The 72,089-nt window shown below is 33.6% G+C and overlaps 3 protein-coding genes across 3 annotated transcripts; 1 reads left to right on the top strand and 2 right to left on the bottom strand.

The window, feature by feature from the left end:
* Positions 1 to 31,858: 31,858 nt before the first annotated feature.
* Positions 31,859 to 34,162, bottom strand: LOC139868203 (transcription factor TGA2.1-like). Its single transcript, XM_071856532.1, has 6 exons — positions 34,121 to 34,162; positions 33,021 to 33,098; positions 32,883 to 32,910; positions 32,539 to 32,773; positions 32,139 to 32,376; positions 31,859 to 32,029 (listed from the first exon to the last, which is right to left on the bottom strand). The coding sequence occupies exons 1-6, from the start codon at positions 34,160 to 34,162 to the stop codon at positions 31,859 to 31,861; spliced, it is 792 nt and encodes a 263-aa protein (XP_071712633.1).
* A 1,875-nt stretch (positions 34,163 to 36,037) lies between these two features.
* On the bottom strand, positions 36,038 to 44,237 carry LOC139868204 (uncharacterized). The gene is made up of 8 exons (XM_071856533.1): positions 44,172 to 44,237; positions 43,875 to 43,953; positions 42,371 to 42,518; positions 39,291 to 40,234; positions 38,823 to 39,183; positions 37,809 to 38,680; positions 37,423 to 37,698; positions 36,038 to 37,302 (listed from the first exon to the last, which is right to left on the bottom strand). The coding sequence occupies exons 1-8, from the start codon at positions 44,235 to 44,237 to the stop codon at positions 36,038 to 36,040; spliced, it is 4,011 nt and encodes a 1,336-aa protein (XP_071712634.1).
* A 475-nt stretch (positions 44,238 to 44,712) lies between these two features.
* LOC139868205 (uncharacterized) lies at positions 44,713 to 45,706 on the top strand. Its single transcript, XM_071856534.1, has 3 exons — positions 44,713 to 45,063; positions 45,148 to 45,598; positions 45,674 to 45,706. Exons 1-3 carry the CDS (start codon positions 44,713 to 44,715, stop codon positions 45,676 to 45,678), a joined length of 807 nt encoding a protein of 268 aa, XP_071712635.1. The 3' UTR covers positions 45,679 to 45,706.
* The last annotated feature ends 26,383 nt before the right edge of the window (positions 45,707 to 72,089 follow it).

A 72,089-nucleotide genomic window follows, 5' to 3' on the forward strand; every position in this document is an offset into this window, starting at 1 on the left:
AATTGCGTGACCTTGGCCAGTGCGTGTAGCTCTCATTCGATTTTCCATACTTAGAGGTTCTTGAATTTCCATGATTGAGTTTGTTGAATCTGAATCACTAGGGGATTCTTATTTAATGGTTTCTTTCTCGACAATCTCTGGTTATATGATTTGTGGTTCAGGAGGAATGATTAGTGGTTCAGGATCTCTGAATTGTCCCTGAATATCCTCCAGGTTCTCAATTGTGAGGTCGAGTTCAAAAAATGGATTACCGGAAATTTGAATTGGAGTACTTGGTCGACCAGATGATGATTCTAAAGAAAAATCAACAGCAACAATATTGGCTAGATGTCTTGATCGAGTTACAGGTAGTGAACGTATGAAAGATGGTGAACGCTTTGCTCGGTGCATTCACTGAATATCCTATTAGTTATAAAAATAGAAAATTATATAAGTTATCAAATGAATAGATTTTTCTGATTTTGCCCACGTTTCGAATAGCCAATAGATGCAGCAGGTAGCTAGGACCCTTTAAATCGAGCCCACAACTCGCCACTAACAAATCCAACTATTACAACGAACCAGAAAATTTTGAATGTCTATCAATTTAACCGCTTAAAATAATTTTTTTCGAAATTTTGAAGAAGATATAGAAAATTCTATGTCCTAAAAACTAGAGCGTAGAAATGAGAAAGAAGAAGAGTGTGTCGAAAAATGTCAAAAAATAATAGGTCGAAAAACAATAATAAGAAAGTAGAGCGTCGAAACTTAAAAGTCTACAAACTAAATACTTAAAACTTGCATCTAAAGGTATTAAAGCTTAAAAGGAATTCTATATCCAAAACGGCAATAACTTAATTATGCACTAAAATCTATTTAAAACTAAAAATATAACGTCGTAAAATTTTAAAGCGCCTAAATCTTAATCTAAAGAAAGGGCACTTAAGGAATTTTACGGCAAAGCCTAAAAATCTAGAAATATAAAATACTATGGCAAAAACTAATCTTAAAACTAATTACGAACGAAAAATATACAAATTACGAATAAACGATAAAAATATAAAATTTATAAAAAGAAACAAACAAAAATGATAAAATTACTTATTTTTATAAAAATATTATTTTTATATTATTATTTTATAAAATTTTATTCTATATATTTAATAATAATTTTAAAACTTAATATTACAAAATTTAAACTAGAAATATAAACTAATTAAATATATAAACCCTAATAATAAAAATTAAATTATTAAACCCTAATCCCGTAATTAATGGCGTACTAGGTTTCCTGCCAGAGTAGGCTCCGTGACTGTGGTTTCCTGTGCCTGCAAAGCTCCTCGACTGTGGAGTTTAATAATATTGGGTTCGGCTGTTGGGCCAAAAACAGACTCGGCCCAGTTGAGTTTTTATTTAAAAATTAATTTGGGCTTCGAATTTTAACTGGCCCAGTTCGTATTTTTTTTATTATTATTTTTTTTGAATTTAATTTTACAAAATATTAGAAATTATTTATAAAAATTAAAATATAAACTTATAATTTAAAATCTAAAAAAATAAAAATAAAAATACTTATTATAGACAAAATTTCAAATATATATATATATATATATATATATATATATATATATATATATATATATATATATATATATATATTTTATATTTTTAATTTTTTTAACACTTATTACAAAAACAGTATTTTTTACAAAAATATAGTTTTAAGAAAATATAGCATTTTTTCACCGAGTTCCCCGGCAGCGGCGCCAAAAATACTTGATGTGTGCGAGGTGTAGTACGAAAGAGATTATATTTTACTACGAAATACTATTAAATACGTTGTTAACAATTACACCAAGTGTCCTTGTATGTAATCCACCCCTGTTTTAATGAGTCCATTGACTATTAATCCATCCCAGTGTCCGGTCAAATGAACGATTATTAGTATTTATAAATATCCCGCCCATCGTGTCCGATCGAGTATATGTGGTTATTTATAGATATCTCAAATTGTAAATCTCTATATTAAATTAACGAACTATCATTCAGTTAAACAAATATAAAACTCATTAATAGCCCATAGTCCAATTTCCACAAGTGTCGGTCTTCTGTCCAAACCCCAATTATGGTCCAAAGCCCAATAACCCCGTCTTAATATTTAGTCCAACATCACGATTACTTCGGCTTAAGTAAACATAATAATTTAGCTACGAGACATTAATTTAAAAAGATTGAACATAACTTACAATGAGTATTAATCGCGTAGTGTTACACGGACAGAATTTCGACTTACAAAACCTTAAAACATTCGCTATAATAACCTTATTATTATTAAACTTAAATTAAAATTAAAATTAAAATTAAAATTATAAATATAAATATAAATATATATATATATATATATATATATATATATATATATATATATATATATATATATATATATATATATATATATATATATATATGTTTACAGAAGGAAATTGAAGATGGAGTAAATATTTCGTCGAATTGCATCGCCTTTTATAGTGGGTTTTGGGCCCTGGTGTGCTCCGCGAGTGCTGAAGATTTGTTCCTCACAGCTCCGCGAGTGCGGAGCTTCGAATTCCAGCTCACGCAGAATTTGGATCCTAGCTTGCCGACGTTTATTTATTTAATATATAAATATAATATATATATATATAATTTACATAATTATTTATATATTATATTATATTTATGTGCATAGATAATTTGTAATTTTAGGTCCGTTGCGTCGCGCGTTGATAGTGGGTTCATGTCTCGATTTCGGATTTTCGAACGTCCTTTCGTACGCTTAGATATCTTGTACTTTACGTTTCGCGACTTGTACTTTTGTAATTTTTAGACGTTTCTCATCAATAAATTGAACCACTTGGATTGTACTTTGTACTTTTTAGCATTTTGGTCGTTTGCGTCTTCAAATCGTCAAATCTGTCTTTTGTCTTCGCCTTTTATTATTTAAACGAATATCACTTGGAAATAGAACAATGGAACTAAAAGCTTGTCTTTCTTGAAGGATAATGTTATGAAATATGTGTTCGTTTTTAGCATTATCACCATCCATCTCATTCTTTATTCTATACACCCATTTGTTTTGCAACGCCTTTTTATCATGTGGTAATTTCACTAGTGACCAAGTCTTGTTCTTCTCAAATGACCCCATCTCTTCTCATAGCAAGCTCCTATTGTATAGATTCTTTGGACTTTCTTGCTTCAAAGTAGTTTTCGGGTTCACCATTTTCAGTATAGAGCAAGTAGTTTGTTGATGGAGAATACCTAGGATTAGGTTTGGGCACTCTAGTCGAGAGTCTAAGTATAGGAGCAACATGTATGGTTGGACAGGTTTCATTAGTAGTCTCCTCTTCACCAGAATTCGCACTATGTTCGGAATTAACACCGCTATCCGAACTATCCCCATCATTGCCAAGATCCGACCCATCACCATTAATCGGCAATTCATACTAGAACCCGCAAGATCATCAAGAGAAACATCATCAAGAATAACATGATCCGGTTTTTGAATCTCCGTTACCGGTTTGCCATAAACCGAATCTTCATCAAAGGTAACATCACGCGATCAGATAACTCTTCTAGCTTCATTATCCCAATAATGATAGCCAATCTCATTCGAACCATAACCAATGAATGTACACTTCTTTGACTTAGCTTCAAGTTTATCTTTATCAATATCTTTGGTTTTCACATAAACATTACACCCAAAGATTCTAAGATGATCATAACTAACCGTTTTACCTACCCTTTCTTCCTCGGGAATTCGAAAACCCAATGGTGTTGAGGGTCCCCTATTAATCAAATAAGCCATCGTATTAACCGCATCCGCCCAAAACATCTTAGGCAAACCGGCATGTAGTCTCATACTCCTAGCCCTTTCATTCAACGTACGATTCATACTTTCAGCGACCCCATTATGTTGCGGTGTCTCCGGTACCGTTTTCAACATTCTAATACCGAACTTTGCACAATGGTCTTTAAACTCAAGACTACCATATTCTCCTCTATTGTCTGACCTTAAGCACTTGACCTTTAAATTTGTTTCATTCTCAACCATAGCTTTCCACTTCACAAAAGTACCAAAAACTTTGGATTTAGCTTTGAGAAAGTAAACCCATACCTTTCGAGTAGAGTCGTCAATGAAGGTGACATAATAACGAGAACCTCTATGTGATTCTACATTCGTTGGCCCAAAAACATCCGTATGAACTAGCTCCAATTTCTTCAACTTTAGTGAATTGTCCGATCTAACAAAAGTTACCTTCTTTTGCTTCCCATAAATACATGGTTCGCAAAACCCAAGCTCTATCTTTTTCAAATCCTGAATCCTCCCACTCGAACTAAGAACCTTCATACCCTTCTCACTCGTATGCCCTAGTCTTCAGTTCCATAGAGTATAACTAGCTCCAACGTCAACCGTAGCAATCACCGTGTCTTCTTCAAACACCTCAACCATATAAAGAGTTCCCCTTTTATGTCCACGTGTCACGACACTACTGTAGTAACCCGAACTTTTCCATGTTTATATATATTAAATGAAATTTATATTTATATGATTAAGTGTTTCTAACATGTTAAGCAATCAAACTTGTTAAGACTTGATTAATTGAAATAGGTTTTATATAGATAATTGATCACCCAAGTTGACCGGTGATTCACGAACGTTAAAACATGTAAAAACAATATGATGTCATATATATGGATATATATATAGTTAACATGGTATTAGGATAAGTAAACATATCATTAAGTATATTAACAATGAACTACATATGTAAAAACAAGACTACTAACTTAAGGATTTCGAAACGAGGCATATATGTAACGATTATCGTTGTAACAACATTTAATTGTATATATATCATATTAAGATATATTAATACATCATAATATCATGATAATGTAATAATTTAACATCTCTTTAGATATAATAAATAATGGGTTAACAACATTTAACAAGATCGTTAACCTAAAGGTTTCAAAACAACACTTACATGTAACGACTAATGATGACTTAACGACTCAGTTAAAATGTATATACATGTAGTGTTTTAATATGTATTCATACACTTTTTAAATACTTCAAGACACTTATCAAAGTACTTCTACTTAATAAAAATGCTTAAAATTACATCCTCATTCATTTTCATCAATAATTCTACTCGTATGCACTCGTATTCGTACTCGTACAATAGCCAGCTTCTAAATGTATTTACTATTGGTATATACACTCTAATGATCAGCTCTTAGCATTCCTTGTGAGTCACCTAACACATGTGGGAATCATCATTTGGCAACTAGCATGAAATATCTCATAAAATTACAAAAATATTAGTAATCTTTCATGACTTATTTACAAGTAAACAAAATTACACATCCTTTATATCTAATCCATATGCCAACGACTAAAAACACCTACAAACACTTTATTTCTTCAATTTTCTTCATCTAATTGATCTATCTCAAGTTCTATCTTCAAGTTCTAAGTGTTCTTTATAAATTCTATAAGTTCTAGTTTCATAAAATCAAGAATACTTCCAAGTTTGCTAGCTTACTTCCAATCTTGTAAAGTGATCATCCAACCTCAAGAAATCTTTCTTATTTACAGTAAGATATTTTTCTAATACAAGGTAATACTCATATTCAAACTTTGATTCAATTTCTATAACTATTACAATCTTATTTCGAGTGGAAATCTTACTTGAACTTGTTTTCGTGTCATGATTCTGCTTCAAGAACTTTCAAGCCATCCAAGGATCCTTTGAAGCTAGATCTATTTTTCTCATTTCCATTAGATTTACCTACTAAAATTTAGGTAGTAATGATGCTCATAACAACATTCGATTCATACATATAAAACTATCTTATTCAAAGATTTAAACTTGTAATCACTAGAACATAGTTTAGTTAATTCTAAACTTCTTCGAAAATAAAGTTAATCCTTCTAACTTGACTTTTAAAATCAACTAAAAACATGTTATATATCTATATGATATGCTAACTTAATGATTTAAAACCTGGAAACACGAAAAACACCGTAAAACCGGATATACGCCGTCGTAGTAACACCTCGGGCTGTTTTGGGTTAGTTAATTAAAAACTATGATAAACTTTGATTTAAAAGTTGTTCTTATGGGAAAATGATTTTTCTTATGAATATGAAACTATATCCAAAAATCATGGTTAAACTCAAAGTGGAAGTATGTTTTCCAAAATGGTCATCTAGACGTCGTTCTTTCGACTGAAATGACTACCTTTATAAAAACGACTTGTAACCTGTATTTACGACCATAAACTTATACTTTTTCTGTATAGATTCATAAACTTAAGTTCAATATGAAACCACAGCAATTGGATTCACTCAAAACGGATTTAAAACGAAGAAGTTATGGGTAAAACAAGATTGGATATTTTTGCTTGTTGTAGCTACGTGAAAATTGGTAACAAATCTATATTAATCATATCCTAGCTAACTCATATTATATTATATATGTATTCTAATATATTATGTAATCTTGGGATACCATAGACACGTATGCAAATATTTGACATATCATATCGACCTATGTATATATGTTATTTGTAACAACCATAGACACTCTATATTCAGTAATGTTGGAGTTAGCTATACAGGGTTGAGGTTGATTCTAAAAATATATATACTTTGAGTTGTGATCTAGCCTGAGACGTGTATATACTGGGTCGTGGATTGATTCAAGATAATATATATCGATTTATTTCTGTACATCTGACTGTGGACAACTAGTTGTAGGTTACTAACGAGGACAGCTGACTTAATAAACTTAAAACAGTAAAACGTATTAAAAATGTTATAAATATATTTTGAACATACTTTGATATATATGTACATATTTGTTATAGGTTCGTGAATCGACCAGTGGCCAAGTCTTACTTCCCGACGAAGTAAAAATCTGTGAAAGTGAGTTATAGTCCCACTTTTAAAATCTAATATTTTGGGATGAGAATACATGAAATTTTATAAATATTTTACGAAATAGACACAAGTAAATGAAACTACTTTATATGGGTGAATGATCGAAGCCGAATATGCCCCTTTTTAGCTTGGTAGTCTAAGAATTTGGGAACAGACCCCCAAATTGACGCGAATCCTAAAGATAGATCTATCGAGCCCAACAAGCCCCATTCTGGAATTTGGAATGCTTTAGTACTTCGATTTTATCATGTCCGATGGGTGTCCCGGAATGATGGGAATATTCTATATGCATCTTGTTAATGTCGGTTACCAGGTGTTCACCGTATGAATGATTTTTATCTCTATGTATGGGATGTATTGAAATATGAAATCTTGTGGTCTATTATTATGATTTGATAATATATAGGTTAAACCTATATCTCACCAACATTTTTGTTGACGTTTTAAGCATGTTTATTCTCAGGTGATTATTAAGAGCTTCCGCTGTTGCATACTAAAATAAGGACAAGATTTGGAGTCCATGCTTGTATGATATTATGTAAAAACTGCATTCAAGAAACTTATTTTTGATGTAATATATTCTTATTGTAAACCATTATGTAATGGTCGTGTGTAAACGGTATATTTTAGATTATCATTATTTGATAATCTACGTAATGCTTTTTAAATCTTTATCGATAAAATAAAGGTTATGGTTGTTTTAAAAATGAATGCAATCTTTGAAAAACGTCTCATATAGAGGTCAAAACCTCGCGACAAAATCAATTAATATGGAACGTTTATAATCAATATGAACGGGATATTTCAATTACTACCCTTAACCACCTCCCATTGGTGATTCTTAAAAGTAACCACATTACCTTCTTCATATAATTGACCAACCGAGATTAACTTCCTCTTTAACTTGGGAATAAACCTCACGTTCTTCAAAGTCCAATTAGAACCAAGATTAGTCTTCAATACAACATCACCTATACCTTTAATCTCGAGACTTTTGCTGTTTGCCAATCTAACTTTACCTTGATACGTCCAAAAATTCCTCATCACACTCTTAGTGGGTGTAGCTTGAACCGAAGCTCCCGAATCCAAGACCCAAGACTCCAGCGAACTTTAAATACTACATAATAATGCATCTTCCGTATCTTCCGCGGTCAAGTTAACATCTTTAACCGGAGCATTCTTACAATATCTTTGATAATGCCCCTTTTGAATGCAACCCCAACAAATAACATCACTTCGATCTTTTGATGGATATCTCTTCTTGAACTTTCCTTTACTCTTCTTCACACCGCGATGAATTTTACTACTACGGTTGTCGGTACTCAACAAAGAACCAGATAACAATTCCCCTGAACTTCTCCTACGAGTGTCTTCACCGAGAATTAAATCCCTAATTCCTTCATACGCAAGTTTAGTAGTACCGGTAGAGCTACTAACCGCGGTAACCGTACCCGACCAACTTTCCGGTAATGATGAAAGCAAGATTAATGCTTTTAGTTCATCATCAAATTTGATTTCAACCGACTCTAATCTTGAAACAAGGTTTTTGAAATCATTGATATGATCCGTTGCACTCATACCTTCCTTCATCTTCGTGTTGAACAATTTTCGCATGAGAAAAACCTTATTCGCCGTCGTAGGTTTCTCATACATGTTGGAGAGCGCCTTTAAACAATTAAACATTGTCTTTTCGTTCATCATCAAATTTGATTTCAACCGACTCTAATCTTGAAACAAGATTGTTGAAATCATTGATATGATCCGTTGCACTCATACCTTTCTTCATCTTCGTGTTGAATAATTTTCGCATGAGAAAAACCTTATTCGCCGCCGTAGGTTTCTCATACATGTTGGAGAGCGCCTTTAAACAATTAAACATTGTCTTTTCGTTCATAATATTACAAACAACGTTCTTGGCAAGTGCAAGATGAACCGCACCCAAAGCTTGACGATCCAAGAGCATCCAATCGGCATCGTTCATGCCTTCGGGTTTGGTTTCCAACAAAGTTTGGTGAAGTTTCTTTTCATACAAGTAGTCTTCTATTTGCATCTTCCAAAAGGCGAACCATCAAACCGCTCAATCTTTAATTTACCGTCTTCCGTCATCGATCCAAACACGAACCTTGAGCTTTAGATACCAATTGTAAGGATTATAGTGTAGTGACCCGAACTTTTCCATGTTTATTTATATTAAATGAGATTGTTATTTACATGATTAAGTGTTTCCAACATGTTAAGCAATCAAATTTGTTAAGACTTGATTAATTGAAATAGGTTTCATATAGACAATTGACCACCCAAGTTGACCGGTGATTCACGAACGTTAAAACTTGTAAAAACTATATGATGACATATATATGATTATATATATAGTTAACATGATATTATGATAAGTAAGTATCTCATTAGGTATTTTAACAATGAGTTATATACATAAAATTGAGCTTATTGAATTAAGAAACTCGAAACGATATATATAACGATTATCGTTATAACAACGTCTTACTAAATACATATGAATCATATTAAGATATTGATAAACTATGTTTAATCATGATAAATGATAAGTAAGCATGTCATTAAGTGTATTAACAATGAACTACATATGTAAAAAGAAGACTACTAACTTAATGATTTCGAAACGAGACATATATGTAACGATTATCGTTGTAACAACATTTAACTGTATATATATCATACTAAGATATATTAATATATCATAATATCATGATAATGTAATAATTTAACATCTCTTTAGATATAATAAATAATGGGTTAACAACATTTAACAAGATCGTTAACCTAAAGGTTTCAAAACAACATTTACATGTTACGACTAACGATGACTTAACGACTCAGTTAAAATGTATATATATATGTAGTGTTTTAATATGTATTCATACACTTTTGAAAGACTTCAAGACACTTATCAAAATACTTCTACTTAACAAAAATGCTTACAATTACATCCTCGTTCAGTTTCATCAACAATACTACTCGTATGCACCCGTATTCGTACTCGTACAATACACAGCTTTTAGATGTATGTACTATTGGTATATATACTCCAATGATCAGCTATTAGAAGACCATGTGAGTCACCTAACACATGTGGGAACCATCATTTGGCAACTAGCATGAAATATCTCATAAAATTACAAAAATATTAGTAATCATTCATGACTTATTTACATGTAAACAAAATTACACATCCTTTATATCTAATCCATATACCAACGACCAAAAACACCTACAAACACTTTAATTCTTCAATTTTCTTCATCTAATTGATCTCTCTCAAGTTCTATCTTCAAGTTCTAAGTGTTCTTCATAAATTCTATAAGTTCTAGTTTCATAAAATCAAGAATACTTTCAATTTTGCTAGCTTACTTCCAATCTTGTAAAGTGATCATCCAACCTCAAGAAATCTTTCTTATTTACAGTAAGATATCTTTCTAATATAAGGTAATACTCATATTCAAACTTTGATTCAATTTCTATAACTTAAACAATCTTATTTCGAGTGGAAATCTTACTTGAACTTGTTTTTGTGTCATGATTTTGCTTCAAGAACTTTCAAGCCATCCAAGGATCCTTTAAAACTAAATCTATTTTTCTCATTTCCAGTAGGTTTATCCACAAAACCTGAGGTAGTAATGATGTTCATAGCATCATTTGATTCATATATATAAAGCTACCTTATTCGAAGGTTTAAACTTGTAATCACTAGAACATAGTTTAGTTAATTCTAAACTTGTTCACAAACAAAAGTTAATCCTTCTAACTTGACTTTTAAAATCAACTAAACACATGTTTTATATCTATATGATATGCTAACTTAATGATTTAAAATCTGGAAACACGAAAAACACCGTAAAACCTTATTTACGCCGTCGTAGTAACACCGCGGGCTGTTTTGGGTTAGTTAATTAAAAACTATGATAAACTTTGATTTAAAAGTTGTTCTTATGGGAAAATGATTTTTCTTATGAACATAAAACTATATCCAAAAATCATGGTTAAACTCAAAGTGGAAGTATGTTTTCCAAAATGGTCATCTAGACGTCGTTCTTTCGACTGAAATGACTACCTTTACAAAAATGACTTGTAAACTATATTTCTGAATTTAAACTTATTTTTTTTCTGTTTAGATTCATAAACTTAAGTTCAATATGAAACCATAGCAACTTGATTCACTCAAAACGGATTTAAAACGAAGAAGTTATGGGTAAAACAAGATTGGATAATTTTTCTTGTTGTAGCTACGTGAAAATTGGTAACAAATCTATATTAATCATATCCTAGCTAACTTATATTGTATTATACATGTATTCTAATATATTATGTAATCTTGGGATACCATAGACACGTATGCAAATGTTTTGACATATCATATCGACCCATGTATATATATTATTTGGAACAACCATAGACACTCTATATGCAGTAATGTTGGAGTTAGCTATACAGGGTCGAGGTTAATTCCAAAAATATATATACTTTAAGTTGTGATCTATCCTGAGACGTGTATACACTGGGTCATGGATTGATTCAAGATAATATATATCAATTTATTTCTGTACATCTAACTTTGGACAACTAGTTGTAGGTTACTAACGAGGACAGCTGACTTAATAAACTTAAAACATCAAAATGTATTAAAAGTATTGTAAATATATTTTGAACATACTTTGATACATATATACATATTTGTTATAGGTTCGTGAATCGACCAGTGGTCAAGTCTTACTTCCCGACGAAGTAAAAATCTGTGAAAGTAAGTTATAGTCCCACTTTTAAAATCTAATATTTTTGGGATGAGAATACATGCAGCTTTATAAATGTTTTACAAAATAGACACAAGTACATGAAGCTACTTTCTATGGTTGAATGATCGAAGCCGAATATGCCCCTTTTTGCTTGGCAGCCTAATAATTAGGGAACATCACTAATTTTGAGAATTAGTGCACGCCTAATTGACGCGAATCCTAAAGATAGATCTATTGGGCCTAACAAACCTTATCCAAAGTACCGAATGCTTTAGTTCTTCGAGTTTTATATCATGTCCAATGGATGTCCCGGAATGATGGGGATATTCTTATATGCATCTTGTTAATGTCGGTTACTAGGTGTTCACCATATGAATAATTTTTTTATCTCTATGTATGGGATGTGTATTGAAATATGAAATCTTGTGGTCTATTATTACGATTTGATAATATATAGGTTAAACCTATAACTCACCAACATTTTTGTTGACGTTTTAAGCATGTTTATTCTCAGGTGATTATTAAGAGCTTCCGCTGTTACATACTAAAATAAGGACAAGATTTGGAGTCCATGCTTGTATGATATTATGTAAAAACTGCATTCAAGAAACTTATTTTTGATGTAATATATTCTTATTGTAAACCATTATGTAATGGTCGTGTGTAAACGGTATATTTTAGATTATCATTATTTGATAATCTACGTAATGAATTTTAAACCTTTATAGATAAAATAAAGGTTATAGTTGTTTTAAAAATGAATGCAGTCTTTGAAAAACGTCTCATATAGAGGTCAAAACCTCGCGAAAAAATCAATTAATATGGAACATTTATAATCAATATGAACGGGACATTTCAGTTGGTATCCGAGCGTTGGTCTTAGAGAACCAGAAATTTGCATTAGTGTGTCTTATCGAGTTTGTTAGGATACATTAGTGAGTCTGGACTTCGACCGTGTTTTCTTTAAAAACGATTGCTTAAGACTTTTGTTGGAAACTATATATTATTAACATGTAAATATTATGTGATATATTAACCTCTTAATGTGTTTGATATTGTGTGATATATGTCTACCACTAGTACAAATCCTATCGACTCACCTAATAATAATGAAGAGTCGAATATACTTTGGGAAGATTCACAAATTCCGGAAGAGGAGGAACCAGAAGAGGAGGAACCGGAAGAAGAAGAGGTTTCGGAGGAAGAAATATTGATACCTACTGTAAATCGATTAAATAAAAGAAAATCCTCAACCAACGGACCAAAGTCAATAATGGTTAATGTGTTTTCGCCGAGGAAGCAAAATATTGGGAAGATTACCAATTTTCCGATGAATCGGATCCCGATGAGGATTCCGATGATGTTATAGAAACTACCTCGACCCAATTTAATAAAGCAAAAGAAAATAATAAGGGAAAAGGTATAAAAATAGAGAAACCTGATTCCAACCCCGATGAACTTTATATGTATCAGCAACGTCCGTATTTCCTAAATTGTAACAATAACCCGAGAACCTCTAAACCACCAGGTTTTTCTAAACCATTGTGGAAAATGACGGCTCATATTAGAGGAACACCATATATTCCTAGAAAATTAGGAAAATGAACCAAGTCCGAAGAAGAAGAAACCAGTGATTCAGATTAGAGGGTTGTAATCATGTTGTGTATTATATGTATTGTAGTGTGATTGTCCTTTTATGTTCTATGTAAAAATTGCTTGTATTGTTTGTTAATTATCTTTTACGAACCTAATCCTTGTCTATTTTACAGTATAAAAACAAAATGGACGTTAAGGATAGACAACCGAATATTTTAGAAGACCTACCAGAGGATATGATTGACGAAATCTTGTCTAGAGTCGGTTAGAATTCATCAGCACATTTAGTTATGGCGAAATTAACTTGTCAAACATTTGAAAGACTTTCCAGAAATGCCTTAGTTTATAAAAGGCTTTCCTTTGATAGGTGGGGTATATCACATTGGGGAGACCGTAAGCTACGCTGTGTTTTCTTTAAAGCGTTAAATGCGGGGAACCCAAATGCAATTTTACGCTATGGGTTAAGAACCTATTTTGACTCAACATATCCCAACATAGGATTTCGTGAGTTAGAAAGAGCTTCTAACATGCAACATAAAGAAGCATGTTATGCTTACGGGTTAATAATGTTCGCTTCTCATCAAATTGAGAAAAAGAACATTGGGTTGCAACTTTTAAATAAAACGTTCCCACAAGTGATGGACTCGGTAGTTGAGATGAGAAACAAGGTTTTTAGATTGTTACGGGGCTGTTGGGCATTACAAAACCCACGTCCTTTTGACGACATTACAACATGCTGCCTAGCCAATGGTTATAACGGTTACTTTCCATAAAACCAAGGATGGGAAGTTGTCTTAGTAAAACCAGAATGCATGACTTGTTTCTGGACTTATGAATTACGTGACTTTATTTTTTTTGCTGAACAACTTGCGTATTAACTAGAATTGCCTTTATAGCTGCCGAGTAGCATTGTTATTATGTGTTATATTTCATCCTATATGTATAATAGCGGTATTGTAAGTTGTAATATTTTGTATAAAGTTTGAACGCGAAATGTTATTGTATTAAGTTTTTCATATAGAAGCATAGTAGTTGAGTTGTATAGTAGCTAGTAAGTATGAACTTAACGGGTAGGTACTACCCGAATTAAAACTATAAAATGCTAATATGAAGAAAAAGCTTTTATAAATAAGTTCATATAATGCTACGAAATACTATTGACTACTCTTAAATTCTATATGATTAACTCAATTCTTTTGGCTATTTTTGAAGGAAATGGCACCGGCAACTCGTCAGAACTTGAACATGAGTGAGGAAGACTTCCGTGTTTTCCTTGCAGCAAACATAGCCGCAGTACAGGCTGCGATGCAAAATAACAATAACTCTGGATCTAGTAGTGGAACTAATTCCACAAGAAATCGTGTAGGATGCTCCTACAAAGAATTCACTGCCTGCAAACCTTTGGAATTTGATGGAACCGAAGGTCCAATTGGATCGAAACGGTGGACCGAGAAGTTCGAATCGGTGTTTGCCATAAGTAAGTGTACTGAAGAGGACAAAGTTAAGTACGCTACGCATACCTTCACAGGTACGGCGTTAACATGGTGGAATACCTATCTCGAGCAGATAGGACAAGATGCTGCTTACGCACTAACATGGTCAGCATTCAAGAAATTGATGAACGAGCAGTATCGTCCCAGAAACGAGGTCAATAAGCTCAAGGTAGAGCTTATAGGATTACGAACACAAGGTTTCGATATCACCGCGTACGAACGATGATTCACATAATTGTGCCTATTGTGTCCCAGAACGTTCGAAGACGAAGAAGAGAAGATCGACGCATTTGTAAAAGGGTTACAGGAAAGAATTCAAGAAGATGTGAGTTCACACGAGCCCGCCTCCATACAAAAGGCAAGTCGAATGGCTCACAAATTAGTGAACCAGATCGAAGGAAGGATTAAGGAACAGACGACCGAAGAGGCTAACATGAAACAAGTCAAGAGAAAGTGGGAGGAAAACAATGACAAGAGTCACCAATATAACAACAACAATCACAACCACAATCGCAATAACTATCCCAATAACCGCAACATCAATCGTAACAATAACTTCAACAAACGTCCCAACAACAACTACAATAATCGTGCCAACAACAATAATAACCGCAACAACAACAATAATAATCAGAAACAGCAATGCCAAAGGTGTGAAGAGAATCACCCGGGGTTCTGCACAACATTTTGCAACAGGTGTAAAATAAATGGTCATAGCGTGACAAAGTGTGAGGTCTACGGACCAATGTATAACAGAACTAAAGGAACAAATAATGCCGGAACGAGTAATGTCGAAACAAGTAGTGTTGGAGCAAGTACTGCCAACGTAGTCTGTTATAAATGTGGAAAACCGGGCCACATTATTAAAAATTACCCAAATCAGGGGAATACTAATGGGCAGGGCTGCGGAAGAGTTTTCAATATTAATACGGCAGAAGCGCAGGAAGACCCAGAGCTTGTTACGGGTACGTTTCTCATTGACAATAAATCTGCTTATGTTTTATTTGATTCGAGTGCGGATAGAAGCTATATGAGTAGAGATTTTTGTGCTAAACTAAGTTGCTCACCGACGCCCTTGGATAATAAATTTTTACTCGAATTAGCAAATGGTAAATTAATTACAGCAGATAATATATGTCGGAATCGAGAAATTAAACTGGTTAGCAAAACATTTAAGATTGACTTGATATCAGTAGAGTTAGGGAGTTTTGATGTGATAATCAGTATGGACTGGTTGAAAGAAGTGAAAGCAGAGATCGTTTGTAACAAAAATGCAATTCGCATTATACGAGAAAAAGGAAAACCCTTAATGGTGTACGGAGAAAAGAGCAACGCGAAGTTAAATCTTATTAGTAATCTGAAGGCACAAAAACTAATAAGAAAAGGTTGCTATGCTGTGCTAGCACACGTCGAGAAAGTCAATTTTGAAGAAAAGAACATCAATGATGTTCCCGTCGCAAAAGAATTTCTCGATGTATTTCCGAAAGAATTAACGGGACTACCTCCACACCGATCCGTTGAATTTCAAATACACCTTGTACCGGGAGCTGCACCAATAGCTCGTGCTCCATACAGACTCGCACCTAGCGAAATGAAGGGACTTCAGAGCCAATTACAAGAACTTTTAGAGCGTGGTTTCATTCGACCAAGCACATCACCGTGGGGAGCTCCTGTTTTGTTTGTCAAGAAGAAGGATGGTACATTTATGTAACATCCTCAATCGGGCCTAGATGTAAGATTACTAGATTGCCTTTAAGTTTGTATTGCGTTATTATATGCTTTTATTTTTATTTAATATTTACTATTAAATAATAATGTGATTAGGACCGGTTTGTGACAAGGGTCACAGAACAGGTTTGTTTATTTAATTTGGACTTCGTTTGGGTTGCCAAATGATATACGAAAGATATCAGATAACTGATTAATACCCGTGTGTTGCACAGTGTGGGATTTTAACCCACTTTAGATGGCTAGTGTTGTCCTCTTTCTTGCATTTTCCAGATCCTTCCCAAAACACACTCGTTCTTCACTCTCACCTACCTCAAACCCTAATCCATAATCTTTGTTCTAGAGCTCAAATTGTTCATAGCTTTGTGTTCCTTGTGATTCACTGATTCTTTTAAGGTAAGAATTATAACATTTCGTGATTTAATCTTTGAGAAATTAGAGATTTTGTGTTAGTTTTTCATAAAAGTGTAAATTGGGTCAAAATAGGTTGATTTGGTGTTATTAGTGTCAAAACCTTGTGGGTTTATGTTTTAAAATGATCAGTGTATCAGATTTGGTAAGTTTTGAAGTTAAAAACGAGCTCTAGGTCGAGAATTGGTGAGTTTGGTGTGAAACCCGTCACTTTGGCAGCTGCTGCAACAGATGAACTACGCTCGGCCGATGGTCGTTGACCCTCGACCGATGGTGTTTGACAATCGGCCGATGGACTAGACCCTCGACCGATGGTGGAAGTCCCTCGACCAACGGTTGTAATTTTAATGATCGGCCGATAGTGTGGTCGATCGGCCGATGGTGTAATGACGATCGGCCGATAGTCTTTGACAATCGACCGATGGTCTATGCAGTGAAATATTTTTCTAAGTGTTGAATTCTAGCCGTTATGCTGCCCGTTTGTATTTTGATGATTATGATGTAAATTTTGAAAGTGCGTAAGTGTTAAGCAGAAAAATTTTAGCAGACAGTTTTCTGACAAAAATTTCTGTATTGTGTTATTTGGGGTTAACGGACAGAAACTAACTTGTGTATATGTTTTTCTCAGGAGAAAAGGAGAAAGAGAAGGTTCAGTGATTAGATAGCTGAATACCTTCTCGTTTGCTGGTATTTGGTGAGTGGAACTAACTGGTGAATATAGTATATAGAAGCATGTTATATTATGATTGCCATGCTTGTTAGATATACTTATTTTTGTGGTTAGTTAGTCCTTGTGATGACTGCATGTTAGTTTATGCTTGTCTGCTGGAGCCCAGTGCGTCCCTATTGTGTGGTAGCCTCGGTAGGAGAGATCAACCTGAGGGTTGGGTTCCTCTGTGGTAGCCTAGACAGTCGTGGTGTATATATATGTGAATGACGCATCCGTCGCGTGTGGATTATGTATATACATATGGTGGTGGAGGAACTTCTGGTAAGCCCCAGTCCGATCAGCTGGTGGTTAATGGTTTGGCCGAGCTACCAGAGTCTCTGTAGACGGCACTTGGGTGATGTTTGTGTGTTAGACTATGTGACATGATTAGCTGGTGGTTATGGTTATGTTATTATAATGGTTTAATTAATGTTAATGCTTTCGCCACGTATTTAAAAAAAATAGCGGTGTCACAAGTTGGTATCAGAGCTGAGTTTGGCAGCATGTGCATTGTGATCTACATATCATGTTCCCAAACTTAGAAGAGTCATGTCAAACATAACATGCCGGGGATGGGTTAAGTGAGTATTAGGACAGGATATGTGTTAGTTGTTAGTACTAACAGAATTTATACTAAGCTTTGGTGTGAGTGTTGTGGTAGTGCAGCAATGACAGATAACGAAGCTAACGCTACTGGCCCTGCTACCCCTGAAACTGGTACATTCAGAGCCCCTGACGAAGATGGACATGTGTCTTCAGAAGAAGAAACTTCTCAAGAAGTAATAGAACTTCAAAGTCGGTTACTAGAAGCTCAGGAGAAAATTAAGGAATTAGAACAGGAACGGGTGCAATGGAACCCTAATACCACTGCGTTAAACATAACTTTTCCTTCAAACCTTTATAATCAAGCCGGTGGCAGTTCCCAATCACAGTTTCCACAAAATACCTATCAAAACTATCAAATGCCATTTCCGTTTAACCAGACTTTTCCTAATCAAATGATGTACCCATTTCAAGTCCCTGAGACAAGAAGGAAGTGTACCTATAAACAGTTTATGGACTGCAAACCTCCTGAGTACAGCAGACACACAAACCCTACGATGACCCTCAATTGGCTAAGAGAAGTGGAGAGGGCGTTAGAAGCATGTTTTTGTGAGCCAGAATCCATGGTGTTATTTGCTAGTAGGCTTCTCAAAGGTGAAGCAATGGAATGGTGGGACTCTATCACTGCATATTTACCCAAAGAACAGATCAGCCAGATTACCTGGGAACAATTTGCTGCTAAGGTTCGTGAGCAATATTGTTCTGAGTATGAGATGGAAAGATTGAAAACTGAGTTTCTGAGTATGAAGATGACAGAGAGTATGACGATTGATGAAGTTTTCAGAGATTTCACATCTAAGCTAAGGTTCGTTCAACAGTGGGTACCAACTGAGAAAGATAAGATTCAGCATTTTATGCGGGTGATTAAGCCGGAGTACAGAACCGTTGTGAGATTTGAAACAACCTTGGCGCAGGCTCATGAAATGGCTAAAGTTACAGAAGGTGATATAATGGCAGCAAAAAGAGAAAGTTCGAGAAGTGGATCTTTTGGGGGTAAATCAGAAGGTCAAACAGGTGGTCAGTCTGTTCAACAATCAAGTAAGCAATCAGGATTTCGTGGTAAGAAGTCAGGTGGGTTTAAACAGAAAAGTAAGTCTGGTATGAGTGGATCGGGTTCTAGTCAGTCTGGGTGGTGTAATGTTTGCAAGTCGACCCATGTCGGTCCGTGTTCTCCAATGACCAGAAGGTGTTTGAAATGTGGAGTGTTAGGTCATGAATCAACAACTTGTTCTTTTAAGTCTAATGTTTGTTGGAGTGCCATCAAGAGGGGCATAGGTCTGTAAATTGTCCATCAGCGTTAAGAGCCGGTTCTGGGGCAGGGTCAGGGGCGAGGTCAATAACTTCTGGGGGATCTTCTGCTTCAACTGCCGGGAAGAAGAGAAAGAATCCTCCAACAGCAGAGGCAAGGGCGTTTCAGATGACGGTAGACACTGCAACCGCTACCGATGACGTCATTACCGGTATGTTCTTGGTTAATTCCTTGCCAGCTCGTGTGTTATTTGATTCAGGAGCAAATCGTTCTTTTATATCCTTAGGCTTCTGTGATAAGTTGAAGTTGCCTGTTAGGATGTTAGATGAGCCTTTGGGAGTAGACGTAGCTGATGGTAAAATGGTTCCATGCACATCATCTGTGTCTGGAGTTACCATCAAAATCGACGGCCATTCCTTCCCTTTAACCTGTTTGTTGATCCCTATACCTAGCTTTGATGTAGTCATAGGCATGAATTGGTTAAGAACTAATAGGGCTAATATTAAGTGTGATAAGAAGATGATTTCTTTTCGTTTGGCCGACGGATCCTGAGTGATAGCTAGGGGAGAGCGCAGTGGATTTAACTTCCCTATGGCTTCCCTAATGAAAGCTCAGAAGGCAATAACGAAAGGGTGTGATTCATTCTTAGCCTACGTGAATGATGTTAAGAAAGAAAAGAAGCAGGTGACCGATATTCCTGTTGTGTCAGAATTTCCCGAAGTGTTTCCAGATGATCTACCAGGGTTACCTCCAGTACGTGAAGTAGAGTATAAAATTGATTTGGTTCCAGGTGCTACACCATTTGCAAAAGCTCCTTATAGATTAGCTCCATCAGAAATCCGAGAAATGATGTCTCAGATTCAGGAACTGTTAGATAAGGGGTTTATTCGACCAAGTTCTTCACCATGGGGTGCTCCTGTGTTGTTTGTGAAAAAGAAAGATGGGTCGCTTCGTATGTGTATAGATTACCGTGATTTGAATAAGAGAACAATAAAGAATAAGTATCCGTTACCAAGAATAGATGACTTATTTGATCAGTTACAGGGTGCTTCCTACTTCTCAAAGATTGATTTACGTTCAGGGTATCATCAGGTACGTGTTGCAGAGAGTGATATACCGAAAACAGCGTTCAGAACTAGATATGGTCATTACGAATTTTTAGTTATGCCATTTGGGTTAAAAACGCGCCAGCAGTGTTTATGGATCTCATGAACAGGGTGTGTCGTCAGTATCTTGACAAGTTTGTGATTGTCTTCATAGATGATATCTTGATATATTCGAAAACCGAGAAAGATCATGATACGCATTTGAGGTTGGTGTTAGAGCTTCTGAAACAGGAACAGTTGTACGCTAAATTCTCCAAATGTGAATTTTGGTTGCGGGAAGTACAGTTTCTGGGTCATGTGATTTGTGAACAGGGTATTAAAGTAGACCATTCTAAGATAGAGGCCGTAATAAATTGGAACTCACCGAAAACGCCGACAGAAATTAAGAGTTTTCTGGGTTTAGCAGGTTATTACCGCCGATTTATCAAAGACTTCTCTAAAATAGCAGGTCCATTAAATAAGTTAACCAAAAAAGATGTAGCCTTTCGATGGACTGATGAATAAGAAAAGGCTTTTCAGACTCTCAAACAGTTGTTATGTCAAGCGCCGGTTTTAGCTTTACCAGAGGGAACAGAAGATTTTTTGGTTTATTGCGATGCGTCACACGCAGGTCTAGATTGTGTTTTGATGCAAAGAAATAAAGTTATAGCGTATGCTTCATGACAGTTGAAGAATCATGAACGAAACTACCCTACTCATGATTTAGAGTTAACTGCAGTTGTGTTTGCTTTGAAGCTTTGGAGACATTATTTGTATGGTACACATTGTGAAATCTATACAGATCATAAGAGTCTTCAATATATCTTTTCGCAGAAAGAATTAAATATGCGTCAACGTCGATGTTTAGAATTGATTAAAGACTACGATTGTGAGATTAAGTACCATCCGGGTAAAGCAAATGTGGTCGCAGATGCTCTGAGTCGTAAGAAAACAGTCGAAAATGTTAGATTTATGAGAATTGAGATAGTTTCAGACTTGATTGATTGATTGAAAACCGTAAAGTTAGTAGCTTTGAATGACGAAAACCTAAAGACTGAACAAATGACCAAAAGAAAATTTAACCTATGCAATGATTCTAGAGGATTAAAGACCTATAAAGATCGAATTTGGGTGCATATGCTTGGAGATTTGAGGGATTTAATCCTTACTGAAGCGTATAAATCGAGATTATCAGTGCATCCAGGTAGTACAAAGATGTATAGAGACTTGAAAACATTGTATTGGTGGCTGATAATGAAAACAGATGTTGCAAATTTTGTCGAAAAATGTCATATTTGTGCGCAAGTTAAGGTAGAACATCAGAAACCGTATGGATCTTTAAGACAGTTAGAAATTCCTCAGTGGAAATGGGATCATATAACGATGGATTTTGTAACCAAATTACCCCGAACCCAGAAAGTACATGACATGATCTGGGTGATAGTGGATCATCTAACGAAGAGTGCTCACTTTTTAGCTACTCGTTAAACAGCTTCGTTGAGTGATTTAGCAGAATTGTACTTAAAAGAGATCGTTAGTCGACATGGTGTACCGATGTCAATAGTTTTCGACAGAGATACTAGGTTTGTATCGAACTTCTTGAATAGTTTACAACAGAATCTGGGTACACGTGTGAATATAAGTACACCTTATCATCCACAAACAGACGATCAGAGTGAACGAATGATTCAGACGTTAGAAGATATGTTGAGAGCTTGTGTCTTAGAATATGGTGGCTCTTGGGATTCACATCTCCCATTGATAGAGTTTGATTACAACAATTCATATCATTCGAGTATCAGAATGCCACCGTATGAAATGTTGTATGGTCAAAAATGCAGAACTCTGACATGTTGGTTAGAAGCAGGTGAGAAACAATTTGCAGGTCCCGAAATTGTTCAGATAACCGCAGAAAAGGTCGAAATTGCACGTGAAAAGTTAAAAGTAGCTAGAGATAGACAAAAGATGTATGCCGATCCGCGTAGACGTCTGGTAACATTTAATGTAGGTGACCGCGTATACTTAAAAGTTTCACCGTGGAAGGGAGTGATCCGATTTGGTAAACGTGGTAAATTAGCACCGAGATTTATTGGGCCATTTCCGATCAAAGAAATTTTGAATGATCAAACTGTTGTCTTAGATCTTCCTTCAGAGTTAGCAGGAATTCACAACACGTTTAATGTGTGTTATTTAAGAAAGTGTAAAGTAGACGATGAATGTTTGATTCTTCTGCTGAAGGATTTGAAAGTGGATTTAAGTAAGAAGTTAGTAGAAGAACCAATTCGAATAGTAGATAAGAAAGTCACCAAGTTAAGAAAGAAACAGATTCCTATGGTGTTAGTGGAATGGCGGCACAGTTTAGGTTCTAACCTGACGTGGGAAACCGAGGAGTTAATGAGAGCGCGCTATCCTCATTTGTTTGATCTTGACCAGATTCCGAGGACGGAATCTTCTTAAGGGGGTAGATTTGTAACATCCTCAATCGGGCCTAGATGTAAGATTACTAGATTGCCCTTAAGTTTGTATTGCGTTATTATATGCTTTTATTTTTATTTAATATTTACTATTAAATAATAATGTGATTAGGATCAGTTTGTGACAATGGTCACAGAACAGGTTTGTTTATTTAATTTGGACTTCGTTTGGGTTGCCAAATGATATACGAAAGATATCAGATAACTGATTAATACCCGTGTGTTGCACAGTGTGGGATTTTAACCCACTTTAGATGGCTAGTGCTGTCCTCTTTCTTGCATTTTCCAGATCCTTCCCAAAACACACTCGTTCTTCACTCTCACCTACCTCAAACCCTAATCCATAATCTTTGTTCTAGAGCTCAAATTGTTCATAGCTTTGTGTTCCTTGTGATTCACTGATTCTTTTAAGGTAAGAATTATAACATTTCGTGATTTAATCTTTGAGAAATTAGAGATTTTGTGTTAGTTTTTCATAAAAGTGTAAATTGGGTCAAAATAGGTTGATTTGGTGTTGTTAGTGTCAAAACCTTGTGGGTTTATGTTTTAAAATGATCAGTGTATCAGATTTGGTAAGTTTTGAAGTTAAAAATGAGCTCTAGGTCGAGAATTGGTGAGTTTAGTGTGAAACCCGTCACTTTAACAGCTGCTGCAACAGATGAACTACCCTCGGCCGATGGTCGTTGACTCTCGACCGATGGTGTCTGACAATTGGCCGATGGACTAGACCCTCGACCGATGGTGGAAGTCCCTCGACCAACGGTTGTAATTTTAATGATCGACCGATAGTGTGGTCGATCGGCCGATGGTGTAATGACGATCGACCGATAGTCTCTGACAATCGACCGATGGTCTATGCAGTGAAATATTTTACTAAGTGTTGAATTCTAGCCGTTATGCTACCCGTTTGTATTTTGATGATTATGATGTAAATTTTGAAAGTGCGTAAGTGTTAAGCAGAAAAATTTTAGCAGACAGTTTTCTGACAAAAATTTCTGTATTGTGTTATTTGGGGTTAACGGACAGAAACTAACTTGTGTATATGTTTTTCTCAGGAGAAAAGGAGAAAGAGAAGGTTCAGTGATTAGATAGCTGAATACCTTCTCGTTTGCTGGTATTTGGTGAGTGGGACTAACTGGTGAATATAGTATATAGAAGCATGTTATATTATGATTGCCATGCTTGTTAGTTATACTTATTTTTGTGGTTAGTTAGTTCTTGTGATGACTGCAGGTTAGTTGATGCTTGTCTGCTGGAGCCCAGTGCGTCCCTATTGTGTGGTAGCCTCAGTAGGAGAGATCAACCTGCGGGTTGGGTTCCTCTGTGGTAGCCTAGACAGCCGTGGTGTATATATATGTGAATGACGCGTCCGTCGCGTGTGAATTATGTATATACATATGGTGGTGGAGGAACTTCTGGTAAGCCCCAGTCCGATCAGCTGGTGGTTAACGGTTTGGCCGAGCCACCAGAGTCTCTGTAGACGGCACTTGGGTGATGTTTGTGTGTTAGACTATGTGACATGATTAGTATAACACTTATGTATGCTATGGCCTGTAGTTAGTTGTACTCACTTAGCTTCGTGCTAATTCCCCTCCATCTCCTCTCTTGCAGGTTATTAGCTTTTGTAGATAGTGCCTTTTGGGAGAAGACGGGCATAGTGATGTCATGTTTGACAATGAAGAAACTCTGATGTGTCTTTTCCGTCAAAACTGAATTTTGTTATAATGTCACGTGACACCAGATGTATTAGTTTAATGCTAGTTGCCAGATAATTTGGATATGTAAATATGGTTATGTTATTATAATGGTTTAATTAATGTTAATGCTTCCGCCACGTATTTAAAAAAAAAAAAATGCGGTGTCACAATTTAGGTTATGTATCGACTACCGAGAGTTGAACAAACTTACCATCAAGAACCGCTACCCACTACCGAGAATCGACAACCTATTTGATCAACTACAAGGCTCGTCGGTTTATTCGAAGATTGATTTACGTTCTGGGTATCATCAAATGCAGGTGAAGGAGGATGATATTCCAAAGACTGCTTTTAGGACGCGTTACGGTCATTACGAGTTTATGGTTATGCCGTTTGGGTTGACTAACACACCAGCTGTGTTCATGGACCTCATGAACCGAGTGTATGGACCATACCTTGACAAGTTTGTCATTGTTTTCATCGATGACATACTTATTTACTCGAAGAATGATCAAGAGCAAGAAGAACATTTGAGAAAAGTACTAGAGTTGCTGAGGAAAGAAAAACTGTACGCTAAGTTTTCAAAGTGTGCATTTTGGTTGGAAGAAGTTCAATTCCTTGGTCACATAGTGAACAAAGAAGGTATTCAGGTGGATCCAGCAAAGATTGAAACTGTTGAAAAGTGGGAAACCCCGAAAACTCCGAAGCATATACGCCAATTTTTAGGACTAGCTGGTTACTACAGAAGGTTCATCCAAGATTTTTCCAGAATAGCAAAACCCTTGACTGCATTAACGCATAAAGGGAGGAAATTTGAATGGAAGGATGAACAAGAAAAGGCGTTTCAATTATTAAAGAAAAAGTTAACTACAGCACCTATATTGTCATTACCTGAAGGGAATGATGATTTTGTGATATATTGTGACGCCTCAAAGCAAGGTCTCGGTTGTGTATTAATGCAACGAACGAAGGTAATTGCTTATGCGTCTAGACAATTGAAGATTCACGAGCAGAATTATATGACGCATGATTTGGAATTAAGCACGGTTGTTTTTGCATTAAAGACTTGGAGGCACTACTTATATGGGGTCAAAAGTATTATATATACCGACCACAAAAGTCTTCAACACATATTTAACCAGAAACAACTGAACATGAGACAGCGCAGGTGGATTGAATTGTTGAATGATTACGACTTTAAGATTCGTACCACCCGGAGAAGGCAAATGTGGTAGCCGACGCCTTGAGCAGAAAGGATAGAGAACCCATTCGAGTAAAATCTATGAATATAATGATTCACAATAACCTTACTACTCAAATAAAGGAGGCGCAACAAGGAGTTTTAAAAGTGGGAAATTTAAAGGATGAAATACCCAAAGGATCGGAGAAGCATCTTGATATTCGAGAAGACGGAACCCGATATAGGGCTGAAAGAATTTGGGTACCAAAATTTGGAGAGATGAGAGAAATGGTACTTAGAGAAGCTCATAAAACCAGATACTCAATACACCCTGGAACGGGGAAGATGTACAAGGATCTCTAGAAACATTTTTGGTGGCCGGGTATGAAAGCTGATGTTGCTAAATATGTAGGAGAATATTTGACGTGTTCTAAGGTCAAAGCTGAGCATCAGAAACCATCAGGTCTACTTCAACAACCCAAAATCCCGGAATGGAAATGGGAAAACATTACCATGGATTACATCACTAAATTGCCAAGGACTACAAGTGGTTTTGATACTATTTGGGTAATAGTTGATCGTCTCACCAAATCAGCACACTTCCTGCCAATAAGAGAAGATGACAAGATGGAGAAGTTAGCACGACTGTATTTGAAGGAAGTCGTCTCCAGACATGGAATACCAATCTCTATTATCTCTGATAGGGATGGCAGATTTATTTCAAGATTCTGGCAGACATTACAGCAAGCATTAGGAACTCGTCAAGACATGAGTACTGCCTATCATCCACAAACTGATGGGCAGAGCAAAAGGATGATAAAAACGCTTGAAGACATGCTACGAGCATGTGTTATTGATTTCGGAAACAGTTGGGATCGACATCTACCGTTAGCAGAATTTTTCTACAACAACAACTACCATTCAAGCATTGAGATGACGCCATTTGAAGCACTTTATGGTAGAAAGTGCAGGTCTCTGATTTGTTGGAGTGAAGTGGGGGATAGACAGATTACGGGTCCGGAGATAATACAAGAAACTACCGAGAAGATCATCCAAATTCAACAACGGTTGAAAACCGCCCAAAGTCGACAAAAGAGCTACGCCGACATTAAAAGAAAAGATATAAATTTGAAATTGGAGAGATGGTCATGCTTAAGGTTGCACCTTGGAAAGGCGTTGTTCGATTTGGTAAACGATGGAAATTAAATCCATGGTATATAGGACCATTCAAGATTATTGATCGTGTCGGACCGGTAGCTTACCGACTTAAATTACCACAACAATTCGCGGCTGTACATAACACTTTCCACGTCTCAAATTTGAAGAAATGTTTTGCTAAAGAAGATCTCACTATTCCGTTAGACGAAATCCAAATCAACGAAAAACTTCAATTCGTCGAAGAACCCGTCGAAATAATGGATCGTGAGGTTAAAAGACTTAAGCAAAACAAGATACCAATTGTTAAAGTTCGATGGAATGCTCGTAGAGGACCTGAGTTCACCTGGGAATGAGAAGATCAGATGAAGAAGAAATACCCGCACTTATTTCCAGAAGATACGTCAACACCTCCAACTGCTTAAAATTTCGGGACGAAATTTATTTAACGGGTAGGTACTGTAGTGACCCGAACTTTTCTATGTTTATTTATATTAAATAAAATTTTTATTTACATGATTAAGTATTTCCAACATGTTAAGCAATCAAACTTGTTAAGACTTGATTAATTGAAATAGGTTTCATATAGACAATTGACCACCCAAGTTGACCGGTGATTCACGAACGTTAAAACTTGTAAAAACTATATGATGACATATATTTGATTATATATATAGTCAACATGATATTATGATAAGTAAGTATCTCATTAGGTATTTTAACAATGAGTTATATACATAAAATTGAGCTTATTGAATTAAGAAACTTGAAACGATATATATAACGATTATCGTTATAACAACGTCTTACTAAATACATATGAATCATATTAAGATATTGATACACTATGTTTAATAATGATAAATGATAATTAAACATGTCATTAAGTGTATTAACAATGAACTACATATGTAAAAACAAGACTCTTAACTTAATGATTTCGAAACGAGACATATATGTAACGATTATCGTTGTAACAAAATTTAACTGTATATATATCATACTAAGATATATTAATATATCATAATATCATGATAATGTAATAATTTAACATCTCTTTAGATATAATAAAAAATGGGTTAACAGCATTTAACAAGATCATTAACCTAAAGGTTTCAAAACAACATTTACATGTAACGACTAACGATGACTTAACGACTCAGTTAAAATGTATATACATGTAGTGTTTTAATATGTATTCATACACTTTTGAAAGACTTCAAGACACTTATCAAAATACTTCTACTTAACAAAAATGCTTACAATTACATCCTCGTTCAGTTTCATCAACAATTCTACTCGTATGCACCCGTATTCGTACTCGTACAATACACAGCTTTTAGATGTATGTACTATTGGTATATACACTCTAATTATTAGCTCTTAGCATCCCATGTGAGTCACCTAACAAATGTGGGAACCATCATTTGGCAACTAGCATGAAATATCTCATAAAATTACAAAAATATTAGTAATCATTCATGACTTATTTACATGTAAACAAAATTACACATCCTTTATATCTAATCCATATACCAACGACTAAAAACACCTACAAACACTTTTATTCTTCAATTATCTTCATCTAATTGATCTCTCTCAAGTTCTATCTTCAAGTTCTAAGTGTTCTTCATAAATTCTATAAGTTCTAGTTTCATAAAATCAAGAATACTTCCAAGTTTGCTAACTTACTTCCAATCTTGTAAAGTGATCATCCAACCTCAAGAAATCTTTCTTATTTACAGTAATATATCTTTCTAATATAAGTTAATACTAATATTCAAACTTTGATTCAATTTCTATAACTTAAACAATCTTATTTCGAGTGAAAATCTTACTTGAACTTGTTTTTGTGTCATGATTTTGCTTCAAGAACTTTCAAGCCATCCAAGGATCCTTTGAAGCTAGATCTATTTTTCTTATTTCCAGTAGGTTTATCCACAAAACTTGAGGTATTAATGATGTTCATAACATCATTCGATTCATATATATAAAGCTACCTTATTCGAAGGTTTAAACTTGTAATCACTAGAACATAGTTTAGTTAATTCTAAACTTGTTCGCAAACAAAAGTTAATCCTTCTAACTTGACTTTTAAAATCAACTAAACACATGTTCTATATCTATATGATATGTTAATTTAATAATTTAAAACCTGAAAATACGAAAAACACCGTAAAACCGGATTTACGCCGTCGTAGTAACACCGCGGGCTGTTTTGGGTTAGTTAATTAAAAACTATGATAAACTTTGATTTAAAAGTTGTTCTTCTGGGAAAATTATTTTTCTTATGAACATGAAACTATATCCAAAAATCATGGTTAAACTCAAAGTGAAAGTATGTTTTCCAAAATGGTCATCTAGACGTCGTTCTTTCGACTGAAATGACTACCTTTACAAAAATGACTTGTAACCTGTATTTCTGACTATAAACTTATACTTTTTCTGTTTAGATTCATAAACTTAAGTTCAATATGAAACCATATCAACTTTATTCACTCAAAACGAATTTAAAACGAAGAAGTTATGGGTAAAACAAGATTGGATAATTTTTCTTGTGGTAGCTACGTGAAAATTGGTAACAAATCTATATTAATCATATCCTAGCTAACTTATATTGTATTATACATGTATTCTAATATATTATGTAATCTTGGGATACCATAGACACGTATGCAAATGTTTTGACATATCATATCGACCCATGTATATATATTATTTGGAACAACCATAGACACTCTATATGCAGTAATGTTGGAGTTGGCTATACAGGGTTGAGGTTGATTCCAAAAATATATATACTTTGAGTTGTGATCTAGCCTGAGACGTGTATACACTGGGTCGTGGATTGATTTAAGATAATATATATATCAATTTATTTCTGTACATCTAACTTTGGACAACTAGTTGTAGGTTACTAACGAGGACAGCTGACTTAATAAACTTAAAACATCAAAATGTATTAAATGTGTTGTAAATATATTTTGAACATACTTTGATATATATGTACATATTTGTTATAGGTTCGTGAATCGACCAGTGGCCAAGTCTTACTTCCCGACGAAGTAAAAAATCTGTGAAAGTGAGTTATAGTCCCACTTTTAAAATCTAATATTTTTGGGATAAGAATACATGCAGCTTTATAAATGTTTTACAAAATAGACACAAGTACATGAAACTACTTTCTATGGTTGAATGATCGAAGCCGAATATGCCCCTTTTTGCTTGGTAGCCTAAGAATTAGGGAACATCACTAATTTTGAGAATTAGTGCACGCCTAATTGACGCGAATTCTAAAGATAGATCTGTTGGGCCTAACAAACCCCATCCAAAGTACCGGATACTTTAGTACTTCGAGTTTTATATCATGTCCGATGGATGTCCCGGAATGATGGGGATATTCTTATATGCATATTGTTAATGCCGGTTACCAGTGTTCACCATATGAATGATTTTTTTATCTCTATGTATGGGATGTGTATTGAAATATGAAATCTTGTGGTCTATTATTACGATTTGATAATATATAGGTTAAACCTATAACTCACCAACATTTTTGTTGACGTTTTAAGCATGTTTATTCTCAGATGATTATTAAGAGCTTCCGCTGTTGTATACTAAAATAAGGACAAGATTTGGAGTCCATGATTGTAAGATATTATGTAAAAACTGCATTCAAGAAACTTATTTTTGATGTAATATATTCTTATTGTAAACCATTATGTAATGGTCGTGTGTAAACGGTATATTTTAGATTATCATTATTTGATAATCTACGTAATGCTTTTTAAACCTTTATAGATAAAATAAAGGTTATGGTTGTTTTAAAAATGAATGCAGTCTTTGAAAAACGTCTCATATAGAGGTCAAAACCTCGCGACGAAATCAATTAATATGGAACGTTTATAATCAATATGAACGGGACATTTCATATAGGACCCAAACAATAGAATAATTCCAGATAATTACTCTTCCACAATAGAAAAACGAAAGAACAATAATAAAAGAATGAAAAACACGAGATTTAACGTGGTTATATATAATCGAATGTCGATTACTTTAATCAGCAGACCAACTAAAGAGATTTTATTGATATAATTCGTAGATACAGATGAGGGTTACAATAGGATGCTTATATAGGCCAAAAACAACAAAGAAACACCTTAGAGAACAAGAAAATGTCAATATGGAAACTTCCTGTCAGACCAAGCCGCGCCGCGCCTCAAAGGCAAAATCTCGGACAGTAGGTTTCTTCAATTTGATGCTCTCTGTTCACGTGTTATGTCGCGTCGCGCCTTCCAAGGCCGCGGCGCGCCTCCCTGTTCGTCCGAATCCTTTTGTTTTGATATTCTTCACATCCAACATTTTGAGAGATCTCGGACGTTGACTTATGTTGACTTATATATATATATATATATATATATATATATATATATATATATATATATATATATATATATATATATATATATATATATATATATATATATATATATATATACTAGTTAAAGACCCGTGAATTCGCGGGTTTATGAAGTTATGATTTTTAAAGATAAAGAATGTGTTTAGTATGACAAAAATGATTTGTTAACAAAAGTATATATAAACAAAATATAACCTGAAATGTTTATTACTCGCTGCAAATTAAAATAGTATGGAAATCTATGAAAATTATTAAAAAAAGTTGAACATGTTGCATATAAATAAATTTTCTTGATTTGTTGAGGTAGTTGACAATTTATTCATTCAATAGTTGTCGATGTTGAGCTCAAATCTTCGTTGTATTTAGCCATATTTGACAATGTAGTCAATCGGTTAAGGTGATCATGAATTGTGAATAATGCAGTAACTCTCTGTCTTGTTGTTAGTACTTTGTGCATCCCTGATATAGTCTTTTGGCGTAACTCATCAGCCTATCATATCATGGGTTAAAACAAAATTATTTATAGCATATGTATGTAGTTGTATAATTAATCATATAATTTCTGATAACTATAAACTTTATATTATTATGTATTATACCTCATCCACAAAGTTGTGCATAATAGTAAGCTTTTCAACTAAAGATGACATGGAATTGGCGTAACTTGACATTGCTGCTTCGTCACCTTTATTCACAAATTCTTTGCCAGTTAAAGTATTTGAAATGTTGGCTTCTAAATTTGTAAACTTTGTAGTTAGTGCAATCTCTTTGTTCATGATATCAGAATTCAAGAAGTTCATTTTTTCAATTTGAGGTCCAAAAAACTCGATATGGTTGCTGATTAACAGCCACAGAAAAATATTAGATAATGGTTGTTAATATAGAATTTATACTATTGTACTTGCCTTTAGCATTTTAAAGATTATAGTATAATAATTAAAGTAAAATTATAGTGTACTTGCCTTTAGCATATCGGTTGGACGAAATCCACCAACCCACATTGTAGACCGATGAGCAGGAGACATCCACGTACCATAAAGAATACTAAAGACATCAACTTTTGCAGCAATTTTCTTAATATTGAATATAGTAAAGAAATGTGATAATATGTTTTCCACAATCGGTAGAATGTCGTCTTCAATGAATTCTCCGATCAACCTTCTACGAAGGTGTAATATACGTTGATGATGTTCAACAAACCAATCATTATATTGTTTGTTGAAGTTAATTGGATCTTCATGGACAATTAAAAAAAGTTAATATGAAGACTAATACTATTTAGTTAAGTGGTTGTAAAATAAATGAAAATAATTCCACAAAACTAATTTTTAATTAAGTTCTACCACGATTGATGTCTTGCTGGCTGGCAACCTGTAATAGAGATGAATTTAGTAATGTAATTTAAGATGGAATGAAAGATGAATCTAATAACATGATTTATATCTACAATAATTATTGCAAGCATATATTAGTAAAAGTACGTGCTCAAGTTGTTCGTTTTTCAATTGTATATCCTTGTTTAGTTGTATAACTTTAAGCTCCAATTTACTCAAGTATCTCTACATTCAATTAATAATAATATAATGTTAGTTTTAGCGTTTTCTATTTAACAAATTATATTATCATTTGTAGTAGTAAAACCTTTTTTTTTTTGAGGCGGTGTTTCATAACTGCTTCTCTATTTTTAGCTTTTTTTCTTTTCAACCTGAGAAAATGTAATACACATATTATTTATGCCTGTATTTGATTTAAGCTGTGAATAAAAATTAAGAACTATTGTAAGATGACACATTAAATTTCAATCAATTGACTCATGATAATTAAATTTAAATATACAACATCAGTTAACTATGACGAAATATTGCCGATTTAAAACCCTAAGGATGGGGATCAGTAGTTGACCAAAACATTCGAACTTAGTGTCAATTTACATTAACACTGATATTGTCGATATGAAATCAAATAATGAATTGAAAAGAGTTATTCGTTGATCGATAATAGCTGTAATAAACAAACACAAACCTGTAATCTAATCGATTTAAACCAAAATTGCTTGAGACTGCTGATTAATATAAGATGAGGCGTATATTTTTTTTGGGAATGGAAGAAGTCTTTTGATTTTTGAAACCCTAATGAAGGGGAACTGAACGAACCTGGCGAACGGTTGAATAACAATATGATGCGTAATAATATTGTACTCCGTATTTTTTTAATGATAAGGGTAAAGGGTAATTAAGGGAGATCATCATAAAAAATGGATTTATTAGCTAATAATTTTAGATTAACATGCAGTACGGAGTATAATTGACACATAATCATTAGAAAGTATAGTAACTTTTGATTAAACAAAGGTGTAAAAATTGTTAAATACCACAATGAAGTCTTATGCAAGAACATGGAGTAAGAAAACTAAATCAAAGTGTTTGTAAATCAATGAAAAAAATGAGACTTTTACCCTTTCTTGCAAGAACATAGATCGTATGCAAAATCAACCAAACAGTTAATGATATATGCAGAAACAGTATACACAATGGTATCAATATAGTGCACGATTTTGTTATAAATTGCAAAAGACAATTACCTTTTCTTGTTCTTGCACCACGTCCGATTTTTTTTTTTCCATTGTTGATCGTGTATTGAACATCGTCTGCAGCTTGTATGATTCACTTGAGCGTAATACTTTTTTGCTTTATATACTTCTTTCACTTTTTATTTTTTTTTTATTTTATAAGATATATTCCTTAATTTAAGCCTAAATTAAGCATCTGATTGTGAATGAATTATAGAAACAAAAGATTTGAAATTAAAAACGTGATATTGTCAACTTTAATGTATATCGATTTTGTATGATTAATAGCTATAAATTTCGCATATTGTTTAAAAAATATATGAGTTTGTGATATATCAACGAAAAAGCAGGCTGTTTCCAAAAAATGGAGGAGGCAAACGGGTGGTTCGAAAATTCCGGATATTTTTCTCCACGTCCGTTAACCAATAATAAGTGTGACTTCCTTTCCTTATTTTTTTTTCTTTCTAAATAGATATGTGTATATTATATTATATTTATAATAATTATTATTAATTTTAATTATGAGTTTGCTAATCAATGTTAAAGTCGCATTCTTTTCAGATGATTATTATTCTTATATTTATGCAATTGTCGTGTTAAACTTGAAATTATGATATGTTTTTTTGATTTAACGGGTTTTTTTGTTTGTGATTATAATTATAATTAATAATTAGTAGTAGTAAAAGTGAGGAAGCGGTGAAATCAGGACCAAAAAACCCTATCTCTCCGTTAGTTATGCTCGCTTCTTCATCTTTTTCGTCGTCCAAATCTACGCCTTCCGATGAAGAACGTGGTCTAACCAAAAAGTTAGTTATTTATTTGTTAATTTCAAATTTAACATGTTGATTTTGAATCAATTCCAGGTAACTTTTATTTTTATATTATAGTGTTGGCGAGGAGGAACGTATAGAGCAAGTCCTGAATTCTGTCGATCAGTGAGTTTTTTTTTCAATTAATTAATTATTATTATTATTATTATTTTTACTGGAGAAACCGTTGGTAATTTAATTTTTGTCAATAACAAGGGCAATGGCTCGTGAGCTGAAGAAGCAAATGTGGATTGACCAGTTGATGCAGGAACAGATTCGTTGCCTAAAAGAGTTTTGTATGGCAAGTGAACAGGTGTGTTTGTTTTTATTTATTTTTCTTATTTTAGATACTGTAATATTATTTATTTGTTTTGTTTTTTGTTATTGGAAATCAATTATGTCTTTACCTTAAATAAAAAATAATCACATCCCTACACCAGTACAGCTAGTTTATATTTGTATAACTTTTAACATATAAATTTATTAAAGTTTATAGCTTTTTACACTATTAGATTAAAACAAATCTTCAAATGAGTAAACAAACTATCAATTTGTATTTAAGTATATGTTTGATTGTTGATGTATTGTTAAACTCAATATGTATAAATGCTTGAATAACTAACCAATCACAAAAGTAAATTAAATTGCTTGATTGATTGACTATTATTATGTCTGCTAGATTAATAAACCTATTAAGGATGCTCTTATCTCAAAATCAACGATCTTAGAGTACTGGTTCCCAGAGGATGAAGACATGGATCCATCGGTAATGCTAATTACTGTAGTACATACTGAACAATACTTATTGTTTGTGATATGCCTTGTTTGTATAGTTAGATGGACTAACATAGCCCATTTAATTTCTTTTTGGGCCAGTGATTTATTCAATCCATACCAGTTATCTCGGCCCAATAAAAAAACCAATGGCTCCCATTTAGACAAGATACATGTGTTTACAAAATAGAATGCTCATATATTGTTTTACTCGAACAAATGTTAACAACATCTAAAGAGATTATGTATGTAATGGTAGCTCAAAAATTGATAAGTAGTTGATTAAACAAACATATAATAAGGAAAAAAGAAAAGGATTAAAAAACATAAGACACATACATATAATTTAAATACGATTCAAGACTTCCTTGTACACAACATTTTTGGTTACATTTGAATCATTCCCATCGTCGTCCACTATGATGACTTTTAATCCCTTTTTTGTAGTGACACGAGAAACTGCTACATACCACTGTCCATGAGTGAATACCGGTTTTCGTAGATATAATCCAACATTAGATAGTGATTGACCTTGACTTTTATTGATGGTCATTGCATAACAAACTGTTACTGGAAATTGTCTTCGTTGAAACTTGACTGCAATCTTATTGTCAGATGGGGTAACAATCATTCTTGGTATATAGGTGAGGTTACCAAAGCAATGTCCAGTAATAATGCGTGCTTCAATGGTATGTTCACCTAACCTTTCAACTTGTAGTCTGGTCCCATTGCACAATCCTTTTGTTTGGTCAATGTTACGAAGTAACATTATCGGAACTCCTGGCTTCAAAGCAAGCACATGGTTAGGAACACCTGGGACTTTTAACGTATTCAGAGTCTCTGTTGAATATAATTGTTGTGCAAAAACGTCATTTTCCTCATCAGGACACAGACTATCAGAACTGTAGTATACTCTTTCTGCACCCGGTATGCTCGATAAAATATGCTCGTTTATGGAGTCTACTTCTTCATTCGTAGTAGCAAGTATGGCTTTATCTTGAAAGAATTGAGGATCTGTTAAGTGATCATGAAGTGACGGGTATGTTGAACTAACCATAGTTTCCACTGCGTTTGAGCCAGATTTTAGCAAAAGGTCATCTGGGAATTCAACGTCAGCTTCACCATCATTTGGCTCGTTTAATTTGCCCTCACCAATTTTTAAAATCCAATCAGCAAATGCACGTAAATCTTTGATTTCCGAATTATCATTGTCACTTCTAAGATGCATGTTCGTAGTTAACCTCAACACTTTGCATTTATTCAATAAATGGGAAGAATGTAGTGATGCATCAACAATTTCTGCCCGGGTTCCTCTTTGAATAACAGGCAGAATTTGTCTAAAATCGCCTCCGAAAACAACAACCTTACCGCCAAACGGTAAGGAACTACAATCCCGGCCATCTACTTTAATGATGTCTCTCATAGTCCTATCGAATGCCTCAAAACAATGCATGTGCATCATAGGTGCCTCATCCCAAATTATTAATTTTGCTTGGTTTAACAATGCAGCCAAATCACTATCAGGTTGTATTTTACAAAAAGAATCTTCAAGTACGTTAATAGGTATTGCAAACCGTGAGTGTTCAGTGCGCCCTCCTATTAAAAGTAATGCTACAATACCACTAGAAGCAACATTTATAACAACATCACCGCGTGAACGTACAGCTGCTGCAAGAGTCTTTCAGACAAATGTCTTCCCAGTTCCTCCATAACCATAAAGGAAAAACAGACCACCATCATCCTTCTCAATTGAATCAATTATTGTGTCATAAGCAATTTTCTGGTCAGGGGTCAATGTGAAGTGCAAAGTGTGGTGTTCCTCCTGTAGAGCAGCTCTGTCATATTCCAACTCATCTTGAATAAGCATGTTACACGATTGCTGTATAAACTCATAATCTGGGAAAGGCATATTTGGTATGTTTCTCAAAGTGGACCCACAACTGTTTAACTGCCTTTCTATTTTCGCAAGAGCAATGTTGTGCAACACCTTCTTCAAATTTTCTGGATCTGAGAAAAATTAAAGGTTAAGTAAAAAAAAATTAGATGGTTGTATACTATCATAGTGACTATTCTAGTGAATAAAATTATTTTGAAAATATTGAATTGATAGATGATACCATTAGATCTAAGTTGTTCAGGGCATTCATGGTTCAAATCATCTGAAAGTAGGTCACATGTTTCTTTCCATACCCGATCAGGGCATGAAATACTGTCTGAAGTTATCAAGGAGACAAACAAGGATCTACAAAATTCACCGGAAGCCCACTGATGGGTCTTTTTGATAGAAGCAATGTATTCTTTATCGTCATTCAATAGACCCATCGAGTAGCATGCTTCCTTAAAAGTATTGTAAAGGGTTCCATTTACTGTGCGTATGTCCTCATAACAAGTTGTCCCTTTCACTTTGTTAAGAAGGATACGTAAGTAATAGCATTCACCTGATTTTGGTGGAACAAAATGCATTCGACCAACAACTCTACCCTCTTTACGTTTAGTCCACTTTCTGGCGGGTCCATTCCATACATAATGGCGAGGAAATTCAATGTAAGTGTACTGGCCTGCTTCTGGATCAATCCTATTACGGTTCATCCACTCTAAAAACTGTGATGCACCAACTGATGGTTTATTAAGTACAACTTCCATGACTGATTCTGCATCAAACACAATCGGTTGTTGGTCGGGTAAGTGAAAGGAGAGTCTATAAATAGCTGGTGTTCTGTGTACAATCTCGTATTCAAACAACCGACATGCTGCCTCACATGCTGAAATATAACGGCAGCTGTAATATTCAGCAATCTCATCATTACTTTTTGAGGGATTATTGGTAGAACTTGAAGAGTTGTTTTTCACAAATCCAACAGTTAATCGGTCTGGACCCTTGCTGATATATTTGAATAAGTATTTAATGGATCCGATATGATTACACCACTCTACATTGATATGTGCTTGATATTGTTTTAGCAGAGTCTTGTTGTAACCAACGACATGCCTGTTAGGAAAATGAACAACACATAAACAAGTGTTTATGTAGTACTTAATGTGAAATAATAGTCTAGAAATATACAAAACTTTAAATAAATAATTAAATAAGTGTACGAAATAAAATCATATAACGTTTCGTGGTTACTAACCTGTTGTCTAGTTTTTCGCCTAATTTCATGATAAAATTACCATCATCACGTCTCCTATACAATGGATATCCTTCAGGGTCGAAGTGTGTCTCATTTATAAAATCGTTTGGAAAACATTTGGAGCATTTTTTAACAACACCTTTCATACATGGCATAGATGGGTGTTCTGGCCCGCAAGGTCCATGCATCATAAAATCTGAGACAAGCTGGTATAATTCAGGTTCATCATCTTTATTTGGGATTTCAGCACAGATCACATCGTCTATATCGTTTACATTAGGGCTTCTGTCTTTTCTGTCTATGAATAAGCATATATGAGCGTGTGGTAGACCTCTTTTTTGAAATTCGATAACGTACAATTCTGCAAGAATTTAGGAAAAATACAATTAAATCATGTATGAGCAACATTAAGTGAATATATGATTAATGAAATGTTTCCAATAAAATAGTGTTTAAAGTTACAATTACCTCCAATAACTTGACCAAACAACTTCTCATCCCTAATCTGATGAATGAGCGAATCCAACTTGATTTTAAAAACGCGTGTACTGATATCTGGTATGTCTTCAGGTTTCAAGTTTAGTGGGGCCAGATACCTAAGTATTTCCGGCCAATTAGGATTGCATGTGAATGTAATGAAAAGAGATGGGTATCCGTAAGCTCTAACAATAGCCATGGCGTCCAAGTAATTTTGTCTCATATACCTAGGACCACCAGTATAAGATGATGGAAGTGTTATCCTCGTTCCCATGATTGAGACATCATATTCTCCAGATTCTTGAGCATCATGAAGACTTGAAATCTGTGCACATCTTAATGCCTTCTGATTGTTACGAATGTAATTTAACCTCGTATTCTCAACCATTGTATAAGCATGGACAAGAAACTGCTGTAAGAGTGTCCGAGAAATTAATAATAATGAAGTTTCAGAATCTCTAAACTGCAGACGATATGCAAAGAACTCTCGGATAATAAGACGTGCATGACCAACTGCATCTTCTATTTCTACACCTTTATGATAAATGTCTGGCCTATATCCATCTTTTGCGTATGGAAATAATAAGGGGTATTGTAGTGCAAGATAAGAAGGATGTAACTCACTGATACGTTCTAATTGCTTAGATTTAGTTTTGACAATTATGTCTCTTTTGTCAGTCGTGCCATCTATATCACCTATTATCAAAGCGGCAACTTCATGGGCTGTCGGCAGATTATGTGTACGTCCATCCTTGTTTCTACTACCTATTATCTTAAGATGAATAGGTTCAGTTGAATTCATGTCAAACCTATCTCTGGCCTGTCGGAACTGTTGCACTAAAGGATTTGTAATATCCAATAGACCCTTTAGTTGATATACGGTGGATTTATCAATGTCAGTACGGGTGTTATTTGGCTTTGCTTTGTTTGAATTCCTGTAAGACGATAGTAAAAAAAAATTAAATAAAGGTGAGTGTCGAGATCATATTGGTTAGTACAAATGGGTATGTAAATTAACCAGATACAATTAAGCTATTTTTATGTAAACGACACTTATAATTGCATAAAATAAAGTTTAACAGAAGGTTAAATTTGGAATATATTCGTACCCATAAGCATTTATCCGGTGGTCCACCTCATTGTAAGTGTCGTAAATGTAAAGTTGACAAAATCTAGGATCTTGACCATCTTGACTTATTTTTTTAATATATATATATATATATATATATATATATATATATATATATATATATATATATATATATATATATATATATATATATATATATATATATATATATGTGTGTGTGTGTGTGTGTGTGTGTGTGTGTGTATGTATTTATATACATTTTTACGAGATTTTACAAAAAAATCCGAGAATTGGGCGAGAAAATCCGAGAAATTATGAGATTTACGAAAAAATCCGAGAAATGAGCGAGAAAATATGAGAAACAGTGGTTTTGACCAAGTTTGACCTTGTTGACCTAAAAATCTAGCGAGATGGATATCTTGTCTTGGTTGACTTCCAAAAACGAGATCTATCGGGTAGAAATAAGGAGATTTACAACACTCCAAATAATATGTCATGAAATTGGATATTCGATACAAATGCAGCAAGAAAATGCGGACCATTGGATATTTTGTTAATATTTGCACTTGTGGGTAGCAATGATTTGGCAGAATTAACAAGAAAATGCAGATATTAAATTCATGTGGAGGCAATCTATACTCAACTATAGCTAGTGAACATAAAGCAAAATCATAGAGAACTGTTTGATATTATGTTAAGACAGCCTTCTATTTTAAATATCAAGATAATCAAATACATATATTGGTTTAACTAATAATCAATGATAGTATGTGACTATTAAAGGTGTTTAGAAGAGGGGTATGAAATTTATCTAAAACTTGGATATCATGCACCCACATTATACATACCAGCTGATAAACGAGGGGAAAGAAGGACCATAAGCTCGAAATGATCCACCTAGACATCAATATCCTATTCACTCATCAAGGACATTGCAACCAGCCACAACACAGTAATCCATGGACATGTGAGGAGCCGCTAAAGGGCAGCTCGATATCAGTCAAATTAGGTCAAAATCAAACTTGGTCAATATTCGAGTACTCCCCGAGTAGGTATTTTTGCAACCTTGAGCAAAGATAAAGCCAATTTCAGAGTCGTGATTGTTGTGTCCAGCCCTGTTTTAAAAAGCGCATACAAGATGATAATGATACAAATTAATCATGTGCTAATTGAATATAAGAATATCCAATTTCAGATTCTACGATGGAATTTCTAGTTACCAAACCTGAGGATTTGATGATTGTGTCATGATATCAATATTTGCGAAATCCTCTACAGAGGCTTTAAGTTATGGAGCTCGAATATGTCCAAAGCATCCAAGGTTGGAGAACTCAGAACTGGGGAGAACTCAGTCGGAAATTTTTGGGAGTTCTTGGCAACTCGGAGAGAACTCGGATATTGACTTACATTGACTTTTTAGTTTTAAAATATAAATATATATGTTTTAATATAAATTCTAATAGACTTTGACAAATTTGCCGAGTTTTTGACAGAGTTTCCAAGTTTTTGAACTAGTTGTCGAGTTTTGACCGAGTTACCAAGTTATCGAGTTGGCTGAGTTGAACAAGAACTCCCCGAGTTGGCCGAGAAGCTCGACTATTCACCGAGTAAATGACTGGGTTGGGCACAGAGAACTCGGTTGGTGATCTAAAACGAGAACTCAGCCGAGTTTTACAGCACTCAAAGCATCTCAACTTGACGTTGAGAAAGTAGCTCATGCGTGATAAATCTTGTAGACTTGTCACTAGTTTTCTAAATATGGAACGAAGCTGATCATACAAGAGTTATAGCCCAAGAGTTTAGATGCACCAGAGGAGGGTCAATCTGCAAAGTCTTTGTCATTTATGGTAATTCATCATTTAGCCATGTCCAACTCACTTAATATCAGAGAACGGCGAAAATCAAGTTTGATGGTGAAGATGAGGCAATGTGATGTAACTGAGATTAGGTGTAGGAGTCCTCCTCGAAGCAGACTCTTTACCTTAGAGCAGATTCTCTACGTGCGGGACCTCCCAATACGGGATTGAATATTTTTGTTGTGTGTATGTGTCCGATTGTAGGCCATGTACCTTTCACCTTAGGTGGTGTGTTCTTTCCAATGCCTGGTCTCTTTTTCTTATAGAAAGATACTGTAAGGGTGCGTTTGATAAAACAAAATGGTTACTGCTAACTGGTTCAAAATCTGAATGATTCAAAGGTTCTCATAGGACTTAGTTCTGAATGACAATAACATGTTTAAATATCATTCCGAATGAACTATATAAATGATGTAAATTAATGAATTAACCTTTTAAATAAATATATAAAAAAATATAATTGTTTGATAAGTGTTAATGATATAATTTAAGGATGTATAAAAGAAAATGGAGATCTTGAATAGTTAATAGAGTATTTCAAAAATGAATGGTTCAGTAGACAGATTGCACAACGGTTCAACATTATTTTTCATTCCAATATCACTAATAAATGCATAGATACTGAACCGTACAACATTCAATGCTGAATCATTTAATTAAGAGACAATCAAATGCACATTAGGTAATAAAAGTAAGACTGTTGCAAAAGATGGAAGCAAAAAATGGAAATTCATGTCTTATTGCCCAAAATGGATGATGATCGCCCCTTTTTGATTATATTTGTTTGTGAACCTTAAAGAAAGGCCAAATCATAGTAATCTAATGAATCTACATCTTAAAGGTAATAGGTTTAAATCTGGTCATAAGAGATTACTTTGTTAGACAAATTTCCTACCGAACAAATAAACATAAGCATTGTTTATATGAAAGCTCTTAACACATATGTGACCTTGATAAACTAATGGTGGGTATATTAATTGGTATTTTAAGGTTGTTTCTTCATTCAATCATACATTTGACTATTAACAATTAACAACTTGTTATATAAGTAGTACTCTAATTCTTTCTTCTCATTGGTTTTAAACAAGTTTACATGACAAGAGTTCTCCATTCAAGCATTGCTATATCTATCTATCTATCTATCTATCTATCTATCTATCTATCTATCTATCTATCTATCTATCTAGTACTAAAAACATGCCTACTTTTAATAAATGACACATAGACTTTACTGTTTACTATTTCTCGTTATTTGTATTTACAAATCAATTTTTCACATCTCCAATCCTATCTTTATGCATACCTATCATTTTTCATATGTTAAATATAATATTGGAATATATAAGCTTATACTACCACGGAAAAGAAAGGCAAACTTCTAACTAACATTTCACCAAACAACTTTTGTGCGTCTAAAAAACTTTCAAAATCACAACAAATTAATGAGAATGCATCACCCTATTTGAGTAAAAACAGTTCAAATTTGGAAATAGAAGATAATATGAGCAATTCAAACAAAACCAAACCAACCAACTTCAGATAAACAAACCATAATAAGTGCTTACAAAGCTTTTACCAATTTAAGTGTAAAAGACGCCGGAAACTAAAACTGAAAGATAACATGTGTACCTTCAATGTAATAAGCAGCAGTATTGGATGACGATTCAAGGCATGTGAATTCGTCTGCATATGATTTGTCGTTTTTCTTCTGCCAAATGACCAACCATATCCTTAAGTTGTAACCTAGTGTTCAACGGTTGTGCAGTTAGACCTATGTATCGGTAGTGTTCAATGTTGGTGATTTTAGTGTCATCCAACATACATTTTAGTTAGTTGCGATTTACTTGAATGCAGGTGTTAGCTAGCTATACTTACCAATGGGTTCGGAGAGTGTGGAGTACACGCCCGTAAGAGTTGGCTACTAACTGTCGCATAAATGCAGGGGTCAAAGGGGGCTGCGCCCCCTTGCGGGGTCCAAGGGGCAGCGCCCATGGCTGGGGTCCCGCTCCCAGGTGAGCGGGCAGGGGTCGAGGGGGTAGACTTTTGGTTAACTAGAAACCTCAACAGAGTATGCACTATTCGTTAACTAGAAAAGTTGCATTCGAATAAGTGTTAGCAAACATGTATGCCTTTTGGTATAACCGATTTTCCTGCCAAAATTGAAGGGTTACACCCTTTCGGTTTAACTGTTTTCCTATAACAGTTTATGAACATTTTTTATTCATTCATTCTGTATTCATCAAACCAACAGAAACACACACATATTCTCTAACAATTTGATCAGTGATTTCGTTGCCAAAAACACTGATTGTGTTCTTGTTTGATCCCTGTAAAGATTTCGTGCAACCGAGGCAATCGTAGGGTCGAAATACTTTATAGAGATAGTGATTACACGATTCAAGAACGAATCCGACAGTCAATTCATACACGATTTCTAACAAATCTATAAAGTATTTAGTCTGTAATCATGTCTGGGGAAACGGTGAAAGAGATGACAAGGCAGTTTGCAAAACTGGAGAAATTTGAAGGAGTTAATATTCGAAGATGGCAACAGAAGATGCGATTTCTGTTAACAACGTTGAAGGTTGTTCATGTTCTATCCACCCCTATGCCAGAACTTCCTGAGGATGCAACTTTGGATCAAATCAGGAGAAGAAACAAGTGGGATAACGATGATTTCATATGTCATGGCCACATTCTAAATGGTATGTCTAATGCTCTTTTTTATGTCTATCAATATGTAGAAACTGCTAAGGAACTATGGGATTCGCTTGAATCCAAATACATGGCCAAAGATGCTTCGAGTAAGAAGTTTCTTGTGAGTAATTTCAATAATTACAAAATGGTGGATTCAAGGCCTGTTATGGAACAGTTCCACGAAATTCTTTGAATTTTATTATAGTTTACACAACACAATCTGAAAATGGATGAATTCATTTCAGTGTCTTCAATTAGAGACAAACTACCACCATCATGGCAGACTTTCAAACACATGTTAAAACATAAGAAAGAAGAATTGTCTTTGACTGAATTGGAAGGCACCCTACATATTGAGGAATCAATACGTGATCAAGAGGGTGGTAAGACTAAAGAAAAGGACGTTGCATCATCCTCTGTTAACATTATTGAGGATGTTAAACGTGGGAACAAAAACAACAAAAAGTTCAATGGAAAGAAACGTAAGTTTCAAGGGAACAACGATGGTTCCAACAAGAAGGATAAGAAATCTCTATCTTGTTGGATTTGTGGCAAACCTGGTCACTTTAAGAAAGAATGTCGTGTTGGAAAGAACAAGGATGGAGCAAGCGGTTCGGGTTCAGGAAACGGGTCTAAGGACCAAGTTCCTAACCAAGGTCAGAATTTTGATTGTATTATAAATTCTGTTCAGAATTATGTATCACATATTTTCTGAAGCATTTTATGTACAGGATGATAACATAGCGTGGTGGATTGATTCCGGGGCCACATGTCTTGCATGTAAAGATCGCTATTGGTTTAAGACATTTCAACCTGATGATGATGTGCTTCACATGGGGAATGAATCAGTCACTCATGTCCTTGGTCGTGGAGATGTTGTTTTACAATTTAGTTCTGATAAGACAATTACTTTAAATAATGTTGTGTATGTACCTGGGTTGAGAAAGAATCTGATTTCCAATCCTATATTAAATAAGTGTGGTTATAAACAAGTATTTGAATCCGACAAGTATATCTTATCGAATGGTGGCATGTTTATTGGATTTGGATACTATAATAATGGTATGTTTATGTTGAATCTTAAGAATGTTCCTGTTGTTGATAATTCTGCTTGGATGATTAGTTCTAGTTCAAATGAGTCAAGTTTATGGCATGCGCGTCTAGGACATGTACATTATAAAAGAATGTATGAAATGTCTAAAGTTGATTTGATTCCTACCTTTGAAAAATGTTCTGAAAAATGTAATACTTGTATGTTGAATAAAATCACGAGACAATCTTTTAAGACCTTAAACACGACCTCTTTGAATTTAGAACTAATTGATAGTGACCTTTGTGATTTTCATGCTACACCTTCATTAGGAAATAAGAAGTATGTAATCACATTTATAGATGATGCGTCTAAGTTTTGCTATGTTTCTCTTTTGCATTCTAAAGATGAGGCCTTAGACAAATTTAAAATCTATAAGACTGAAGTGGAATTACAACAAAATGGTTTAATTAAAACGTTGCGCACCGATAGAGGTGGTGAGTATTATGATCCAATGTATTTCCAATCTGTAGGGATTATTCATCAAACTACAGCTCCATATACACCACAACAAATGGTGTAGCGGAGAGGAAAAATAGGTCTCTCAAGGAAATGGTTAATTCTATGATGACGTACTCTGGTTTGAGTGACGGATTTTGGGGTGAAGCCATGTTAACGGCTTGTCACATTTTGAATAGAGTTCCTAATAAAAGAGGAACTATGACTCCTTACGAACTTTGGTACAAGAAACAACCAAACTTGCATTATTTGCGAGTTTGGGGTTGTCGGGCAATCGTAAGATTAACCGAACCCAAAATTAAAACTTTGGGTGAAAGAGGTGTTGATTGCATCTTTATTGGATATGCTGAGCATTCCAAAGCCTATAGGTTTTATGTGATAGAACCTAATGATTTTATTTCGATTAACATCGTTATAGAATCAAGAGATGCAATATTTGATGAATCCCGTTTTACATCAATACCTAGACCAAGGGACTTGATTTCTCATTCAAATGAGACTACATAAGGAGTTAACCTGGAAGAAATTCCAAGTGAGTCACTAGAACCTCGTAGGGGCTCTAGAACTAGGACACCCAAGTCGTATGGTTCTGATTTTCAACTTTACCTAGTTGAAGGATCGAGAGATTGTGTTAAGTCACAATATTCTTACTGTTACAGTATAGACGATGATCCTAGAACCTTTGATGAGGCCATGAAATCTCGTGACGTTGCTTTTTGGAAAGAAGCAATTGACGACGAGATGAGTTCTATTTTGGAGAATAATACTTGGGTATTAACAGATTTACCACCAGGATGCAAACCTTTGGGAAAAAAGTGGATCTTCAAGAAGAAGATGAAAGTCGATGGCACAATTGATAAGTTTAAAGCTAGATTGGTTATCCAAGGCTTTAAACAAAAGGAGGGTATTGATTATTTCGATACATATGCTCCTGTTGCTCGTATCACTACTATTAGATTGTTAATAGCACTTGCTGCTACGTATGATCTATTGATCCATCAAATGATGTCAAAACATCATTCTTGAATGGTGATTTGGAAGAGGAAGTGTATATGAGACAACCAAAAGGGTTTGTTATGCCAGGTCAAGAGCATAAGGTGTGCAAGTTGGTTAAATCATTGTACGGGCTAAAACAAGCTCCCAAGAAGTGGCATCAGAAGTTTGATGATGTGGTGTTGTCTAATGGTTTCGTACTAAATCAATCTGACAAGTGTGTATATAGAAAATTCGATCAATCCGGAAAAGGTGTGATCATTTTCTTATACGTGGATGACATGTTGATCTTTGGTACTGACCAAGATCAAGTTGAGAGAACAAAGGAGTTTTTATCTTCGAAGTTCTCCATGAAGGACATGGGAGTGGCGGATGTAATCCTAGGCATAAGGATTAAAAGGGATGATAAAGGTATCACGATCACACAATCTCATTACATTGAGAAGATTCTGAAACGGTTTAAATGTGAACAATATTCTCCCTTGAATACTCCCGTTGATACAATTGTGAAGCTTATGCCCCATTCGGGTAAAGCTGTATCACAACTTGAATACTCTCGAGCAATTGGATGTTTGATGTATGCTATGACAAGCACACGCCCTGATATTGCTTTCATAGTGGGAAAACTTAGTAGGTTTACTAGTAATCCAAATGCTACTCACTGGCGTGCTGTGGTTAGAGTATTCAAGTATTTGAAGGGTACTATGGATTATGGTATCACTTATACTGGGTTCCCTTCAGTTTTAGAAGGATATTCGGATGCAAGTTGGATAATCAACGTCGAAGATCATTCATCTACGACTGGTTGGATATTCCTACTTGGAGGAGGTGCTATTTCATGGGCTTCTAAAAAGCAAACATGCATTACAAATTCAACCATGGAGTCTGAATTTGTAGCTTTAGCTGCAGCTGGTAAGGAAGCTGATTGGTTAAGGAATCTAATTCATGAAATTCCTTTGTGGCCGAAGCCAATATCTCCTATTTCCATCCGTTGTGACAGTGAAGCTACTTTGGCTAAGACTTATAGCCAAATGTACAATGGAAAGTCTAGATACTTAGGTGTTAGACACAGTATGGTTCGCGAGCTAATTTCACATGGAGTGATATCCGTAAGTTTCACGAGCTAATTTCACTTGACTAAAGCATTAGCCCGAGACTTAGTGCAAAAGTCGGCTATTGTAGTGGGATTGAAGTCCACATAAATCTTCCAAAGTGCCCAATTCCCTTATAGTACAACGCTAGAAGCTGAATTCAATGAGGTAAGCTTATTTTCTGAAGATTGAAACACATAAAATTCTGATCCCAAAGTATGTGTTTAAACCTGCAAGTTGAGTTAGGTTGAAGTTATTCTTCTTAATAGTTCTTTTGAAAAATTGCATATGCAGGTGCAAGATGTAAAAGGACTACCTATGTGAGCATGAATTTTTTCCGCTTCAATGGAGCTTTGAACTTAGCTGCCAATATGTTCACTAAAGGATTGGGACACATGGCTTATAATAGTGTCAAGATTGTTTTAGGGATATGTAAGAAACTGAAGTGTATAATATTTTATAGTTTTCATACGAGTTGAAGGGTTCAATTTCTGAAACACCCTGATACTCGAACTCTCGTAAATATTATACTAAGTGGAAATTCAATTTCTGAAACATTTTCATTTATGCATTAGTTTGTTCTGTTTGTTTAGTTATTTTAGTAAATCAAGGATTACACTAAAATGGGGGGGATTTGTTAGTGATTTTAGTGTCATCCAACATACATTTTAGTTAGTTGCGATTTACTTGAATGCAGGTGTTAGCTAACTATACTTACCAACGGTTTCGGAGAGTGTGGAGTACACGCCCGTAAGAGTTGGCTACTAACTGTCGCGTAAATGCGGGGGTCAAGGGGGATGCGCCCCCTTGCGGGGTCCAAGGGGGATGTGCCCCCTTGCGGGGTCCAAGGGGGATGCGCCCCGAAACCTCAACAGAAATTGCACTATTCGTTAACTAGAAAAGTTGCATTCGAATAAGTGTCAGCGAACAGGTATGCCTTTTGGTATAACCGATTTTCCCACCAAAATTGAAGGGTTACACCCTTTCGGTTTAACTGTTTTCCTATAACAGTTTATGAACATTTTTTGTTCATTCATTCTGTATTCATCAAACCAACAGAAACACACACATATTCTCTAACAATTTGATCAGTGATTTCTTTGCCAAAAACACTGATTGCGTTCTTGTTTGATTCCTGTAAAGATTTCGTGCAACCGAGGCAATCGTAGGGTCGAAATACTTTATAGAGATAGTGATTACACGATTCAAGAACGAATCTGGCAGTCAATTCATACCCGATTTCTAACATTCAACGCTGCTGGATTGATAAGCATAAAAAAGAAACGCTCGATTTGCAAGTATCGGCTTGTTGGTTTAGCAATTTTTTGTTAGGCGTTAGTTGAAAAGTGACGGCCAAAGAAACGTGAAGCCAAAGCATTTTATTGGTTGATTTATCTTTATTAATATTTTTAATGTATTATTTTAATTCAAATTTTATCCGAGACTGATGTGCTTAGAGGTGTATACAAAATAGTAGTAATTTTTACAAGGAAATACTATTAAATACAATACAATTATTATTAATTTACGGATAGGATATACCTAAACCTTGCTACAACACTTATAGGCAGTGTACCTAATCGTAGAGTAGTATAGTTTTTAGTAAGTCCGGTTCGTTCCACAGGGAGACGACTTATTTTACACTATATTTTTAAACAATTATATTTGTACAAAATATATTATATATAGTAATAATATATAAAAGGGGGTTTACCGTTTAATGACCGGTTTGTCGATTTTAAAACTTAAGCATAAATATAAATGACAATAATTGAAGTGCGTAAAATAAATAATAATATAATAATTATGCTTATTTAAACTTCCGTAACCATGATGTTTGACGTTTTGATTATTTATTACCCTGGGTTAATTGTCCTTTGTCCTGGATGTATTTGAAACCTATCTGGTTTTTGTCCATAATAGTTCATCGGTCATAATTATAAAATGCTCGGCAAATTTAACCTTATATCCGAAGTCAAATATTCCAACTAATTGGGGATTCGAACTGTAACAAGGTCTTAATACTTTGTTTAATGAATACACCAGGTTATCGACTGTGTGTAAACCAAGGTTTTAATACTTTGTTAACAATTACACCAATTACCCTTGAATGTAATCCACCCCTTTTTTAATGAGTCCATTGACTATTAATCCATCCCCTTGTCTGGTCAAATGAACAATAATTTGTATTTATAAATATCCCACCTATCGTATCCGATTAAGCGTATGTGGTTATATATAGATACGTCAAATTGTAACCTTTATATTAAATTAACGAGGTATCGTTAATTTAATATAAAGCCCATTAATAGGCCATAGTCTAATTTCCAAAAGTGACGTTGCTTCGGGCGTTGATAGTTGGCTCAGGTCCCGGTTCCGATTTTTCGAACGTCCTTTCGTATAATTTAATATCTTGTACTTTGCGTTTTGCAATTTGTAATTTGCACAAAAATTATTTTCCTTAACTCCCAATCATTTAATTACAATCATTAAGCCGTATATATAAGAGCATTCCCATCAGTGTTGTCTTCACTTTGCCATTCCCATGCCAATTCTAAGCAACCATTGGTAGCGCAATGCCAATGTTGTGCCAATCTATATGTGTCCTTCATTCCGCCAATATTTGACATATTTCATCACGAGGGTTTTGTGCTTTTTTATGTTGTACATGTAGTTAGGGATGGCAATGGATCTAAAAAAATCCGAGATCCGCGGATATCCGCGCCCATGATGGGTGCATAAAATCAAAAATCTATACCCGCGGGTGGGCAATGGATGTAATCTTGTACCCGCTGACGGGTCGCGGGTGGGTGATGGATGTTATAGATCCGTTGCGGGTAAAATCCGATTCGAAAATCCGTAATACCCATTTGAATAATCCACGGATATAACCGTTCTTAATGGATGGAAATCGTACCTTGAATAAATGGCCAATAGGTAATAGTTTACTCCGTGTAAGTTTCTACATTCTCATATTATTTTGGTATCGAACTTTTTAGTAACTAGAGCATCTCACAACTACACATTACATGTATTATATAATCAAAGCATGCTGTTGTTTGTTTCATTTATTAGACTATCTTAATAAATCTAATTTTTACCGATTGCTTTAGTAATTAGACAACCTACTGTATGATTAGTTTTAGCAACTAATTTTTTATTGTTAATTTTACACATTGTAGATTAGCATATATTAGCAAAAATAGTATAATTAATAGATATGTTTTTTCATTTTATTATATCATAATAAATATGGGTAAATGATTGGATGGTATTTTTCATGCCACTTTGAATTATGTATTGATATTTATTTTTTATTTTTTTGAATACTTTTATTTACATATACTTCATGAATAAGATCCGCGGCTAAACCTGCAACCCGCGAATAACCGTGGGTACGGGCATGGATCTAAAAATAAATCCATTAACCAAGATCCGCGGGTTAGTGGAACATCAAAAAATCTGCGGGTGTGGGTGATGGATGTAGTTGATCCGCGCCAGGACCTGCGGGTGTCATCCCTACATGTAGTATTAAAAGTGATACTTTGTTTTATTTAATTAATTGAGGTGGGTCCATGTAAATGGTGAATAAATGTGTCATGGTTGGGAGTGATATGTGATGAGTTAGTAATAGGAAGGAAATGAGATTTAAATGCTGATGTGTCGCTGATGTGGCATTGTGTTAATTTAAAGATGGATGTCATGGTTGAGAATGATCTAATAATCATGCAAAATCAAAGTTATTGTTATAATTTATTTATAATTACCTTTAGTAACCTATTATTTGGATACTTCTATTGTTATAATAAGAATGAAAAAAAGAGAGAAAATAAGGAGTATGGAGTATATTATATTTTTGGTACTCACATATCATTTACATTCATCAGTTGCATATTTATAATACTTAAGATTTACAGTATAAAATCTAGCACGAGATCTTCATTCAATTTTGTCTCCTAAATATTGGATTTTTGTGGAAGTTGTCATCCACCACTTTTGACATTTTAATATCATAACACTCCCCCTTGGATGACAATTTTATTATAGAGCAACTAATACTGCCTCGTTAAAAACCTTGCTAAAGAAAAACCCAGTGGGATAAAAACTTCAGTCAAGAGAAAAAGAGTGCAGTATAGAGTTGACTCCCCCTCAAGTAGACATCGCTGAGTCGTCACATCTTTTGAAGTTGCCTCATGCCAATATTGTGAACGTGTGTTCTGAAAACAGCGGTTGACAGTACTTTGGTATAAAGATCAGCAGAGTTGTTGATTGAACGTATCTTATTTTAATCTGGTTGTCTTTTACGAGATCTTGAGTATATGAGAAGAATCTGAGATTTTCATCTGAAACTGTATCATCTAAATCTTTTATGTACAAGTTTAGCCCCTGTGATTTGTCTACAGTCTCCTTCATGGTTTGCTCAAACCCTTGTTTCAATTCCTATTCCCTTTTAGTCTTTTCTGAGCCTTACCAACATACCATTCTTTTCCATCAAACTTATGACCGTTAAGACCATTTATGGCTTTGGCGCCTTGTCAGCATTTATATTTTGTTCTGTCACTTTTGATACATTTCTTTCATTTGTATTATGCAAGCTGCATTATCTTCATATATAGTTGTTTGACTTTTATCGCGTTCTAGTCCACAAGAATTAGTAATGAGTTATGTCATCGATCTCAATCAAAAATATTCCCGAGTGGTTTATGTAATGCAATCACTTCGGCATGATTTGATGATGTTGCAACAAGTGTTTGTTTTTTAGAACACCATGATATTACAGTACCTCCATTTAGGAATACATATCCAGTTTGAGATTTAGTTTTATGTGGATCAGATAAATAACCTGCATCTGCATAACCAATCAAATCTTGTTTTGATTCGTTAGAATAAAATAATCCTAAATCATTAGTTCCTCGAAGGTATCGAAATATGTGCTTGATCCCATTCCAGTGTCTTTTGGTAGGGGCTGAGCTGAACCTTGTCAACAAATTAACTGCAAAAGAAATGTCAGGTCTTATACAATTTGTTAAATACATAATAGCCCCAATTTCACTACACTACAACAAAAGTGTACATATAGGACACCCAAATTGGTCCTATAATGTCACTTTATAGGACCTTTTGGCCTGAAAGGACCAATAGGACATGTGTACCAACTAAAGCGGTCGTATAAAGTATAGACGCAAAAAAGTGTCCTAAAAGGTAATAAGATTATGAAACCAGTTATCGGGTCCTATAATATATATAACGACCACACAAAAAAGTCCTTACAAGTATATATCGAGTGACTTCTACTTAGATTGGGACATACAAAAGGGTCCCAAAAGTAAAAAAAAAAATATATTAGTACCAACAAAGTGGTCCTATTTATGTTTTATATTTTTTAAGGACAAAAAAAAATGGTCCCATTATTATGTTAATACTCAAATAAGAGTCCTATTATAAAAAAACACTATATTAGTACCAATAAAAAAGGTCCTAATGTATCGATATTCTTGTTTACTACCAAGAAAAAGGTCTCAATATACACAAATGTTACTTTAGTACCACATAATAGGGTCTTAATATAATAATTTTTAAGGTTTGGTACACTAACAAAAGTCCTAATATATATTTCTTAAACCTTAAAACCACAAAATGGGTTCTAATATATAATAAGATGTTAATTTAATACCAAATAAAGAGTCCTAATATAATATTTTTAATGTTGGTACCATTTGAAAAAGTCCTAAAACAATTGTATTGTTAGACAATATGGGGTCCTTTCAAGTGATAGTATTAAAACCACAAAATGAGTCCTTTCAAATCATAGTAATTCCGAATAGGTTCGGTTCGGATATTCGGGTCCGATTCGAGTTGTTTTACGAATCAGGTATTTGGATCGGGTTAATTATTTGGGCCCGGATCGGATTATTGGATCCATATATTCGGGCCTGATTCAATTTAATTCAAATTTTCGACATCCAATTAATAATTTCTATTAAAAATAATTATAAAATAAAACATAATCATATTATAATAAATTGTACTCATAAATTGAAAAACACCAAACATTAAAAATTCATAGATAATCCAACATATCAATACTAAAATAACATTTGACAAAGAAAATAAAAACAACGAAAAGTAACGAAGAACGACTTCGATCAACACATCAACACATCAACACATCTTTATTAATTCAAGGGTACCACCTACAAAAAAAAAATATTCATATATTTATAAGCATAAAAGTGCATGTTATAAATAAAAATTAATATTATCAAAAATTTATGATAGACATACCGATATGAACGTAGAAGGCCACGCGATAGTTACGCCCGTAGCTTCTTCAACTTTCTTAATCAGATCAAATGGCCTAACCACATCAGCACCTTTTTTAAGGACATGTTGACGATGTACCCCACACCAATCATCTCCAATCTCTACACCGCCAATTACCACAGTTGGATCCAAGGTCCTCAACCATCCTCTTCCTACCTTCTCACTAGGGTTAAGTATATTGTGTAAAAATACTTCATCTCCAACCTAGAAATAAGTATGCAATACGCAGTTATGAATGTTAAAGGCAAATATCAAACACATTAAGGTGTTAAATAGAACAATACCTTAAGAAGTGGAGCAACATTGACTACACCGAGGCCCTGTGGTGTTGTGCTATCTTCAACAACTGAACCATCCTTACATGCCAAATGTTCTTTCAGATGTACATTTTCTTCAGTAAGTTCTTTGTTCTCTGACTTGAGTTGAATGTTCTCCATACAAACAACATTACGACTTGGTAATTTACCCCAAAGATCAGAAGCTCGAACACCTAATCCATACATATCCGCTGCCCCATATTTATTGTTACCCATAACTTGGGAAAAAACATCATCTAGACCAGGCTTATCCGTTGAACCTTCAGGCAGTGTTTTAGCTAGCTCATCCATGTTTGTCTGTATTAATTTAGATAATACAAGAGTTATATACACAAAAAGATCAATCCCTACTAACATGTGTGATCAGTGTGACAATGGCCATGACGTGCTGATTAACTGTAATTTACAGAATAAGAAAAGATCAATCCCTACTAACATGTGTGATCAGTGTGACAATGGCCATGACGTGCTGATTAACTGTAATTTACAGAATAAGATATATCCATAGAAACAAGTCTCATCATGCCCATGACATGATAATTACAGCTGCACTATATATATATATATATATATATATATATATATATATATATATATATATATATATATATATATATATATATATATATATATATATATATATATATATATATATATATATCAACTATATTGTGCAATCTGAATTTATATTAATACTTACAATTGCGATTTTAGCTGCCTGACTTTTAGTATTGCCTCCTCTGGAAAAACACCTTCGAAACATATCCATTCGAGTTGGAGATTTTCCTTCTTTAGCCTGTTAGAATAAAAAAATAAAAAAATAAGTACAAACAATTGATATCCTAATACTATAGTAACAATTGCCCCTCAAAATTACCTTTATCTCCGCACGTATACGTGCATAACTCTTTTTACCGGTCAGCTGAACCATTTTCTTTTTTGCCCGATTTGCTTTATTTTTCGAACTTAGCTCCTGAAATAGTAATTGTAAATATCGTATTTTGTAAGCAAAAAATATTATTAGCTTGTGAATTTTTTTCATACCTTAACCCTTTCATTATTCCAATAAGTTACAAGTAGCTTCCAATGATCTCTCTGCATTTCTTTAGGCCTTGATTTTACTTGCTTCCTAAATGATTTTTCTAAATCCCAGTATTTCTTCTTTAATCTTGCCCTCCAGTTTTTCATTTTCCTCCCGATTGATTTAAGCATCCAAGTATTAGCATGTTCGGGAATAACAAACTTTGTCTAGATACAAAATATATCAGTTGATATAATTAAAACAGATTATGTCATTAAGATGCGAATACGACTTTATATTATTTTATACCCTTAAATGTTGAAGTATCTCTTGCTTATTTTCGGCAGAAACTTTAGTCCATGGTAAATAAATTGGACAATGCTTGCAACTCCTTGCAATGGTTCCCAGGGCATGGGTGAGTTTACTAGCATTTTCATTGATAGGTTGACCATGGCTATTAACTTCAATATTAATTCGAAAGCCAGGTTTTTGATTCCAGACTTTTGGCATACTTGTAGGTCCCCTCTTTCTTGCCACTCGACCTAAAAAAAGAGATCATGATTTTTAATATAAGTTTATACGATAATCAATATACCATATAACCAAGACGTTTGATTAAATAAAATAAACAAAACAAAAATTTCCCGACTCACTTTTTCTTTGTGGATTCTGAACGGCAGCTTCTGTCTCATCTTCATTAAGCTCATTATTGTTAATTACTTCTGTATTAGAATAATAGTAATTTGTGTAATAGTAAAAAGTGGTAATGAAAATTAATATACATGATACTAGACAGAAAATAAAACTTCATTCAAGTATATTAACAAAACCTGTTTCTGTTTTCGGTTTGCGAAAGTCATAAACTACAAAATCATTATCGTCTTCATAATTATAAGTTCCATCGTTGTAATTCTGTTCATTTTCATCATCTCTAACATCTTCAAGAGTAACATCATCATCATCATCATAGTCATGATCTCTCAACCCTTTGTCCACTGAATAGTCACTTTTTTCAAAAACAGGTACTGAATTCTTATCTGTACATACATACAATTTATGAGTTTCACCAATAACTATGATATTAACCAATGTTCATCATATATAAAATGTGTGTACCATCTAAGTATCAACTCACCTTTTGTGACTAATCCACTAGATGTATTCTGTTTTTTGGAATCTTATCAAATTGTTGAGAATTTTTTTTGAGGCCTTGCTCAAAATCTTCGACGCTACTCTTTGTTGCCCTCATTGTAGCATTTGGTTGTCCCTTTTTCATTTCGGATTGAGATGATAACGCACGGGAGCTTTTAGGATCAACAACAACTCTTTTGTTTGAAAGATTTGATTGTCGTGTTGAGTAGGTGGGTGCAATGGATTTAGTATGTTGTTTCTGTATCGATATAAATGTCATTGAACATTATTATAAAATGTAACATATTGTCTTAGTTTGTAAACAATACCTTCTTAGAAGCTCTAACTGTTTTAGCAGTTTCTTCACTATGTTGGTTATCATCATCTTCAGATATGGAATCAGGCATATAGTCTTCATCATTTCCTGTAGCATCCAATATCTTTTGTTTCCCTTTTTTTGATTTATCACTACCTGACTTCTTTCGTAGATCAGTGGCAAGATCTGACAAAGCTGTTAGTTTTGCTTGGTTTTCTGCCATCCTCTTTCGTCTGAGTTGTTCATACTGCGGCATACTTGACACTGACGTAACATATTGTTTTTGCTTGGTGTTCTTCTCCATTCTAAAAAACTAGAACAATGTATATAACAATAATCAGCAATTATATAATGTAAAATCTATTAAAGTAGATTGGAACATCAATGTAAACAACATTCTAAAACAAGCAGCTCTGTATGATTTACAGCATTATATTATGAACATAAATATACAATATATACTGTATATTATGAAAATAAATATACAATATATACTGCATATATCTAATAAGCACAATTTTGAACAAAAATTTAATAATATATGAATTTCAACAAAAAAAAAAAGAAATCTGTTTGCAAGACATAAAGTTATAAATGTCATCTTTTAACATGATTAAATTAACGAAATAATGTTTCATATAATCATATTAACGAGAAAATAGATTTATAACAGAGTTATTATCAACAGATTATAAAAATAAAACAGATCAATGTTTAAACAATAAAATGGTTAAAATCAATATATATGATACTGTTAGCAACAGATAGATAAACAATCAAACATAATTAAGTTTAAACGAACAAAAACAGATTTACAATAAGCAACTAGATCGAGAATCCGTAATCACATACCTTTTTTTTACAACGAATCGACAATGAACTCACCGATACTTCTTTGGTAAAATACGGTATGAATTGAAAGAGGTTAAAATGCTTTATAATTGATCCTCATTTCGTTTGGTTCCTTAGAAGTAACTCAATGAGAATAATACCGCCAATCCCAATTTTTTCAATAACCTCTAGGGTTTGAAGAGATCTCCGTGAATTTTGCATTTGAGTAACTGGTGGCATTGACTTGGTATTGTGAAGAGCAGTTATTTTTGGAAGATATATCTCGATTCTCAATCTCAATAATTGTTAAATATATAAATATAAATAAAACGGTGTTTAATCATAAATTATAACATAAAGTATATAATTATATTTATATATCTTAGTATAGTATAAGTATATATATGTATATGTATATATATATATATATATATACTTATATATATATACTTATATATCTTAGTATAAGTATATATATATATATATATATATATATATATATATACATATATATATATATATATATATATATATATATATATATATATATATATATATATATATATATATATAAACATCATTAATATTATATTTTTAAGTTTATATAAGAAATGGACACATATATAATCTAAATACTTAGTAAATATATTTGACAAGTCATTTAGTTTTAATTTTTTAAGTGATTAAGAAGTTAATTTGTAAAATAATGAATCTTTAATTATGATAGTAAGTTACTTAGACACTGTGAGAATTGTACTGTGTATGAAATGTTTTACAATAGTTGAAGTAATATATAATTGATAAATTTAAGTTATACGACCGTTCACCAATATGTTGGCTATATCTGCGTGTATATATACTAATATACTAATTACTTATACAAATCAAAACCCGTAATCAGTACCGATCATACAGATAACATGTACAAACCATAAAACCTAACCACTATATCTGTGTACATGTACCGATCACTAATATACCTTAAAGCCTAACCACTATACCCTAATCACTAAACTATACCCTAATCACTAAACTCAATAGCTCAGACCATAAAACTCTAATTATAATAAAACATTTATACCCAAACTCTAAAACATAACTCGTAAACCATGAACCTGCCTGTAATCCCTAACCCTAGACTATCCTTAATTCATAGACCTTAACCCCTAAACTATTGACCCTAAACTAAAAATCCCAAACTTATATAAACCTAAGATCATCAATGATCATATCATATATAGTTAACCACTTTAAACCCAAACTCAAAACACAGTAACCCTTAAAGCTTAACCCATAAACACTAAACAGTAAATCTAACACTGTAACCCCTAACCACCAAATATTATAACCTAAACCATAACCATTAAAGTACCAAACCCTAAACAGTAAATTCGATCAATATTACCATAAAACTCTACAACACATAAACCCTAAAATCTAAAACATAACTCGTAAACCATGAACCGTGCCATAAGCCCAATTCATATCCCTAATCCTAATTACCATTAACCTGGTCGTAAGCCCGAATCATATCCCTAGCTAACCCCCAAATCTAATTATTAAACCCTAATTACCATTATATATATTAAAACCAAACCCTAGACACTAAATTGAATCAATATATATATATATATATATATATATATATATATATATATATATATATATATAAAACCATAAAACTCTAATAAACATAAACCCCAAATGCTAAAACATAACTTGTAAACCATCATGAACGAGCTCGTAAGCCCTAACCATAGACCAGTATCCCTAAGCCGTATATATAACTGACCCCTACACTATTGACCCTAAACTAAATATCCTAAATTATAAACTAAAGATTATCATTATCTTATATAATTAACCATTTAAACCCCAAACTCAAAACACATTAACCTTTCAAGCCTAACCCATAAATACTAAACAGTAAATTTAATACTATAACCCTAACCCTCAAATCTTATACCCTAAATCATAACCTTCAAAACTAAACCCTAAACACTAAATTCGAAATCTCTATCTATATGTATACATGTATATATGCTGATGATAAAATTGTAGTGTAAAGAAAAGTATAGGTTAAAAGTAATTTATATATCAAAATATTTTATAAATAAAAACTATATGTTAAAAAATTTACATAATTTTATTTATTTTGTTAAAACTAAATATATTTGAAAAAAGTAATGTATATAAAAGATATTTAAGTATATATATATATATATATATATATATATATATATATATATATATATATATATATATATATATATATATTATTTTGTTAGATAAATGTTTTTTCTATGTTTTTTATATATATCTGTTAAAACTATACACATATACATGTTAATAAAATAAAATATATCTTCATGATTTATACTAGAAAAATAAATAAATAATAATTAATAACACTATTTTTGCATATGATCATATGATTTCACTGAATATATCAATATCAATTTCAATTATGCTTTATCCCTTAAGACTTCCTTCTATATTGAATCACTTCAATTCTCAAATTTATGCGACTCTGGTTTCTTTACATCTCGAATTGCACTTGGATCACCAGGTTATTTTCAATTACCAGAATAATTTAATTTACTCTGTATTTTTCTTACTTTCTTAGACGCTGCACTCCACCAGGTTACATATCTTATGTATAATAAACTGATTCTATGAACGTTTTTTAATAACTAATTCTATAATTGTGTTTGATTTGATATAACTGTGATATACGATTATGTAAATGTGTTTTAATATTTTATATGTATAAATAACTGATTCAATGAATCTGTTTTATTTACTATAGTTCTATTATGTACCCGAGTTGGTTATATTTCACAAGAGAATCTGAAACGTACGAAAAAGGACTAGATGAATATCTTGATTATATGTTTAAAACAGAAGCCATGAATGGTCAGATATCATGTCCTTGGAAAGACTGCCAAGACATGTTATGGGTTGAGCGGGATGATGCTAAAACGCATCTGATATGTGTTGGGTTTATAAAAGGGTATAGATTTCAAGCTGCTGTTACCAAAAAATTTGATAGTCCTATGATGGATGTCGAATATGATATGAGTGGATTGGTTCAAGGCGCCTTCCACTGGTTTAGCGATGACGAAGAAAGAACTTTATCCTGGATGTAAAAAATTCAGTGTACTCTCTTTTATAATCAGACTATACCATTCTAAGTGTGTTGGTAAGTGTAATGACAAAGGATTCAATATGATTCTTGATACAGTGAGGGAAGCCTTCCCTGATGCTACCATACCAAAGTCTTTGTATGAAGTAAGGAAGATAATAAGATACTTGGGGCTTGGTTATGAGAAAATTGATGCATGTGAAAACGATTGTATGTTGTATTGGAAAGAAAACAAGGATAAAACAAAATGTGACGTATGTAAAAAGTCAAGATATAAAGAAAGTGGATAAGGTAATGAAGATGATCAGTCCAACACAGTAGATGATAATGGTCAGAAGATTGGGGCAAAAGTTTTACGTTATTTTCCGCTCATACCCCAGCTGCAAAGATTGTTTATGTCACCTAAAACGACAGTCACCGTGAGATGGCATGAAGAGGGTCGTACGAAAGACGGTTTTTTGAGGCATCCAGCTGACTCAACTGCTTGGAAAACATTAGATTCCATTAACCCTGCATTTGCTAAAGATGTTCGTAATGTCAGGCTAGGTTTAGCAAGTGATGGGTTTAACCCTTTTGGAAATAAGAATCTTTCGCATAGTACATGGCCAGTAGTATTGATACCATATAATCTACCTCCATGGTTGTGCATGAAAAAACCATACATCTTGCTAACTTTACTTATACCTGGCCCATGTGCTCCGGGTAATAATATAGATGTCTATATGAGACCATTAGTGGATGATCTTAAGGAGTTGTGGGATACTGGAGTAACGACCTATGACTCATCAACAAAGGCTAATTTCTATATGCGTGCTGGTTTGTTATGGACGATAAGTGACTTTCCTGCATATGCGAACCTATCAGGATGGAGCACTAAAGGTCAACTTTCATGTCCTTGTTGTCATAAATATACCATATCACAATGGTTAACTTTTGGCAAAAAATTTTGCTTCATGGGACATACTGACCTAGAAATACCACTACCTTATTTAACGGGGGCAGAAGTCCTTGAAGAGCTAAATGGTTGTGTGTTCAAATTTGGAAAACTTGTTAAGGATAATCAAGATCTACCCTATAACTGGAAGAAGCAGAGTATCTTTTTTGAGTTACCTTACTGGGAAAAAAACTTGATACGCCATAATTTAGATGTAATGCATACTGAGAAGAATGTATGTGACAACGTCGTAGGAACTTTACTGAATATAGATGGTAAAACCAAAGATCATTTAAAAGCACGTCGTGATTTAAAAGCAATGGGTATTAGAAAGGAACTTCATCCTCAAAATTTACCAAACGACAAAGTGTATTTGCCACCTGCTTATTACTCATTGTCTAAAAATGAAAAAGAAAGATTTTATGAGGTTCTTAAGGGTGTGAAAGTTCCCGATGGCTAAGCAGCTAATATATCTCGATGCATTCAGCTAAAACCTCCTAAAAAGTCTAACCTTAAAAGTCATGATAATCATATTTTGATGCAACAATTTCTTCCCGTGGCCATACGAGATGTTTTACCTAAGCATGTCCGTTCTGTTGTGATGAAGCTATGTAAAAACTTAATGTGTGTAGCGGGGGGTACGAAATACACTTATATTTACTACGAATTACGACACAATTTACACAAGTTTTAATTATTTATTTACGGATGGGATATACCTAAACCTTGCTACAACACTTATAGGCAGTGTACCTAATCGTGGAGTAGTATAGTTTTTAGTAAGTCCGGTTCGTTTCACAGGGAGCGAGCTTATTATACACTATATTTTTAATTATCTATATTTGTACAAAATATATAAAAGGGGGGTTTTACTGTTTAATGACCGGTTTGTCGATTTTAAGTTTTAAGCGTAAATATAAATGACAAAAATTAAAGTGCGTAAAATAAATAACAATATAATAATTATGCTTATTTAAACTTCCGTAATCATGATGTTTGACATTCTGATTTTAGTTTAGTCCAATGGGTTAATTGTCCTTTGTCCTGGATTATTTGAAACCTATATGGCTTTTGACCAAAATAGTTCATCGGTTATAATTATAAAATGCTCGGCAATTTTAACCTTATACCCGAAGTCAAATATTACAACTAATTGGGGATTCGAACTGTAACAAGGTCTTAAAACTTTGTTTAAATGATTTACACCAGGTTATCGACTGTGTGTAATCCAAGGTTTTAATACTTTATTAACAATTACACCAATTGTCCTTAAATGTAATTCACCCCTGTTTCAATGAGTCCATTAACTAATAATTCATCCCCGTGTCCGGTAAAATGAACAATAATATGTACTTATAAATATCCCGCCCACCGTGTCCGATTAAGCGTATGTGGTTATTTATAGATACATAAAATCATAACCTTTATATTAAATTAACGAGGTATCGTTAATTAAATATAAAGCTCATTAATAGCCCATAGTCTAATTTCCACAAGTGTCGTTCTTTTGTCCAAACCCCAATTATGGTCCAAAGCCCAATTACCCAATTTTAGTATTTAGCCCAACATCATGATTACTTCAATTTAAATAAGCATAATAACGGCTTAGCTACGAGACATAAATTTAAAAAGGAAGAACATAGCTTACATTGAGTATTTATCGCGTAGTGTTACATGGACAGATTTCCGACTTTAAAACCCGAAAAATAACATTTACATAACCCAATCTAATCTAATATACCACTAATCTATATATATATATATAATATATATATATATATATATATATATATATATATTTGTTTATTATTATTATTATTACACACGGAGTATTATTATTATTTTTATTATATATTTTACATGCAGAACTCGAGAGCTTTTATAGCCAGAACTGAAATTCACTGCTCCGCGAGTCGCGGCCATTTTGGCCTTCCAGCTCCGCAAGTCGCGGAGGTTCCAAAACCAGCCCACAAGTTCAAGATCCAAGGCTGCCGACAGTTTTTATTTAAATATATATAATATATAAATAATTTTTATAATTATTTATATATTATATTATATTTATATACATAGTAGACTCGTAATTTTTTTTCCGTTGCGTCGAGCGTTGAGAGTTGGTTCATGTACCGGTTCCGGATTTTCGAACGTCCTTGCGTACGCTGAGATATTTTGTACTTTGCGTTTCGTAACTTGTACTCTTGTCATTTTTAGACGTTCCTTATCAATAAATTGAACCTTTTTAATTGTATCTTGTACTTTTGAGCTTTTTGGACCTTTGCGTCTTCAATTCGTTGTTTTCGCCTTTTGTCTTCGCACTTATTTAATATAAATGAATATTACATGAAAATGGAACAATTGCAACTGAAATCTTTACATATCGGAGGGATATTGATACTAAATATATGTTCATTTGGAGCACTATCAGTACTATAGACAGTTATGCTCAAAAGTTCTAAATCCAAATGATTTGGTTAAAATGGAACATGATATTGTAAAAATCCTTCGTGATTTACAAAGGATTTTTCCACCATAATTCTTTGACGTAATGGTTCATCTTTCGGTTCACCTTGCTTCAGAGGCCAAATTAGGAGGACCGGTTCAATATCGTTGGATGTATCCAGTTGAGAGGTGTGCATTTCTATTTTAGTAAATACTTATTTTATTTACTTATATTTAATTGTACATTATCTTGTGTCTTTTGATCACTCAGATACTTAGCTACATTAAAATCTTACATCCGAAACAAGAGTAAACCCGAGGGTTCAATTGCAGAAGGGTATTTAGCTGATGAGTGTTTGTCATTTTGCTCACTGTACCTATCGAGTGATGTCGAAACTGTACATAATAAGAAAGGTCGAAATTATCAGGTTGATGGTAATGAAGATGAAGATGTTTTACCGATCTTTAGTATGTCAGGTCGCCCCATTGGTGCTTCACACATGGAAACAGTTGACCAAGACAATTTGGCTATAGCACATTCTTGTGTATTGTTCAATTAGTGAAATTGAATTCTTAAGAACGTAAGTGTTTTTATTATAACTTGTGACTTTAATTAACTTTATATCTTACCTTCTGCAATTGTGGTAATTATGAATTTGTTTTTTTGACATTGTAGAGAACATCTGGCAGTTACTCGCACTCGTCAGGGTAATCGGAAAAGACGTGAGCGTGAGATACAACAATTGCATAGTGATAATTTTGCATCTTGGTTTCATGAACAAGTAAGCATCTTTGTTTTTTTATTTTTTATAATTCTGTTTCTTTTAACATCTGCGATGGGTGATTTGTTTAGAGATTAAGAGATAATAGTAAATATTTGTCTTATAAAATCAATTTGTTTGTCTGCTACCATTTTAGGTTAAGGCACTACATGACATAGGGGATAGTAGAATCACTGCAGATATAAGGAAATTGGCAAGTGGTCCAGATGATATGGTGAAGAAATATAACGGATATATCATAAATGGTTATCGGTTTCACAACAAACATCTAGAAAAGAATAGGAGAACACAAAACAGTGGAGTCATGCTTGCGGCCATTACAAATAGCTTCGTGAGTGCTAGAGATAACAATCCTATCGTAGGAGATGTAACATACTACGGTGTCATAAATTATATCGTTGAGTTGCAGTATGCGGTTGAAAGGTCAGTTGTGTTGTTCCATTGTGATTGGATCCCGAGTGGATCAAGTATAAAGGTTGATGAGAATGGGTATACGACAGTCAATTTTGACCGTTTGAGGACTCCTAAAGAGCCATTTATCCTAGCTTCTCAAGCACAACAAGTATTTTATGTTTCAGATTGTGTTCACAAAGGATTGAAAGTTGTGATCAAGGCAACACCTAGAGATTTTTTCGACATGGATGAACAAACGTGTATCGAAGATGTAGATGAACTTTACAGACTGACATTCCTATGGGCCCTCAAGTTGATGAAATTTTAAATATTGATTTGGTCAGAACAGATATGGAAGGGACTGTTATTGAAAATACAGAAGTAGATGTTGAAGTTGAGTCATGATTCAAGATAGGTAGATGTAAACCACCAGTAGGTTAATCTTAAGTATTTTTTTGTTTTTGTTTTTTTTTAATACCTATGTTGATCAATGTTTCTAAAATGATAATTTGTAGAATATTGTTTTGACATTTATAAAATTGCATTTGGTTATGTTATGATACTGAGTTCGTACACATTAGATTCGGGTCATGTAAATGTTTGCTCCGTTTAGTTAAGTGTTTTGCGAATGTGTACATATGTATCTTATGTTTACAAACATTTCTTCTGCAGGTCTGATATTGTGATGATGATTCATGCATAACTATGTAGGATGAAAATATGAATTTCATAGTTGCAGGTCTGATATGACTGTTTTTGGTCAAACTGTATAGTCAACTGTTGGAGATATTGGGTCAAAATAGTTCCTATGTTGTATTGGAACTGAATTGATCGATAGTTATGTGTACAATTATAACTGGTTAATAATTGTAAAATGGTTCCTGGATTGGATTGGAACTGAAATGATAGTTCCTGTATAGTATTGTTTTGACATTTATACAATTGCATTTTGTTATGTTATCATACCAAGTTTGTACACACTTGATTCGGGTCATGTAATTGATTGCTCTGTTTATTTTAGTGTTTTGCGAATGTGTACATATGTATTTAATGTTTACAGACTACTTCGGCAACTCTAATATTATGTTGATGATACATGCCCAAATTAGTAGGATGAAACTATGGATTTCTTAGTTGCAGGTCTGATTTGACTGTTTGTGGTCAAACTGTTTAGTCAACTGTTGGAGATTTTGGATCAAAATGGTTCCTGTTTAGTGTTTAATCCAAAATACACAACCAAGCTTATATTTGTAAGCAAACCAACATAATGAGCTTGATGAAGCAACTCATAGCATAGTAAGTTGTTTGAACAAACATTATACTTCATTGATCAAAAAAGTACTTTAACACAGAATAAAGAAATTGGATTTTCATGTAATTCAATTACAAAGAAGAGCCCAGATGAACAAAAACTGTTCAATTCAGCATATTAACTACATAGGAAATGCATCAGTACTAAAATACTATAACATACAAAAAAAAATGAACCAAGAAAAAATTGAAATCATCTTCCATTTAGTTGCTTTCAGTTCTGCACTTTTCCATTTTTCTTCAAGAAAAATCATCAATTCCTCACTTTTGCATTTTTCTTCAACACTAATGTTGGGCTTCGGTGGATCTAACCACATAAAAAACGAACATTCCAAACCCTAACATTAAATAACAAGAACAAAGTGTGAGTAATTTTAGGGAAAACAAAATAGTTAATGAAAATCGAACCAACCTTTTTAGAACAAACGAAAAAATGCCTTTCGGGGTTTGTAGACGTCTTTGATAATCGAATAACAGCGCGTCTTCCACATAAACAAAGAGGCGACATCGATTAGGTTTTCTCAGTGACAAATCAAAGGATAATCTGGTGGATGGAAGTCCCGATTATCATCTGTGCATACGTTTATATTTTTCTGGGCCAAATAAAGGAGGAGGATGTTATTGGACTTTTATTGAATTATTGAATAATATGCCTTATAATATTTTAATTTGTACAAATTTATTAATTTGTTCAGTACGACTTCGATTCGAACCCATCTTTTTTCGATTCATTTTCTTGGTTCTTTATATCTATTGCACACCCCGATAAGAAAGATTGATAAATAGCATGGTGGCTCTTGTGATTCATAAATTAAATATCACGGTGGCTCTTATGATTTCATAAGATAAATAAATTCCTTAATTAAACGCCATTTGACTATTTATATCCGTGGGAATAAATATTTCAAACATCGAAGATGTTGAGACAAATTTGGATGGTCAGAAGATATTTGTTTAGTCTATATGATGTACGATTTGTATGAAATTCTTAATGAAAAGGATGGTATTGTGTCATTACAAAGAATGCTTATAAGAGATTCGATTACAAAGAAGTATTCAGGATGGTATTGTGTCATTAACTATATTTGCTAAAGACACGTATCCCTAAAATGCTAACACTTCACAATACTGGGTTGATTACGTTGGTTCACCACGGTGTAATGCTGGTCAATTATGGTGACAGTGATGGTTGTCTAGGGTGGCACTTGCACGAGCCATGAGGTTGTTGGTGGTGGTGGCAGTAAGTTGGTTGCGGTGAAATTAAGAATTGAGATACGCTTTTAATGTATGTTACTCAATGCTGAAAATATCTATATAAATGACCATAACACCCATGCGAGATAACATATGTACTTTATTATAAGAACTAAAAAGCATAAAACAACGTTGTGAACATTAAATATCTCATGGTAATTACAGTAGTATCTATATAAAATAAATTTAAATTTACATTTAATTTTAAATTAAAAATAAATATATTAAATATTAATATCTTATATAAGTAACTTATAATTTTATATATATATTTAAAATAAATTTAAATTTATATATATTTTTAGATTAAAAATAAATATATTAAAAATAAATATGTAATATAAGTAGATTACTATATATATACATATATACATATATATATATATATATATATATATATATATATATATATATATATATATATATATATATATATATATATATATATATATATATATATATATAGTGGTAGGATCAAGAGGGAAGTAACCAATCGGGGGAAAGCGGGGGGAAGCAAATTTTTTTTTTCATTTTTTGAAAAAACTTTGTTCACGAACATTATAGATTGGATGAAAATAAGAACATTTAGAAAAGACACTTCGTGATGAATGTTATTATTTTGGCGGGAAAACGCCCGAAGAAGTAATATATAACAATTATCGTGTTTTTCGAGCGTATGTTGAGGTTTTAGACATTAGGGTTTAGATATTAGGGTTTATAGGGTTTAGATATTAGGGTTTAGAAATTTAAGGTTTAGGGTTTAGATTTAGGATTTAGATTAAGTTTTAAACACGAACGGTTTAGAGTTTAGGGTTTAGGGTTTGGTGTTTTGGGTTTATGGAATAAACCCAAAACACCAAACCCTAAACCCTAAATCCTAAACCCTAAACTCTAAATTGGGCTAAATTTTACTTCACAAAACATGAAAAAAAAACGTTAACATTCTTCACGAACAATATTATCTTGAATGTTATTTTTGTCGATCGTTTTTCCGTCAAAATAATAACATTCATCATGAAGTGTCTTTTCTAAATGTTCTTATTTTCATCCAATCTATAATGTTCGTGAACAAAGTTTTTTCAAAAAACGAAATTTTTTTTTTTGCTTCCCCCCGCTTCCCCCCGATTGGTTACTTCCCATTGATCTGCCCATATATATATATATATATATATATATATATATATATATATATATATATATATATATATATATATATATATATATATATATATATATATATATATATATATATATATATATATATATATATAATTTATATATACATATGAATTATTATTTATTTTTAGTAATTACTAATTATTAATTAATATTTAATACGGAGTTCAAACTGATTCCCGAACACTTCTCTCATATACTCGTCTGACGATCATCTCACATAATCGAAATTTTAACCCTACTTTATCACTACTGACTTACATCTCCGATCATCATCTTCGCCGCCTAATCCATAATCAACAGCAGGTATGTTTGCATTCGAACAATGTATTATCTTCCGTTTATGGATTGTGATTATAAAACCTCTAATTTTGGGATGATTAGGGTAGTATAATAGAAAATTTGTACATTGACAGTGGTAAATTGATAATGCCTAATATGCATGTATGCTGTGTTAGATTATAAAATTGATATGTTTGATTTCGAACCTTATTAACTACTGTTTGAGGTTTATGTGTATTCAACCACTTGTTATGGTACGATTATGCTTTTATGCTTTGATAGAGTATATAAATGAGTAGGGCTAAGTTCTCTAATTTGGATCCACTAAAAGGATAAATTGAGAATTTTGACATTTAGATTTTTACTAGAATAATGAATGAAAACAGGTTTATACATTGTTTATATCTTGCTGATTATGTTGTTAACTTGTTATTATTATTTTAGATACAAGCAATGGCAGTAAAGAGAATGGCACAACGCAGATTGCCAAATGACCCGCCAACAAGAAAAAAACAAAAAACTGAAAATAATAAAGCACCAGTTGGGAATAATAAGAGTAGGAGTACAAAACGAAAAGAATCACTCAAACCCACCACTCCCCCAAAAAAGATAAACACATCAAGTATACCTTCACATATTAAACCTGCCGCTACTTTAAAAGCACTTAGGGTGAAGAAGTGTTTGGGCCCAAGAACGTTACATTGGGATACCCTCAGCAAACTTAATGTGAGTACTCAGTTTGAAACATGGATCAGTCCCGTCTGAAAGAGATTCTTCGCAATTAAAAGACCGGTTTACAAAGAACTTGTTTCTGAGTTCTTTAGTACATATAGGTTCAACAAGTATGTTGATAGTGTGACTTCCAAAGCAGCAATGGAATTCACATTATGCAAAAAAAAAATATAAACTTTCTTTTGCTGAATTTGCTTTGGCGATGAACTTATATACCACTGAGGAAGTGGAAACTACATCTTTTAGCTCGGGGATGACAACTTGGCCGAGTGACGTCAAGCCATTCATGTTTTGGCGAACTTTTGGGTCTGGCAGTTACGGAAAGAACGTTTCAGAGACAGCTATCACTAACCCATCGTATAAGATATTTCATCGAGCGATTGCAGAAACAATAAACCAAAGGGGTACATGCACTAACAACGTTACACAAGACTACCTCTTATACATGTACTTTATTGTTCACAATAAATCGTGCAATTTGGAAAAGTGCTTAGCTAAGTTTTTATATACGAGCACTGGAAAGGTAGAACAAAGTGCAGTTTGTGGTGGCACCTACATCATAGAACTAGCACTCGGGTTAAAGGCTGCTACTCACGACGATCTCAACAAGTTTAAACAGGTGGAAAGTACAACCTTTTTTGATGAAGCGCAACTAAATAAACTAAAGATAGTTGAAAAAGAACCACCATTGCGTTTTATTGAAAAGAATAACATTCCCGTTAGTATACCTACTGACAAATTCAGTGAATTTCAAAGGCAGCTGCGTTCTATGAATGATGCTATATATTTTTTAATTCAAAATCAAGGTTTATCTTTTGTAGCTCCACCACATTTACTAACTCCGGATGGTCATCCCTCCGGTAATGCTTATGCTTCACCTTCCCTTTTTCATTTTTTGCAGTCATTAATCTAATAATTAGATTCTTTGATGCTGCTACTTCTATACAACTATAACTGTGCTTATGTTTAAAAATGTGCTTATGTTTATAATAGAACAAAACGAGAACGAGGATGCTAAGATAGAGAATGATGATGAGGGGACAGAGAACAATGATGCTGAGACAGATAACGAGGAGGCTGAGAAAGAGAACAAGGATGCTGATACAGAAAATGAGTATGCTGATAC

The sequence above is a fragment of the Rutidosis leptorrhynchoides genome, chromosome 9 (assembly GCF_046630445.1).
Source record: "Rutidosis leptorrhynchoides isolate AG116_Rl617_1_P2 chromosome 9, CSIRO_AGI_Rlap_v1, whole genome shotgun sequence".
Classification (NCBI taxonomy): Eukaryota; Viridiplantae; Streptophyta; class Magnoliopsida; order Asterales; family Asteraceae; genus Rutidosis; species Rutidosis leptorrhynchoides.

Bases quoted from the DNA above. Each gene is read 5' to 3' on its own strand.
- LOC139868203 (XM_071856532.1), bottom strand. From the start codon at position 34,162: ATGGAAAAAAAAAAATCGGACGTGGTGCAAGAACAAGAAAAG. The intron at 32,911-33,020 runs GTACTTTTACTA...TCTCTATTACAG, and splicing joins AAAACGAACAACTTGAGCAC to GTTGCCAGCCAGCAAGACAT. The intron at 32,774-32,882 runs GTAGAACTTAAT...TTGTCCATGAAG, and splicing joins CCAGCAAGACATCAATCGTG to ATCCAATTAACTTCAACAAA.
- LOC139868204 (XM_071856533.1), bottom strand. From the start codon at position 44,237: ATGGGCGCTGCCCCTTGGACCCCGCAAGGGGGCGCAGCCCCCTTTGAC. The intron at 39,184-39,290 runs GTAATTGTAACT...AAATTCTTGCAG, and splicing joins GTTTGGTCAAGTTATTGGAG to AATTGTACGTTATCGAATTT. The intron at 38,681-38,822 runs GTTAGTAACCAC...TTTTCCTAACAG, and splicing joins GGCGAAAAACTAGACAACAG to GCATGTCGTTGGTTACAACA.
- LOC139868205 (XM_071856534.1), top strand. From the start codon at position 44,713: ATGTCTGGGGAAACGGTGAAAGAGATGACAAGGCAGTTTGCAAAACTG. The intron at 45,064-45,147 runs GTGAGTAATTTC...ATTTTATTATAG, and splicing joins CTTCGAGTAAGAAGTTTCTT to TTTACACAACACAATCTGAA.